The sequence below is a fragment of the Sciurus carolinensis genome, chromosome 6 (assembly GCF_902686445.1).
Source record: "Sciurus carolinensis chromosome 6, mSciCar1.2, whole genome shotgun sequence".
Classification (NCBI taxonomy): domain Eukaryota; kingdom Metazoa; phylum Chordata; class Mammalia; order Rodentia; family Sciuridae; genus Sciurus; species Sciurus carolinensis.
Window position 1 is genome coordinate 108,806,600 of NC_062218.1, and position 72,089 is coordinate 108,878,688.

Sequence of the window (72,089 nt, forward strand, 5' to 3'; positions counted from 1 at the left end):
TCCTCTCTTTCTCATTTTCTCATGCTATAATTAATGACCATTATCATTTTTCTTCTAGGACTTTTGTTTTTTTATTTAATGCTATATTTTTTAGCTCACAATTTTGATTTTACATACCTAGGTTAATGATTTTTGATCAGTTCTTTTTATCCAACTCTAGAGTTATTTTTGAACATCTGTTACATTACAATGGAGATAAATATTACAAGGCCTTTGCTTTTGTGTTAAATATAAGTGTGGATAAAAATTAAAATTTAAAAAATGGATCCAAATATTTTTAATTCACATGATTTAAAGAGGTTCAGTTTAAATTGGGTAAACTAATAGAAGTAAAATGTCTTTAAAATTAACTCACAAGTCTCTAGGTGGTCACACTAATAAAATGTTGATGTTTACAAAATGTCTAACATCAATTTTTATAGAACTTTTCTTCAACAGGAAAGAGATGGCGAATACTGTTTACACTTGTCTGACATCTTGTTTTTTTACACTTGTCTGATATCTTGGGTTTTTTTTTTTTTTTACAATAAGATGAGTGAATTAGAGTTGACATGTATGGGATTACTCAAATGTGTTTGTTAGAGACATCTAATTAATTTACAAAGTTATTCCATGGAGTAACATACTTAAAAACATTATTCTTTGTATATTAAATGTGTTTATATTTTCCAGGTATACAAGCCTTTAAAGCAGAAAATTTATCAAGCTGCTATTCTCCAAATTAAACTTGTCTGTAATGGTAAACCTACCATTTAATGTTCTATTATAGGACCTGTCATCAATAGGGTATATGTAAAATTTGTTAAATGTATTTCTAAAAGTTATTGAAAGCCTGATTTATTTAAAGGTTAAACATGAAAGCATTTTGCCACTTTGCCACACAAAAGGAAACTTAAAATTTCTCTCAGCCTTTCTTTAATTCATGTTTTAGATATAATGTTAAATTGTGTTAACTAATGTTCATATAGACTCAGGAGTCAATATATGTAAACTTCTTAAAATGACATTTAAGAAAGAGTGTAATGCGCAGTAGCAAAAATGGGACAACAGTGACTGAGATTGGGGTCTCTGATGACCTCATGGCTGTGGCATGCCTGGTGCCTGGGAGTGCTCCTGTGCAGGGGCACAAGATGCCTAACTGCTGTGGCAGTACATTGATCTCAGGCACACAGCTCTTGGGCAGGAAGGAATTCTTTTGCTAGATAACCAGTGTTTCATCAACTCCCTTCTCTGGTTCCTGCCCACCTTACAATAACTTTGAACAGTGGACTTCCTTAAGAGCTACACAGAGCTCCTAACATTGCACTTTGCAGCTCTGAAAAAAGTTATGTCAATGTCCTAGTCTCTGTAACTTTCCTAAAAACAAAGAATAATGCTTACATACATATATAAAGATTGCTGACATAACTCTTTAGATCTGCATTTCCATCAGAGAACAGAGTTCCATCTGATCTTGGCTTAATCTTCAAAATCTGTGTTTATAAACCTTTATTTTCTAATACTCCTTTGTCCCTCACTGAACTTGAGAATTTGGTCATGCTGGTCATGGCAAAGGAGGAAGCCCCACCTTACCTGAGATAAGGCTCTGCCTCACAACCCTGCTGCACATTAGAATGGCTCCAAAGTAAGCCAGACTTTAACTCATTTAAAGTTGTGTTCAAAAGTTTGATGTTTGTTGTAAAGATTACTGTGATCTCAACCAGGGGATATAATGAATAACTCAGCCAAAATTCAAGATAGCTATTGCACAAACTGAATGTTTTACTGTTGGTGATTCCATTTTGTATTTCCTTGTAAACTCAACTGTTGCCTGATATTTTGCAGAAGTACACCATAGATTAACTTGAAAAGCCATCACCTATAGGATAGATAATGTAGACCCCAATTAGATAAAAAGGGGGTAAATAACTGTAAAGTTATAGACATTGAAGCTAAAGCCCAGTACTCTTTATGACTGGTGAGACTGACTTGCTTGATGGTTAAGATCAAACTTAGAGATTGAGATTAAATACAGAGGTCAGGAAAAGTCCATATTTGGGTCTTGCCCTCAAAGTCAGCCTGAACCCAGGGAACAAGAGGACTTCTCTAAGTTTGCAACTCTGGATCACACAACCTCCTGATCAAGGAGATTGATGAGGCCACTAGAGGAAAAGTCACTCAGTGCACCTGCTGCAGAGGAGGGTCAAGGAAAAAGGAGACATCCCTGGTGCTTTCAAGGGAAGCCACCTCATCGAGGAGACCCTGTCTAACCAAGGGCACTAATGGAGCTAAGAAGCTGCTCTTAAGTTCTCTATGCGTGACCCCTGTGGGAACTCAACTGACTCTTTGACAGGAACAGGTCACTTTGACCAACTTGATCTTAAATACCTAGCAAAACAGTTAAAACCCAAATATAGCCATTCTTGGGCATTAAAAGAAATAATACTTAAATGCAACTTAAGATGTACACTTGTGTTAGCCCACTAGAATAAAGACTAAAAGCTACAAAAGAGATTCTTAGGTAAATGTGCCTGATAACTATCAAGAGAAACTGCCAGAGTCAGAAGTTTTAGTCAGTTTAAGGCCTACAGACACAGGTAGGCTTAATCTATGTTTGCTAGTATCTCTACTAAATGTTGTGTTTACATTCCTGATAACCTGGACAATGTTAAAGTTCCCAAATAAAGGCCTTGTCCTCTCCAGCCTTTGCTAGGCCTTGTTATGGGAACAACTTCTCAGTTCTTCCACCCCCTGGTGAGGAATTATTGACTTCTGTCATCTTTATAATATGCATTGGCATGTTCCAGATTTTGCAACATTTATATTGTATCAATCTCATTTCAGTACTCATGTCTTTTTGTTCTTCTCTCATAGAAGCACCCATCTCCAGATGCCTTTACAACCTGCTCTTCCCCAACCGTACTTCTACCATGGACCCCTCAATTGACTCAATTTCTAAAAAGGGAACTCCAAACTGCTTGTCCAATGCTGCCCCCTTCCAGCTCGAAGAAGCCAGATCAGTCATCACCCCCTTTCCCTACAGCAGTGAAGGAGTTCCTAAAATTAGAGAGGTGAATGAAGTCAGAATTGGGGAGAGGCAGTTAGTGTAGAAATAGGGGATCAGTCAAATTGAGGAAATGAAGTCCATGAAAACCATCTTCCTTTGGAAGTCTAAAAGGAGAATGGACTTTTTACATCTCACCTGCAAAACCAGCCCCAGTCACTTAGACAGGAAGGAGAGAGAAGGCTTCGGAAAGAACTGGAGAGCAAAAGATTTTCTTATAAAAACAGAAACGGGGTAATGTAATGTACAAAGCTACTCCCCCTGACCTTTCCAGTGCAGTCATTTCCCTGCCTCCCAACCACTTGTCAATCTGTGAACAGCCTAGCTAGCTATTGGTTCATCAGTCAGCTTGCAAGTATCCTTCTCCGATATTGGTCCCCTGTTAGCCTGGCAGAATTCAATTGCTTTACTGTAGCTACCCCGTCATCTTTTTTCATCCTTCCGTCTCTCCTCCTCACTTTCTCTATCCTCCTGGCTTTCCACTCTCTCTAGAGAGAGAGTCCTTTCTCATTCTCTTTCTTTTCCTCTCATTTTCTCTCTTACCCTGCAGGGAGACACTCTATTTGCTTAATAAACTCCCTTATGTGAAAAAAAAGAAAAAGACAAAGGAAATCATTGCATAAGGATAATCATTGCATAAGGATAAGGGGGTCAATTCGAGGGGAAATAACAACCACTAAGTTGTCATTTATAAATATATACAGAAAATATTAAGAAATTTTTAAAGGAGAGATAGACTGTAACATAATAGTAAGGGATCTCAATAACCCCATCCCAACAATGGAAAGATTATGCAGGCAGAAAATCAATAAGCAATCATCAGCTTATATTTCCTTGCTGGGATTTTCCAACTGTGTATTCATTTCAACTATATTTCAATAAATTTTAAAAGTCATTATTTGCTAGTTCTATTTTCAGTTCTAATTTACTACTTATTTTTTGCTATTTTATTTTTTAATTATTATTAGAATCTTTCTAGCACATAGTAAGCACTCTTATCAACTCAAAACTCTACAGTTTCTATTAATTGATCAAAGTTGACACTGGAAAAAATTATATCTTTTATTCCAAAAGGTTAAGGTGAGAAAAGTAATGTGTCACATACACAGAACTTTCTTTTTGAGTGTCCTGGGTTATGCAATAAGTGACCTCAAGATCTTTTTCTGGTATTGGGGATTGAACGCAGGGGTGTTTAACCACTGAGCCACATCTCCAGCCCTTTTTATTTTTTATTTTGAGACGGTCTTGCCAAGTTGCTTAGGAACTTACTAAGTTTCTATCAAAATTTCTTAAGGTCTGTTTCAGATCAATTTTCTCTTTCCCTCACTCATTTTTCTGCATTTAAAAAATTCAATCTAAGTCCATCTTAGAACAAGAGACAGGACAATAATAAAGAAGGGTTATCAGGAAGAACAAAATTAGCTTGTGAGAGCGGGCCAAATTCTTTGAGATCACCTTGTCTAACCTCCCCAAATGACTTATGGGAAAATTGAGACCCAGTTTTGGGGTGCCTTTTCAGAATCACACAATGAGGCAAAGGATTCACATCACTGATGTTCTTTCAGTGATACCACAGAGCTCCCTATCCCATCTGACAGCCCATCTCAGACTTTGTCAGCCCAACACACAGTAAGCACTTGTATCAATGGCAAGTAACAATGAAGGACAATGCCTATTGTCCTTCATGCTGTGGATTTGTCCTGATTTTTCTCCTGTCTTGGCTCTCCATTGTCTTTTAAGTCCTGCTGGATTGGCTGGTGTGTGCCATGTTGAAGCTCTGGCTGTGTTCTGGTCTCTTTGAAATGTCCGAATGTTTTGCATCCTTTCTGCCTCAAGGGAACTAATAGAAACATATAGGAATCTAAGGTGGGCACTTACCAAAAAGCAATTAAATTACTTTGATATTGTGAAAAACTGGAAGAAGAAAGTAAAACAAGGGAATGGGATAGAGAATGCCTAGAGGATGAGTTGCTAAGGTGAGTCTGGGAAGGCTTTTTCCAAGCACAACTGTGTTCCACAACCTGTTGTTTCCTCTTGCTATGATACTCTTCCTCCAAATCTTCCCCTGGCTGTCTCCTTCTCAATGTTTCAGTGTCTAAGCTTCCAATTCAGATGTTATCTCCCTTAATTTTTTTCTTCATTTTCCTCAAGTAGCTTCCATAACTAAGCATCATTCCCTCCTCACAAAATTTCTGTATGTCCCTAACACATGATCTGATCTTTCTGTGCCTCCATAATAGCCAGATGGGGTTACTTCTATGAGGACTCCTCAGAGACCACTCTGAGATATGCCTTCAGGTGTTATTTCTCAGGTTCAGTTTTAGCTGGTATCAATGCTCTCAACTCTCTGTGCATAATGATGCAAAGAATTTGGTCATACCGGTTTGCACATCTTCTGGAGGTGTGGTCTATTCTATTTAGAGTTTCTCCTGCTGGGGAAGTCTCACTTTAAAGAGTAAACATTGGAACCCTACGGGGAAGAAGTCAAGTAGGCAGGAAATGTGGGAAGAAATTTATGTGCAGACCAATATTTAGCTATATAGGCCTCAGTACACCCCTGCCAAATGTGAATTTCTATCCGAGGTACATACCTAAAGATTCTCAGAGGAGAAGAGTTGGGGCACACAGCAAAGAATGCAATGGAATTTTAGAGAATATCAAGCAGAATGTTTATGTTCTCATATAATACTTCTGCATACAAACTATTTCCTCCCTACTTCCCAAAGATTTTTCTCTGAGGAATGCTTAATTCTCAGTGGATATAGTTCAAGATTTAGGGAGGTAGTGAAACAGGAGTTCTAGAGATAAAATAAAAGATTGCAAATTTATATGCTTTTGCAAGATAAAATAAATGAAACAATTATAGTTTCTTTAACACAGACTGAGTTAGAACAGCAGACATAGGACACTGAAATACTAGAGAAGAGGAAATCCTCTGTACAATCAAAGGAGAGTTCCTGGAATGCAAATCAAGTTTAAATCCATGTACTTTAGAATTAACAGTCTACAACTGGAAAGTAGAAAGATAAAGGGGACATAAATTATGTAAGAATATACTGTCTGTCAGGATTTCATATATAGATGAAGAAACAGAAACTGAGGTGTGGGAGTTTCAGCACACCCTGCTTAGATGAGGGAAGGGTTAACTGCCAGAGGACAGCGTGCTGGCAATAAATCAGTTAATTACCAATAAACTTACCTAATCAATAAACACACAAGAGCCAATACTCTTTTCAAATGGGAAGGGGTGTGATGGATCGGGTCATACCAGATCTGGTCTCTAACAAGATGGAGTAGCTCACCTCTCCTTTATTTTATAGTCACACAGGTAAAGGGGACCAAGACTGGGAGGGGTTTCTTCTGTATGAACAGGATGGGGTGGAGTTAGGGAAGTCATTTGTTTAGGGAACTAGCATATCAATCATGTGGTAAGCCACTCCCACACAGGGCCACCTACTTCCTAGGCTATCTGATATGGGCCCCTTCTCCTGGAAGCAGGTCTACATGGCATTCTGTTGGGAGATAGACATGCCTTTCAGGTCACTTGGGGCCTAGGGCTCTGCCCTGTCCCTTGGAGGAGGCCTGTGTGGCATGAGCCTTGCAGACCACCCTGGGACTGGGGTCCCATCCTCCTTTCCTGTGTTCTGTGAATAGGATGTTCTTCTGTGGTCTGTAAGACAGTTCTTCAGTGTCTGTGAAACGTCTGTGTTCACATGGCTGTGTTTTACTCTCTGTTACAGACTGATAATCTGCCAAATAGACTAGTAACTGCTTATGCAAGGCTTGACCTTTAAGATGAATGGCTAGCTTAAATGCAAGCATATAAAAGATGGTGTTATAGTCAGTAGACAGAAGCAGCTTCCTTGTGACAAGTGCTCCATTACTTCATTTCTCCTGAATAAAGCTTTTCTCCTCAGATCTCAGAGTGTAGACTGAGTCCTTCCCATGATTGCAGTGTTCAGGTCTCCATCTGGGATGTGGTGATGAGCCCGTGTACCAGGCCTTCCTCCAGCATTGCGGTCTGTGCAACAATCTGGAACAGTTCATCATGGCTGCCAGTTCCTGGGAGTCAGGCCTCTGTATCCCATGGCTCAACCAAACCTGATTCTGCTCGATATGGACGACTTTTCACACTGAGGGTTAAAATAGGCTTCTTAAATTCATGCAATCTGTAAGTAATGGAACCAGGATTAAAACCTAAGGAGTCTGACTTTAGAATCAGTTTTCCTCAACATCAGGTTCCAGTGAGGTAGAGTAAAAGGCTGAAATGGGCAAGAAGTGTCAATTCTAACATCCTGGGTCCATTCATAGACAGGTCACCTTATATTCCTGAAATGCAAAAATATGCCACATTTATTCAACCTGATCAACTCACTTTTCTATCTTTCTAAATAAGGAATTTTGCATCTAAATTTAGGAGTGAAGGTCAAGTTCCCTCCCTCAAGTACAGTCTCAGGATATTAACATCTTTAAGTCTAAGTTCTCTTCATTTTCTGTACAGGGAATGAAAGGCAAAAATTATGTTAGTAAAATATTAACAATACTATCTCTTGTCTGATTATGTATTAAGGTTTGATATGTAATATACCCAGGAACACAGAACTTCAAAACACTCTATGTAATTTACAATTTTATTAGACTAATCATTTAGTTCACAATTTTAAAGGGTTTATATGTCACAGTGAATATGCCTATCATTTATATATTACTACTTTTCTATTTTCTTCATAAAAAATTATAACATTAGGGACATGGTTTATCTTTTAAAAATTTGTTTTTGACTGAGATATACTATCCAAACTCATCAAATCAATGAGCTTTGCAATATCTATTATGACTTGAACTGACACTTAAGTCTTTTCAGTTCATTCTTATGATTTCATTACTGTATGAATTCTCTAATGTACAGTGAGTTGTGACTTCTGAATGAAGGCTTTCCCACATATAGCACACTGATAGGGTCTTTCCCCAGTATGGATTCTCTGATGTAAAATGAGGTCTGACTTCTGGGAAAAGGCCTTTCCACATTCAGCACACATATAAGGTTTCTCTCCTGTATGAATTCTCTGATGTCCCGGGAGGTGGGACTTCTGAGAGAAGGCTTTCCCACATTCAGTGCACACATAAGGTTTTTCTTCAGTGTGAATTCTCTGGTGTCCAGTGAGATGTGATTTCTGACAGAAGGTTTTACCACATTCACTGCATTTATAGGGTTTCTCTCCAGTATGTGTTCTCTGGTGGATGATGAGTTGTGACTTCCGGGAGAAAGTCTTCCCACATTTGGTACATTCATAAGGTTTCTCCCCAGTATGACTTAACTGATGTGTAATGAGCTCTGTCTTTCTGCTGAAGGCTTCCTCACACTGAGCACACTTGTAGGGTTTCTCACCAGAGTGAATTCTTTTATGTATAATGAGGTGGGACTTCTCACAGAAGGCTTTTCCACATTCTGTACACTCATATGGCTTCTCTCCAGTATGAGCTCTATGATGTATAATAAGTTGTGACTTCTGGGAAAAGGCCTTTCCACATTCTCTACATTTATAAGGCTTCTCTCCAGTGTGAATTCTCTGATGTATAATAAGGGGCGATTTCTCAACGAAGGTTTTTCCACATGCACCACAATCATATGGTTCCTTTCCAGTATGAATTATTTGATGTATAATGAGCTGTGACTTAGCAAATGCTTTGCCACACTAAACAAATACACAGGTTCTCTCCTGTTTCGACATTCACATATTAAATGCCAGATTTTTTACTTCTTAGAATCTTTCTGCACTAAGTGCTCTCACAGTGTTTCACTCCATCATACTCAGAGTAGGAAGAAGTGTAGCTAGGTATTCTCCCATAACCAAAATTCTCGCCAGTACTTTTTCTGGTATAACTTCTATTACAACAGAGTAAATTCATACTAGATTTCAAGCTTTTTCCAAGTGAATCACATTTACACAGTCTTTTTCTTGAAGAATCTAGGTCTGGGCAGTCATGAAATATTTTTCCAAATGCATTATATAAATGGCCTTACTCTTCAATAATTATTTTGTTATTAATAACTGTGACTTGCCTGAGAAGTTTGTCTTGGTTTCCTGATCTCTCTTCAGTAAGTCATCTTTTTTCCAGACTTCTAAAATTGAGTATAATGCATGATCCCCTCTGACACTTTCTAGAATATCCTTATGGAAGGAAACATCGCTGAATAGAACCAGTTGAGTAGTATTAAGTTTATTCTCCCTGTCTGAAAGAATAAAGAGGAAAAATAAAACATACAAAAAATAAAGAGGCAGTACAAATGGATGGTAGGATAGACTGGAGTACAATAAATTGGGAGTGAGCAAGGCTATTTTAATCCCAAATAAGTTTTTCAAGTGAATAAATAAGAATGGATATTATTTTCATTTGTGGTGGTATGAGGTAGTCACAGAATGATTCTCCTTAGAAAAGAAGTACAAAACTGAATTAAAAAAGCTACCAAAAGCACACAAGTTGAGAGTGTCTAATTTTAAAAACTTTTATTCTATTGAGTAAGCATAGAAGGGTTCATGGCATTATTTCTTAGGATTTTCCCATAAAGCAAAAATAAACAAAGACATCAACAAAGGCATCCTATGGGAGATAAAAATGTTATATTTGAGTTCAAGTAAGTTAACTTTTTCTAAAACAAAAACAATCATTACAAGAAGAAACAGATACCACAACATATTATCTTCAATGTGATTTTCACCCCCAAATGCAAAGAAACATGAAAATGTGACCTTACCTAGGAACAAAATCAGTCCATAGGAAAAAAATTCAAGAAGGTTCATATTGGATTTAACAAGCAGCAAATTTGGAAGAACTACTGTGAACATATTCTAAGCTAAAGGAACATAAGCTAAGAAATGAATGAAAAAATACACAATTTCAAACAAAGAGGCAATAAAGAAGAAATTTTGAGAATAATGGAATTGTTCTGTATCATGATTGTGTGGTACTTAAGTGATGCTGTGCCTCTGTCAAGATTTAAAGACAGAAGAAACTTTATTTTATGTTAACATAAAAATAAAAGAATGAAATGGAAATTTTAAAGGTAAAATGAAAAATTTATAAGATTAATTAATATGAATTTTCTATATTTTTCCAGGAAAAAGTCTGTATTAACTTGAAATACATTATAAAAATTTAAAGATCATACTGTAATCCCTAGAGAATTGCTACACACATAGACACACCCACACACATCAGGGTGAGGGAAGAGAACTCAGCTAAAATCTCCCCAGAAAAATTAAAATACTATGCTAAAAATATTATTATTTTTTATTTTGATTCATTATACACAAATGGAGTACAACTATTGTTTCTCTGGTTGTTCACAAAGTAGAGACATACCATTTGTGCAATCATACATGTACATAGGGTAGTGATATTTGTCTCATTCTATTATCTTTCCTTCACCTGTCCCCTCCCCACCCCTCATTTCCATCTACACAATCCATCCTTCTTCCATTCTTCCCTTACTCCCCCCATTATGTATCATCAGCCACTTATGAGAGAAATCATTTGGCTTTTGGTTTTTGGGGATTGGCTTATTTCACTTAGCATGATATTCTCTAACTCCATCCATTTACCTGCAAATGCCATAATTTTGTTCATCTTTATGGATGAATAATATTCCATTGTGTATATATATCACTGTTTCTTTATCCATTCATCTGTTGAAGGGCATCTAGGTTGGTTCCACAATCTAGTTATTGTGAATTGAGCTGTTATAAACATTGATGTGGTTGTGTCATTTCAGTATGCCGATTTTAAGTCTTTTGGGAATACACTGAGGAGTGGGATAGCTGGGTCAAATTGTGGTTCCATTCAAGGCTTTCTGAGGTTTCTCTATACTGCTTTCCAAAATGGTTTCACTAATCTGTAGTCCCACAAACAATTTATGAGTGTACCTGTTTCCCCAAAGCCTTTTCCCCTCTTCAGACCCAAGAGTTTGGTCGTGCTGATCACGGCAACCTTCTTTGTCTCTTAAGATTAATTTTGGTTTGAAATCCACTGTGTTGGATATGAGAATAGTCAGGGTATTTTTTGCATGGTATATCTTTTCCCATCCTTTTCCTTTCAGTCTGCGGATTTTTTTTGAGTCCCTTCAAATAGCATATTGTTGGGTCTTGCTTTTTAATCCTATCTGTCAATCTATGTTTTTTGATTGAAGACTTTAGATCATTTACATTCAATGTTATTATAGAGATGATTTTTATTTCCTGCATTTTGATTTATTTTTAATGTATAATTCCTACTTAATTTTCCTTTAATTAACTATCTTCTAGTATAATTCATCCTTATGCTAGTTTTCATTTCTTCTTCATTAAATATTTCATTGAGTATATTTTGTAGTGGAGGTTTTGTGGTATTGAATTCATTTAGTTTCTGTTTATCATGGAATTATTTAATCTTCAATTCTGAAGTATAATTTTGCTAGGTATAGTAATCTTGGTTGGCCCCATTTTGTTTCAGAGCTTGGTATATATTATTCTAAGCCCTACTGCATTTAGGGTCTGGGTTGAGAAATCAGTTGAAATCTAAATTGACTCACCTATAACTGTGACCAGTCATCTTTCTCTTGCAGTTTTAAAATTCTATGCTTATTCTTCATATGAGACATTTTTATTATAATGTGTCCTGTCATTCTATTTGGAGTTATATATACTTCTTTGGATTTCCATCTCATTCCTAAGATTTGGAAAAATTTCTAATACTTTTCATGAAAAGATTTTGCATCCTTTTATTTTGTATTTCAGAGCCTTCATTTACCTTGATAATTCTTAACTTTGATCTCTTGCTGTTATACAAATTTCTTGTATATTCTGGTCATAGTCTCTTAACATCTTTTCTTTATGGTCAACTTTATTTTAAAGGTTATATATTTAGACTTTCAGTCTGAAAAATCTATTTTAAAAGTGAAAGAAAAATCTATTTTAAAAGTCCAAATCCCTAATTTGGGCTGGGGTTGTAGCTCCTTTCTGGGTTGTGGGGAAATCAGGAATCAATGCCTAGCTCTGTTCCATTATCTTCTTGGTCTCCTCTGTTGATTTTTGAAGTTAAAAATGTGTCTTAACTTTTAAAAATTCTTAGAGGTAAATGAGAACAATGATACAACATCAAAATCTCTGGACACTATAAAAGCAGTACTAAGAGGAAAATTCATTGCATGGAACACATTCAGTAAAAGAAGGAAAAGTCAACAAATAAACAACCTAACATTACAGCTCAAAACCCTAGAAAAAGAAGAACAGATCAACACCAAAAGTAGTAGATGACAGGAAATAATTAAAATAAGAGCTGAAATCAATGAAATTGAAACAAGAGAAGCAATTCAAAAAATTGACAAAACAAAAAGTTGGTTCTTTGAAAAAATAAACAAAATTGATAAAACCTTAGCCACACTAATGAAGAGGAGAGAGAAAACTCAAGTTACTAAAATTTGTGATGAAAAAGAAAATACCATGACAAACGCTATTGAAATACAAAACAGAATTAGAAGTTATTTTGAAAATCTATACTCCAACAAAATAGAAAATCTCAAAGACATTGATAGGTTTCTAGAGACATATGATCCACCCAAACTGAAACTGGAGGACATACACAATTTAAATAGATCATTTTCAAGCAATGAAATAGAAGAAGTCATCAAAAGACTACCAACCAAGAAAAGTTCAGGACCAGATGGATTCTCAGCTGAGTTCTACAAGACCATCAAAGAAGAATTCATTCCAATACTTCTCAAAATGTTCTATGAAATAGAAGAGGAGGGAACCCTTCCAAACTCATTCTATGAAGATAATATCACCCTGACACCAAAACCAGACAAAGACACATCGAGGAAAGAAAACTTCAGACCAATCCCTAATGAACATAGATGCAAAAATTCTTAACAAAACTTTAGCAAATCACATATAAAAAATATTATTTTAACACAAAAGAAGACAGCAACAAAAGAAAAACAGAAACCAAGAGACAAAATAAATAGAAAAATGGCAAACATAAATCAAATCAATAATTATATTAACTGGAAACGCTTTCAATAAATAAATACTTTCAATAAAAAGAAGTCTCAGCTCCATAAAAAAGTAGGAATTCACTACTTGTTGTAAAAAAAGAGTTGTTTTAAGTTCAAAGATGAATAGAATGGAAAAAAGATGGAAAAAGATACCTTGCAAATTGTAACATAAGAGATTTGGTGTAGTTATATTAATATCAGATAATACACATTTCAAGAAAATAAATAATATTAGAAACAAGGAGGAACATTTCAAAATTGCAAAAGAATCAATACAGAATATAGCAAGAAGATATAACAATTATAAATGTATATATCCCTACTAACAAATTCTCACAATACATGAAGTCAAAACTTACAAAAATGAAAGGAAAAATACACAAATAAATATTATGGCTGGAGATTTCAACACCCCTCAATATATTTATTAACTTTCTATAAAGCAAGTATAAAAAAGTATGAACAATCCTGGTTTAATCCATGTCTATATAATACACCCAATAATAACATAATAAACAGGTATTTGAAGGATGCAAGAATCATTCACCAGAATAGAAAATAACATTGGTTCACAAGTGTCAGAAACTTTACATGAATGGCAACCATGCAAAGCATTTTCCAACCATAATAGAATTAAAGTAGAAATAAGTAAAAAAAATAAATCTCCCAAATTCCCCCCAATATGGAAATTTAAACAAAATACTTATAAATAACCTTTGCATCTAAAACAAAGTTAAAAGAGAAATGAGAAAGTAACTTGAATTTAATGAAAATAAAAACACAGAATATAAAAAATTGTGGGATTGAGCTGAAATAGTAACCAGAGGAAAAATGAGATATGGGTAATTCTCAAAATTTTGCCCTGCAGGAATTTGGTTTAACAACACCATATTTCCCATCACATAGTTCAAACTTCAATGTCATGATATGTAATTTATGAATAATGACATAAACTACAAACTCATTACTAACTTTTCAGTCCAGAAATCACTATATAAATAACAGATACAACATGATCAGTGTGACCTGTCATTTCATTTCTTCCAAAGTCTGTTGGTTATAATCAATTGCCCTTCTTTTTCATCATGCTCAAAGACAGCTAAGTGCATAGTTACGTTTACTCCTTGTCTTCCAGTGATAAAACCCATGGGACATTTTACAAAAATGGATACTTAAAAGATGGAATTGGACCAGAAAAATAAAAATTAAGCCAAAACCCAACAGTAACAAAATTTTACATGATTAAAAGATAGCTGAACATGGAAATAAGACATTGCTGCCATTCAAGAGACTTTAGATACATAGCTGGAGGAACTCAGTGAAAGTGAATTTGTTAAAGCAAAAGTGGAGAGTGGTTGTGATAAAAAGGATAAAGATATTCCAGAGAAAGTGATGCCATCCAAAATAATTACTTTAAGGAAATCTTGGAGATATTTTACAGTATTGAAAAGACAAACGATAAAATGTTGGACATGGATCCATGCTTATAAAGATGTATGCCAAATCACCAAGGCATAGAAATCATGCAATCATGCTCACTTTATAACATGACTTATACAAGGAGAAGATGGATAGCACCACTCAAACTATTCCTCACAATTTTTTTGAACAGAAATATAACATGCTCAAAATGCTGCCAATATTTAAATTTCAGGATAGAAAATAATATTAATTTTCACTTAATTAGTTGTTTTCATGTCCTTATACAATTATAACCAATGGTAAGATAATTTTTAATGTTTTTAAATAAAAATCTTAATGGTCACATAATTTAAATATTTCCCCAGTGCCCACGAAGATTACAATGTTTCAACTTCCATGGTCATTGTTATGGTCCATCATTACTATACAAAATGAGGACTACCAGTATTTAAATACTTATATTAGAAAACAAATATGATCTCAAATCAATGATCTAAGCTTTGACCTTAATAAGCTAGACAAAGAAAAGCAAATTAAACCCCAAATAAGTAGAAAATAGGAAAAAATAAAGATCAGAATGAAAACCAATGAAATAAAGATAGTGAACAAAAGTAGAAAAAAATCAAAACCTAGTTATCTGAAAAAAATTAATAAAATTCCTATTTTTAGCTTGTGGTGAAAAGAAAAGGAGAGAATATGTAAAATAACAATGCCAGTAATGAAATGCAGAATGTGTCTAAGGATTCCACAAACAAAACACTGAAAAGGGAATATTATTAAACATTTTATGACAATGAATTTGACAATATAGGGGAAATTTTAAAAAATTCCTTGAAAGACACAAATTACCAAAAAGAAAAAGCAGATAATCTGAATCAATCCATATCAAGGAAGGAAAGTTAGTAAACGAAAACCTTCCCCAAAATAAAAATCTAGACCTAGACTGTTGAATTTTACCACTGTAATAAACCATACCATAAATCTATAAGCTTCTCTGGGTTCTGGGAGTTCTTCCTGAAAATAAGGAAATTTGTAAGCCCCACAACTGGTCAACCAGATGCAGTGCTTAGTTTAGATCTTAAGTGTGTGCCAAATGTCCATGTGGTAAAGTCTTGCTTCCCACCTTGGCCCTATTGGGAAGTTGTGAAAACTTGAGGTGGGACCTAGCAGGAAGTCTTTAGGTCACTGGGGTGTGCTCCTAAAGGGGATTGGGGACCTTAAACTCTTCCTTTTTCTGTGGGTTAGGCCAGGAAATGAGGAGCTTTGTTCCACTGCATTCTCCCTTCCATTGCCATCCAGCACCCTCCCCTACTTCAACAGGCCGCAAAGGAAAAAATAAACAGGATATCATCAGAATTATAAATTCTCATGCTTCAAAGTACACTATCAAAGGCAGGATTAATATTGTCAAAGTGGCTATACTACCAAAGTGTTATAAAGATTCAATGCAAATTCTATTAAAATATCAATGACATTCTTCATACAAGTAGAAAAACCAATCATGAAATTCATTTGGAAAAATAAGAGACCCAGAATAGCCAAGGTAATCCTTAGCAAGAAGAGGGAAGCAGGAGGAATCACACTACCAGTCTTTAAACTATTCTACAGAGCAATAGTAACAAAAGTGGCATGGTCTTGGCACCAAAATAGACAAGTATACCAATGGTACAAAATAGAAGACACAAAGGCAAACCCATATAAATATGGTTATCTCATACTAGACAAAGGTGCCAAAAATATACATTGGAGAAAAGATAGCCTATTCAACAAATGGTGCTGGGAAAACTGGAAATCCATATGTAACAAAATGAAATTAAACTTTGTCACCCTGCACAAAAATCAACTCAAAGTGGATCAAAGACTTAGGTACTAAAACAGAGACCTCGTGCCTAATAGAAGAAAAAGTAGACCCAAATCTTCATCATGTCAGTTTAGGATTTAACTTCCTTAACAAGACTCCTAAAGTACAAGAAGTAAAATTAAGAATCAATAAATGGGATGGATTCAAACTAAAAACATTTCTTCTCAGCAAAGGAAACAATCAATTTGAAGAGAGAACCTACAGAATGGAAAAAAAATCTTTACCACACACACTCCAGATAGAGTATTAATCTCCAAGATATATAAAGAACTCAAAACAAAAAAACATCAAATAAATAAATGGGCTAAGGAACTGCACAGACACTTCACAGAAGAGGAAATACAATCGATCAACAAACATAAAAAAAAGTTCATCATCTCTTGTAATTAGAGAAATGCAAATCAAAGCTGCTCTAAGATTTCATCTCACTCCAGTAAGAATGGCAACTATCAAGAATACTAGCAATAATAAGTGTTGGCAAGGATGTGGGGGAAAAGATACACTCATACATTGTTGGTGGGACTGCAAATTGGTATAACCACTTTGAAAAGCAGTATAGAGATTCCTTAGAAAACTTCAAATGGAACTGCCATTTGATCCAGCTATCCCACTTCTCGGTTGATACCCAAAGTACTTAAAATCAACATTCTTTAGTGACCCAACCACATCAATGTTTATAGCAGCTCTATTCATGATAACAAAACTATGGAACCAACCTAGATACCCTTCAACAGATAAATGGATACAGAAAACGTGGTACATATTCACAATAGAATATTATTTAGCCTTAAAACAGAATTATGGAATTTGCAGGTAAATGGATGGAACTGGAGAATATCATGCTAAGTGAAATAAAGCAATCCCAAAAAACCAAAGGTCAATTGTTTTCTCTGATAATCAGATGCTTATCCATAGTTGGGGGTGGGTAGGGAAGAATGAAGGAACTTTGCATTGTACAGAGGGGTGTGAGGGGAGGGGTGGAGCAGGTGGGAATGGGAAGGATAGTGAATTGAAAAGGATATTATTACCCTATATATGTATACAAAAATAAAAAAAAAACACTTTTTCATATATTTGTTGATCACCTGTATATCTCCTGTGAAGTGTCTGCCCATTTCCTTAGCCCATTTATTGACTGGGTTCTTTGTATTTTGGGTGTAAAGTTTTTTAAGTTCTTTATAAACTTTGGAGCTGAGTGCTCTGTCTGGAGTGTGTGTGGAAAAGATTTTCTCCCACTCTGTAGGCTCTCTTTTCACATTGTTGATTGTTTGCTGTGCTGAGAAAACACTTTTTAGTTTGAATCTATCCCATTTATTAATTCTTGCTTTTATTTCTTGTGCTATGGGGGTCTTGTTAAGGAAGTCTGGTCCTAAGCCAACGTGATGGTGATTTGGGTCTACTTTTCTATTTGGTGAAGGGCCTCAGGTCTAATTCCTAGATCCTTGATCCATTTTGAGTTGAATTTTATACAGGGTGAGAGATAGGGGTTTAATTTCATTTTACTGCATATGGATTTCTAGTTATGCCAGCACCATTTGTTGAAGAGGATATCTTTTTTCCATTCTAAGTTTTTGGCACCTTTGTCTAGTATGAGATAATGGTACTTATGTGGGTATGTCTCTGTGTCTTCTATCCTGTACCATTGATCTATCTGTCTATTTTGGTGCCAATACTATGCCGTATTTGTTACTATTGTTCTAGAGTAGAGTTTAAGGTCTGGTATTGTGATACCTCCTGCATCACCCTTCCTGCCCAGGATTGCTTTGGCTACTCTGGGTCTTTTGTTCTTTCAGATGAATTTCATGATTGCCTTTTCTGTTTCTATGAGAAATGTCATAGGGATTTTAATTGAAATTGCATTAAATCTGTATAGCGCCTTTGGAAGTATGGCCATTTTGATAATATTAATTCTGCCTATCCAAGAACATGGGAGATTTTTCCATCTTCTAACGTCTTCTTCAATTTCTTTCTTTAATGTTTTGTAGTTTTCATTGTAGAGGTCTTTCACCTCTTTGGTTAGATTGATTCCCAAGTATTTTATTTTTTTTGAGGTTATTGCAAAAGAAGTTGTTTTTCTCATCTCCCTTTCAGATGTTTCATCACTTATGTATAAAAATGCTTTAGATTTATGTGTATTGATTTTCTATACTGCTATTTTGCTGAATTCATTTATGAGGTCTAGAAGTTATACAGGTGATAAACAAATGTATGAAAAAGTGCTAATCATCCCTAGTAATTAGAGAAATGCAAATTAAAACCACCCTAAGATTTCACCTAACTCCAATTAGAATGGCTATTATCAAGAGCACAAGCAATAATAAGTGTTGGCGTGGGTGTGGGGAAAAAGGTACACTCATACATTGCTGGTGGAGCCACTCTGGAAAGCAATATGGAGATTCCTCAGAAAACTTGGAATGGACCCACCATTTGATCCAGCTATCCCACTCCTTGGTTTATACCCAAAGGACTTAAAATCAGCATACTACAGTGATGTAGCCACATCAATATTCATAGCAGCTCAATTCACAATAGCTAGATTGTGGAACCAACCTAGATGCCCTTCAATTGACGAACAGCTAAAGAAACTGTGGTATATATACACAATGGAATATTACTCAGCCATAAAGAATAATAAAATTATGGCATTTGCTGGTAAATGGATGAAGTTGGAAAATATCATGCTTAGTGAAATAGGCCAAGCCCCAAAAAACTGATGTTTTCTCTGATAAGTGCATGACAATATATAACAAGGGGGGTGGCGGGAGGCAGAGAGAAGAATGAAGAAACTTTGGATGGTGCAGAGCAAAATGGGGTGGAAGGTGGTGGAGGACAGAAAGAGAGTAGAATGAAACAGACAGTATTACCCTATGTATATGTATGAATACATGAATGGTGTGAATCTACATTGTGTACAACCATAGAAATGAAAAGTTGTACACCATTTGTGTACAATGAATCAAAATGCAGTCTGTAAAAATACAAAATATTTTAATATAAAAAAGACCAATAAAAACATATTTCTGTTTCCAAATAAATAAAAAAATAAAATAAATCATTTAACGTGCACATTCATGATTTAGTATATGCACAGGGTCGCACAATCATCACTACAGTCTAATTATAGAACATTTTCATCCCTCCTAAAAGAAAGCCCATACCCATTGGCCGTCACTTGCCTGCCACCTTCTCCCCTGTCCCCAGTCCCTAAGCAACGTTAATCCACTCTTTCTGTCTCTATAAATTTGTACATACTGGACATGTCATTAAATGGGATCACACAGTGTGTGGCCTTTTGTGACTTATTTTAAGTAGCACAATATTTTCTAGGCTCATGCACGTTTTAACATGTGTCAGTCCTTCCTTTCTTTTTTATCACTGGATAATATTCAATAGTATGTGTGTAAGATTTTTTTTTTTTGGTGTGTATGGTCCTGGGGTTGAAACCAGGGTGCTAAACAACTGAGCTACATCCCAAGCCCTTTTTATTTTTTACCTTGACACAGGGTCTTGCTAAGTTGCTGAAGCTGGTCTCCAACTTGTGATCCTCGTGCTTCAACCTCTCAAGTTGCAAGGACTATGGGCATGTGACATTTTGATTATCTTCATCAGCGATGGATATCTGTGTTTCTTGTACCCTTGGACTGTTGTGAACAGAGTTGCTGTGAACATTTTTGGGCCAGTTTTTGTTTGAACATCTGTTTTCCATTCTTTTGGGTACATGCCTGGGAGAGGAATTGCTGGGTGATATGGTAATTCTGCTCAACTTAGTGGGAAAATGCCAAATGGTTTTCCACAGCTGCTGTGTGATACATGCCCACTGGCACTGTAAGAGGGATCCAGTTTCTCCACATCCTTGCCAACACTTGTTATTGTCCATCTTTTACATTATAGCATCCCAGTGGGTGCACGAAGGTATGTTGTGTGGTTTTGATTTACATTTCCCTAGTAACTAATGACATTGAACAACTTTTCATGTGATTTTTGCCACTTGTATATCTTGGAGACATTTCAATTAAAATCTTTTGCTCAAATGGGGTGGATTCAAAAACAAAATAAAACAGAAAAACAAAACAAAAAACAAAACAAAACAAAAAACAAAGTACACTATCAAAGTGACAACACAACCCATAGAATGAAAGTACTTATACAACACACATGTGTTAAGGGACATGTATTTAGAATGTATAAAGAATTTTTCCAATTTGACAATAAAAAGACAAATAACCCAATTAAAAAAATGAACAAAGCATCTAGTTCTCCAAGTAAGGCATATAAATGACTATCAAGCACATGAAAAGATGCTCACCATCAGTAGTCATCAGGAAAAGGAAAATCAAAACCACAATGTGATATCACTTGTGTAGACCCACTACTAGGATAAAAAAGTCAATTCTAATAAACACAGGCAAGAGGATGAAAAAACTGGTATTCTCATATACTTCCACGCTGGGGTTTTGATATAAAATATAAAATGGAGTATCCACTGTGGAAAATACCTGACAATTCTTCAAACAATTAAACACAGAATTACTATATAATGCAGCAAATCCACTTCAAGTGACCAAAAATAAAATAAAACATGTTTACACTTGTACATGAATGCTTTTAGTAGTATGATTCATACTAGCTGTAAGTGGAAGCACCCTAAATGTCCATCAACTGAATAACAGATAAACAAATGTGGTGTATCCACACAATGAAATATTTTGGGCCAAAAAGGAATGAAGTATAATACATGCTACAAGATAAATGAACCTTGCTAAAATTATGCTAACTGAAAGAAACCAATCATGAAAGACCACATATTATATGATTCCATTCATATGAAAGGTTAAAAGTCAACAAATATGGAAAGACAGAAAGTAGAACAGCCATTGCTTAGGGCTAGGGGAAAAGTCAATAGAGAGGTAATAGCCAAATGGTGCAGGATTTCTCTTTGAGATGATGAAAATGTTCTAAAATTAACTGTCATAATGGTTGCACAATCTGTTAATATACTGAATTGTTTAAATGAGTGAACTATCTGTTATGTGAATTATCTCTCAAAGCTATTTAAAATGTAACAGAAAAATTTAGTGTATGACTAAAGAGACATCAACTGTCTATAACCATACAAACTTACACTCCACTCCTCCCCAATGAATCTTATGGAAGTCAAGCAAGCCTAGGAAATTTCTGCCAGAAAAGCCATGTCGATTCCTAGTTCCAATGATTTGTACACATCCTTCTTAGAGCTTGCCTTCCTCCTTCTTCTTCCTAACCCATACTTAAGATATGCTTGAGGGCTTGGGGTGTAGTCCAGTGGCAGTGTACTTACCTAGAATGCCCAAGGCCCTGGTGTGTGACTAGGTTGCTGACCAGTGGATCCTCAGTATGGAAATGGGGCAAGATATGTTTCAGAACAGCTGTTACATCCTCTGAAAAACACTTTCTTAAATTTTTCCCCATTTTTGTATACTGTAATTTTAATTGAACATCTAAAGCAGTAAGTATATGTGCCATGTAGTTTTGCACAGCCACGAATCTTGATGATGTGTATTTAAGTGCAGTCTATGTTCCAGAAAAGCAATTGACTTCTTTCACCTTTGACTTTCTCTTAGAATATGGTTATTAAATGGATCAATAAGAAATGTTATTAAATGGTCACTATTAAAGGATGGGGAGTTGAATGCCTACCATACACTCAGCACATGACCAAGAAGGAATAGCAGATATCAGTCTGGGTAGAGATCTAAGCCTTACTCACCAGTCAATTAAAAAGAAAAGTAAAGCAACTAAGCTTTTGCTTCCCTTGTCTTCCTTTCACCAGATTTTCACCTGGATAGATCCAATTTGGTATGGCTTGCTTTATGATCCATGGTTCTTCTCCTTGTTCCAACTTAGAGAGGACATTTGGTTTGGAAACTGAATATCTTATTATGGAGAAAACATGAATTGGGTTGTCTACACTGCAAAAGATGAGAAAGTGCAGTTTTAGGAGTCCACACTAAAGTTCTCCAGGAGTCAGTCAACAAAGTAATGACCTTGCACTGGAGAGGGGAAAGAGAAACACAGTCCCTTATCAGGAACCTACCAGACCCAATCAGATGAGAGGCAGTGAACTGGATAACTCTGAGTTATGCAGGGAAGTGGTCCTTACCCGTTGAGACCAGGTGACTGTAGTTCTCCAGCATCACAACCCTGTACAGGGTCCTCTGAGCGAGGATCCAACTGCTGCCACTCTTCCTGGGTGAAATCCACAGTCACATCCTCAAACAATACTGGACCGAACCCTATAACAGCACTCTTCTGTTCATCTCAAGCAAAAGCAAGGTGTTAAGCAACTCAATGAGACCCTGTTTCTAAATAAAATACAAAATAAGTCTGGGCATGTGGCTTAATGGTTGAGTGTCCCTGAGTTCAATCCCTGGTTAAAAAAAAAAAGTAAGACACATCAGGAGAACAGAAGAGTAAAATGAGATCTAATCACAAAAGGGAATTTAATAAATAATAAAGGCAACATTTCTAAGAAGTCAAGTATTCAATAAGCAATACAGGGAAAATTAGATATAGTTAATCAAGAGAAGAGCGAACTTTATATTTCTAAAAACTGTAGAATTGATACTGTCTAGATAAATAGAGAAAAAAATCTAAACATCATAAATGATTAATACCGGATAGCCCAGGAGGAAGCAAGAAGTTTAAGACTCTCTCACTTTATAATTTTTACATTTTTATATTGTGTGAATGTTTTTCCACAAGTATACATAATTTTGGCCAGAGATAAAATAGTGAAACAACTTTATTGAAGAACAGAGAGACCTTGAGTTGGGGAATAGACTCAAAAACCCCGAGGTCACAGCAAAAGCTATAGAGAAAATACTCCTGCTCTCCAAGTCTTTGCCAGTGAATTCTAGATAAAGAACTGCACAGACGAAGAAAATATTGGCTTTAGAGACCAATAGACACTCACCATTCCATCTTATTCAGGTACTATCTCTTGATATCACTGAAAGCCTATAGTTACCTAAGGAAAAATGATTATGAAGTATGGTTCTAACATTAATGATAACTGCCCTCCTTCAAAGAGAGATTTTAAGACACAAAAAAATTTTAAAAGTAAGGGTACATTTATGTAAGAATATAAACAAGGAAATCACCTATAGGAAGAACACAATTTTTTTCTTTGAATAGAAATGGCAGGAAATATTTTCCTGTCATTGAAAATTCATCTGATTTCTCTTTGTGGAGAATGTTAAATGTGAATCATGTATACCATGTTCTCTACCTTTCTACTGCGGCTGCTAGAAAGATTAGACAAATTGATACTGTAATTCATACACATATATAAGGACTATGGATAGGATATTACTATATCTATGAAAATTTATAGTTAACAAGTATATATATACAAATATGTTTATATATATGAATATATAAATGTGTCCTTTAATGGTGGTTTTGGTTTTTGCTCTTTTTATATGGTATATATTTTATTATTTTGCACTAATACATTTCATATTACAAAGGCAATTTAGTGGAAGAATCTTCCTTTTGATATTTGAATCCTCTGAACACAAGCAGAACTATACATAAAAAACCATCACTTGGATAACAGAAAAAAAGACAAGAAAAACAACAAAAAAATTTTTCTTTTTTACAGGTGGACATTGAAGTGGACCTAATTTGGTTTTCTTTTTAAAGCCTCCAAAGACAAAAAGCAGCTTAAAACTTAACTACGATGAGTTAAAAAAATATTCTCTAAACTACTGGTCTCCAGCATCATTTTCTGTTTCCTGTTACTTTGATGCAGGTTCCTCTTTGTCTGTTTCTTCTCTTGCTCTTTTCACTGTTCCTGCTGCACCCTTTCATCACGGTCATCATTGTTAGGGGCAGTTATGGTTCGGATAGCTCCCAGAAAAACGCTCTGCAGACACAGGTCTCACATGAGGAACTTTTATTTTATGCGGACGATTCACGTCTGCGGGGGGGGGGGGGGGGGAAGGAAAGAAGAAAAAAAGAACATGGCGCATGGTTTCTTCTCAGATATTGGAATTTCACGGGCTGGGAGGAACCAATCACGGAGCAGAATTATTACAGACCGACTGATGGACCAATGACATATTAGAACGTAATGTGGGAGGCAGAAAGATTACCTCAACGTAAGCCGGAAATTCCTGTAATATGAGAGGCGGGAAGAACGCAGATTGACAGGTGGTTGGGAGGCCGGTAATTCCTGTAACGGGAGAGAAAGGTGGTTTTATACCTTACAATCATCACTATCAAATTTCCTTTTTTTGCTCTGAAACTGTTCTTTTCCTTTAGAACCAGACTGGGAAGTTTCCTTTTCCTTTAAATCTGCAACCTTTTGACTTCCATTTGTTTAGGGATTCTTGTTGGACTTCTGTGATTTTTCCAAAGTTGCTTTTTCCACCTCTCCTTCTAGTACTTCCCAAGTCACTTCTTTGTTCCTCAATTGTAGGTTAACATTTTTCGCATCTTTGGCTTTACACAGTGCTTCCTTGCCTTTTTCTTTAAAGAGAACAATTCCTTCTTTTGCTCCTCTGAAAAAGTCTATCCATTTTATTTCACCATGATTTGAAAAAGGGATGTGCAGGTCTTCTCTAAAGGTCTAATCATCTAAGTCACCCAAACATTTCAGTAAACATCTGATCTTTTCTTCTAGAGATTTCACTTCAGCATCTCCTGCTAATTTCTGTTTTTCTTCTTGCTCTTTTTTAGATTTTAACTTAACTTCCACTTTGTTTTGCTTTCTTTCTTCTTCTTCTTTTTTTTTTTTTTTTTTTTTGGCAAAGTAATCTTCCTTAAAAAGTTTGAGCAGATCTGTGTCTTTGTACTTTTGGCCAGGGGTCTCTCCAAACTTCTTAGTAGAGTTAATGCTATCAAACACAGCAAATATTGATCCCTTAAATGCTTTGTGCAATGTTCTCATCTGAATATTCAGTATCTGACCTTTATCTTCTAGCCATCCTTTTATGTCATCAAGGATTGCACCACTTGGGAAGTCTTTAATATGAACATTTGTTTTTTAATCATTTTTATACTCATTGGCCCCTTTTGGGAAGGTTTGCTTGAAGATCTTCTGATTTTAGTTTTGTCTTCGCTGACTGCCATAAGTTCTGCCCTAGATTTGTTCAATGCTTTAATGATTACACTAAAGTCTGTTGTTAGGCGGTTTAATCTCAATTTAATGACAGATTTTTGGCCTCCAGAGCAGCCATGTTTTCATTATCACAATTTTCAGCTATTGTGGCTATTTTAAGGTCCATCCCCCGGGCATGCACAGGCTCACTAACAAAGACCAAATGCCTCCACTTTGCAGCAAGGATCGCTGGCCTATGGTGCTCAGAGTCGTGGGCCTCCCGGTAACCCTTGCCAGTAGAGAGGCTTTAATAGTAGTTTGATATGACTTAAACCCACATACAATCTGCAGATTACATATCTGCTCCTTTCAAGTCTTTACTTTTGTTCTCTGTACATTTTCCTAATCCTCATTTTTAGTTTCCTGCACTTTTCCATTTAAATGTATGGAAAACAAGTACAAAATAAATAAGCAGCTTACCTGAGACTTGATCATTTCCTATTTCTCTTTAATTAGGGCAGAAGTCTGAAAAATAAAAACTAGGGGAGATAATGGAGTCTCCAATGGCCAGAACTGATATTCACCAGTCTAGAGACAAACTCTCCCAAATGTCATGTGGGTAATGGGCCATCCTGTGGGAGAAGGACATTTAAGCCTCACAGAAACCTCAGCAAACACTGTGTGATGGAGTCCTCAACCATTAGTCCTTCTTTGACTATAATATGATCATGTAAAACTTGGATAAGATGTATTTTTAACTGGATAAATACAAAGATATGTTACTGGTATATTTATGAAAACCTTTTTGTTCCCCTTTGAATCAACAATTTTATTCAACTTTTTAAAAATTCATTTTTATTGTAAACAAATGGGATATATCTTGTTTCTCTGTTTGTACTTGAAATAGAGGCAAACCATTTGTGTAATCATACATTTACCTAGGGTAATAGTTTTTGATTCATTCTGTTATTTTATTTCTCCACCCCACCCCTCCCACCCCTCTTATCCCTCTATAGAGTCCCTCCTTCCTCCATTCTTGCTCCCTTCCCACCCCCTATATGTGTCATCATCCACTTATCAGTGAGATCATTTGTCCTTTGGTTTTTTGAGATTGGCTTATCTCACTTAGCATGATATTCTCCAACTGCATCCAATGCCATAATTTTATTATTCTTTATGGCTGAGTAATATTCCATGGTATATATATATACCACAGTTTCTTTATCCATTCATCAATTGAGGGGCATCTAGGTTGGTTCCATATACTTCAGATAGAGCACTAATTTCCAGAATACATAAAGAACTCAAAAAACTCTACACCAAGAATACAAATAACCCAATCAACAAATGGGCTAAGGATGTGAACAGACACTTCACAGAAGAAGATCTAAAAGCAATCGACAGATATATGGAAAAATGTTCAACACCTTTAGTAATAAGAGAAATGCAAGTCAAAACCACCCTAAGATTCCATCTCACCCTAATTAGAATGGCGATTATCAAGAATACAAGCAACAATAGGTGTTGGAGAGGATGGGCGGGGGGTAAGGTACACTCATACATTGCTGGTGGAGTTGCAAATTAGTGCAGTCACTCTGGAAAGCAGTGTGGAGATTCCTTAGAAAACTTGGAATGGAACCACCATTTGACCCAACTATCCCACTCCTTGGCCTATACCCAAAGGACTTAAAATCAGCATACTACAGAGATACAGTCACATCAATGTTCATAGCTGCTCAATTCACAATAGCCAGATTGTGGAATTTTATTCAATTTGAAGTTCTGTTTGTAGCACTGCCATGACCTGCAAGGCTGTTAATTCAGACACCAGCAAGGGGTGATGGGTGATTAAGAAAAACACACAAATATTTAAGGAGAATGCTGGGATTTGATGGGATAGTGATCTCTGGTTGAGAAGCAGTGACCCAGAACTGGCTCCACATGTTTATTATATTGGGTCTCAACTATCAGGAAGTTAAAGACTATAGAGGCATTGTTCTTTGTGCACTAGAAAGTTACAGGACTAGAAACATTTTTGTAGCTATTTTGTTGCAATGCTAGGAGCTTCCTGTGGCACCTGGGAAGCCCATTGTCCAGTTTCTGTTAAGTGGGCAGGCTTTGAGGTTACAGCACTGGTGAAACATTGTGGTCATCTTGTTATGCTCAGAATCCTCTGTTCTGGGGAGCTGGTCTCTGAGATCAAGGCCAAGACTGTCACAGCTTTCAGGCTTTGCACACAGCCTTTGTGGACAGGGTGTCACCATAGCAACTGGGCAATCCTGACCTGTACTTTTTGCACAGTAAGTTCTCAGAGTTTGCAGACACACCACAGCCATAAGACAAGCAAAGACTCTGATTCAGATCACTGTATTCTACATAGCACTTTATCTTAAAACAATAATTATGGACAGGTAAGAACCACTGATAAACAGGACTATATCACAATGCAGGAAGATATTTAGTTGGTAAACTTTTCCTAGTCTCAGGATGGAAAGTTATTAGGGCATCTCATAATAGGGAAACTGGTTCACATGTGATATCCCAAGCTGTGTCAAAACAAAACTGGTAGGAAACAATCAAATACAATCAAATGCTTGTATTTGGACACCCAGCCGTACATCAAGGAAACAGCCTTTTCAATAAGTATTTGTTAAAATGGAAGGTAGAATGATTTCAATACACTTAGGAAGGAGCAGAACTGAAATGACACTTTCATAATAAGAAAAAATTTCCCCTGACTTCTGAGAATTGGCCTGGCACACACAGCTCTTCTATCCAACATAAACAGTCACCCAGAACATCCACATCAGATAAGATCACTTTGTGAACATGATGGATCAAGACAAAAACAACACCAACCCAAAATCATGTCTGAATACAGAATATGTGAAGCAGATCAGGTACTCCCATCCAAAAGATCCTTGCCATAATTAAGCTCCTCTCCTTTCAGAAAGATTTTTACAAATGGTGTCAACAGGGCATCAGCAAAAATTTCTTCAGAAAGAATTGTGGTTTGTAATTTCTTTCTTGTAAATGCCAGGTTTCAGACAAAATGTGTGAAAATTCTGTTTAGCCTAAGAATCTGGGACAAAGAATAAGTGTTCCCATCCACTGCCATGTAACCATCTCACTGAGTATTAACCTAAAAGAATTTCCAGATTTGAGGTCCAAGTTTTAGGCATTAGTCCCACTGGATAGCTGCAGTTTAAACCTGTTTTCTGCTAATTCCTCAGGTGTCCAGCTTTAGCTGTCCTACATTACATGAACACCATTTAACCCATAATAATATACCCAAAATCCTGCTCTCCTCTGGACTCATACTGCTTTAGCTATTACTCTCAATCTAATCATTTCTACTTTTGGATAAGATTTATTAAAATTAAACTTCCCAGTCACTGAGTTACCCCACTTCCTGCCTGCATCCAAACCAGAGCAAAGCCCACTTCCTTGACTCTTTCCTCAAATTGCCTGTCACAAACCCAAGTTCTAGAGAAGTCCTGACACCCCCTTGAGGATACTGTTCCCCATGGTTCCTCACTGCAAGAGCAATAGATATAATTTATTCAACTACAGGGTGTTCCCGGTGGTCTTTGGCTACAGGAAACTGACAATTTTATTCCTTTATCTTTATTTGGTCCTATGTGTGCAGAATGTTTTCTTCTAAAGGCACAAGTGATGGGCAGGAGATGGAAGTCTGATAGAACTTCTGAAAAGGGTGTTCAGTCTGAGGGTGGTCTGGAACCTTCGGAGATCGTGAAGTGAAGCCTTTCCCAGTAAACTGGGACTGAATGTTGTAAGCCCCTGTTCCCCATTAATAATCCCTGCAAATAAATGGATCACCACATCCAGAAATCGCGAATCCCACAGGGCACATCCACCCTGCCTCCCACTCCCATCACAGCACTAGTCACACAGGGCCACAAATCAGTAGCCATCGATACTCCATCCCTGACCCACAGCTGATAGGGCTCTCCTTATTACGGACCGCTACACGTCCCCAGTTCTCATCCCAGAGCCTTTCCATCCCTGACCTCATCGTCCTCCAATCTCTGACCCTCACGGACTCCTACCCCAATCCCAATGCCAAACTGCCCAAAGGCTCAACCCATAAATCCCTCTTCTGAACCCCTAGTTCGATTTTCAGGTCCCCAAGCCTAGAAACGTCCACCATGGCTTAACTCTGACACCGGCCGCATCCATAGTAGCCAACTCTCCCGCTTCCTGTTGGTAAGCACTGCGCGGGGTTCCCGAGCCTGCGCAGTTCCTTAACCTGTGGCTTAGTTCAGGAGATAATATGGCTGCTTCCTGGCGCTCGTTCTCAAGGGAGCTGCCATCTTGAACGTCAGGTAGGTTCCGTACAAGCTCGGGATTCCCCCAATTCTGTCCCTGGCCTGGGCTGAATCACAGTGGCAGCGAAGGGAGGGGAGCGTGAGGAAAGGAGGACCAGGAAAGGAGGACCACGATATGAACCAATAAGCCGGGCACTTTTGAAAAGAGCTTTTAAGGGGGTGGGGGTGAAGGTGGAGAAGGATCTGTAGTAGTATTGTCGTTATTGGGAGAATGCATTTTGTTTAAAGAGGAGTTATTGGTAATGTTACGATATATTCGTTAGGACTTCTACACAAACGTATTCGTAAATGGCACAGCCCTACTCAAGGCGATTCCACTGTGGGAGGGGCCCAAGCCATGAAGAGAGGGAATGGCATAATGCAGTTTAATGATGTTAATGACAATTATAAGAAATAGTCCAAGGGGGAGTTACAAAACAGTAATGAGTTGCAAGGCTGACAGAGGAAAAGGAGGAAAATTGAAAGAAAGAGGAGACTGAGGCCCAAAATAAAGGAGAAAGTGAGGGACTGAGAAACAGAGGGACAAGAAGACTGAAGACGAAGGAACAAGGAACGGGAGACGAGGGAACCGCGTGCCTGATTAGACGGAGGCCGGAGGCTAGGGAGCAATGAAGGAGAGGGGAGATCAAGGGGGTCGGGGGCGGGGAAAAAAGAAGGACCCAGGAGGAATGGAAGGGTCTGCTCTAGGGTGGCCAACAATCCGGTTTGGCCTGAAACTGCCTCAGGATTTGTGATGAAAATCCTGCGTCCCAGAAAATCCTGTATCCGAGAAAATCCCTTCCCGAGACTTCAAAAGTCCGAGTTTTCAGGGATGGGAGGAAAAGCTGGAGGGAAAGTACAAAACCCATAACGTGGGCCAAAAATAGAGCTGAAACAAGATTTTACTGTCAAGTGGATTAACCATTAGACACTAGGATTAGGATAGGTTTTGTGCCTTTCCTAGTCACTATTACATCACCCCCAAACCCTTGATGCTGGCGACCATGAATTGGAGTTTACAATGATGGTTAATCCATTGTCGTGTTACTCCAGAGTATTGTGATTTATGTAACAAGTGCCTTGCAATGATAAACTAACGATCAGTTTTTGATTATGGATTAACTGTTGTGCTTTGTAACCATTATAGTGTTAGTTTAATTTTTCACATTATGAATAGTCTATGTTTCTTAGAGTTCAGAAAATGAACAAGTACCATTTTAATACTGTTAAAAACTTTAGACAAATTAAATTAAACAGAATTTAGTTAATCAGGAAAAGAAAGATTCATGAACTGGGTGGCACTGAGGACCAAAAGCCAGTCATGGAACTCTGCTTTATTACCTGTAGGGAATATATATATAGCCAAAAAGAGGAAGGGCAATTGGTTACAGTTTTATGGTTGCCTTATTGGGACATGGTTTGTCATTTTTTCAGTCAGTCATTGGCTGGAAGCTCAGCTGCCATGATTGTTGGTTACTTGATAGCAAAGCATCAATTTATTCTGCAGTTTGTTTGCTTATTAGTTAGGTTATTGCTTTCCAGTCTGGAGGAAGCTTTAGGCCACAATTTAATAATTACAACACAAGCATTACCAAGATATCACAGAAAACCACTTATTTTAATGATGCTGAAAGGACACATACAATCATACAATTGGATTAGGGAGATAAATAAAACAGAGCATATGGCACAACATGCGAAAAAGAATTTGGGACTGGGCATAGCCGAGAAGGGGCTGCGAAAGCACACATGGAGACAGAACCTTATAAGTTCAGGATGAGATAGGTAAGTACTCTGGTAAATAAAGTTTATCTACTCCGGAAGGATACCAGCTTTGAGTTAAAAATAGGGGCTAAAGTGTTAGCATTTGCAGACCACAGCACATCATTATATATCACATTGCTGTATGAAGTATTTGAAAATTGAATGTTTGGCACAATTTATCATTGAAGGCAGCATGTTGCAAGCTTTTCTGTTTTTAAAATTTTAAAATACATAATATTGTATGTATAATTGACAAGTAATGTGTATATATTTATGGGATATAATATGATGTTGTAGTACATGTATATATTGTGGAATGATTAAATCGAGCTAATTAACTTACCTATTATCTTGCTTTTTTGGGTGGAAATATTTAAAAATCTCCCATTTCGTCAATTTTGAAATGTAAAAATATGAAATATATGACAGTGACAGCAAAAAATCCCACTAGCTGTTAGCAGTTGGATCTGAAAAATGAAGTTTCAAATTGCCTTCTTCATTTCTATGAATATTTGGAGACTAAAAAGACAAACAAAAAAACCTCCAAACCCTCAAATTGTTGATTGATATCTTGTCCAAATGCAAACTAGCCTTTGTTCACCTGTGTACATATTCATCAGACATTACAAATGTAAATGATAGCAAATTTGTTTTACTCTCTAAACTTCTTACCAAAGAAAAACAGTCTTAGCTGCTACAAATCCTGCATATCTTATATGCAATATTGTTTAAAATGGTGTATCTTATTTACCATTAATATTGAGGCTTTCTAAATGGATGTTTTTACTCATCTTCCAATTTCTTTAGAATGGGTGGAAGCACCAGGATCATGGTATACAACTGGAAAGAGAGCACCTTGTCAGATCTGTGCTTACAAGATGGCTGTCATTGTTACCAGTCAGAGAAGATGTTAAAATGTTGTCCTGCCATAAAATTATACTTTTTAAGTAAGGGGCAAAAACAACGTCATCCAATTTAGAAATACATTGAGGATGATGATGGAAAACGGATTTTAGTAAAATAAATTTGTTACTGGTTCTGCAAAACTCTGATGATACTCAAAGAAACCACAGAAGCCTAGAACAACTACACCTGAGTTGTTCCTTGTTGTCTGTAGGTAGACAAAACTGCATGGATCACAAGAGTGACTAACTTTTCGGAAGTAAACTGTCATCACTAAAGAGCTTCCAAATTGGAAGGAATGTTATTCAGTTATTTAATAAAACTGTAGCATTTGGAATTCAATTATGTCACAAGTTCAAATTACCCTCTGTACCATAAAATAGTTTTAATTGAAATAGGTTTAACATACGATGCTGTACAGAGCCTTCGGATGTTTAATAATAATGCACATTTAAAAAATAGTGATGGAATTATAGATGCAAAATGCCCAGATCACAAATAGGTAGTGTGCAAAAAACCAAAACCAACCAAACAAAAAAAATCCCCAAAACTATCTTCCACTGGCATTGTACAGGGTTGCCTTTTCTCCTCATGCTTGTCAACACATACCTTTTGTCTGCTTGGTGAAGGCCATTCTAATAAATGTGAGGTGATATCTCGTTGGGTGTTAACTTGCATTTCTCTGATGACTAGTGATACTGAACATTTTTTATATGTCTATTGGCTATTATGTCCTCTTTGGAGAAATAGTTATTCAGTCCTTTGCCCATTTTTTAATAAGGCTATTTGTTTTCTTGCCATTGTGTTGTTTGAGTTTCTTATATATTTTTGGTATTAGCCTCTTATCAGATGTATGGTTTGAAATATTTTCTCCCATTCTGTAGGGTTGTCTCTTCAGTCTGTTGATGATTTACTTTGCAGTGCACAGGCTTTCAAATTTGATGTAATATCATTTGTCTATTTTTTCTTTCGATGCCCTGTACCTTTGGGGTCACACTAAAAAAATCATTGCACAACTAATATTGTGGAGATTTTTCCCTATGTTTTCTTCTAGTAGTTTTGTGTTTCCAGTCTTAAGGTTTAGTCTGTAATTCATTCAAGTTGATTTGTTTGCCTATGTTGTGATGTAAGCGTCTAATTTTATTCCTCTGCATATAGTTATCTAGTTTCCTCAACATTTGTTGAACGGACTGTCCTTTCCCCCTTAGGTATTCTTGATGTCTTTGTCAAAAATTAGTAGACTATTGCTATAGATTGAATATCCCCTCTAATCTCATATTGAAATTTAATGACATCATGAGGGCATTACTACGTGGGATGTTTAAGAGGTCATTCGTTTATGAAAGCTCTGGCTTCATGAACATATTAACGCCATCATTGTGGTGGTGTGTCAGTTATTGTGGAGTAGTCTCCTGATATGTTGCTCCCTGTTGAGCAACAAGGGCCGATGTATCTCCTTAGGGCCCGCCCAAAGGAGAATACAGGGCTGAGCAGGATGATGAGTGTTGACGACTAAGGAACCACCCCAGAGCCGAGAGGTCTGTCAGCGCACGTGGCGAAGCAGGAACTCGTTTATTGAGGAGGTTACATAGGTGTTATGTAGGATGGGGGCTAGGTGGGAGCTAATTAGGTTAAAAATTAACAAGGCATGGGGAATTCCCGCAGGGGAGAGTTCCATAGGACTGTATGGCAAGCACGAATTGATCACTTTCACAGAATTGCTACTAACCAATCCCTAACAGTAGCAGGTGGAGATAAGCAGGCCAACCAGGGAGTTACACATAACTGGATGCTGGGTAAGAACATACCTCCCAGGTTTCAGGGGAGGGCGGCAGTGCAAAGAAGTCTGAGTAAACTGTTAGTGAGTCAGGCAGTGCCACGTGTGAGGAGGGGGTCGCCATGAGGGTGCAGTTGCCATTATAGGGTGTGTCCCCTATACTGATAAAAGGATGAGTTCAGTCCTTATTTTCTTTGTTCACATGCTCTCTTTCCCTTCTGCCTTCCATCATGCAGCACAAAGGGGTGTGACCAGATGCTGACATCATGCTCTTAGACTTTACAGTCTTCAAATTGTAATCCAAATAAATGTCTATTGCACAGAGAACACCCAATTATAGCAACAAAGAACTGAATAAGACAACGATAGGTGAATGGGTTTATTTCTGGTCTCTCTATTCTGTTCCATTTTCTCATGTGTCTGTTTTATGCCAGTACCTTACTGTTTTTGTTATTATAGTTCTTTAGTATATTTGGAAATCAGGTACCTTGATGCCCTCAACTTTGTTCTTCTTAAGATTGTGTTTGCTATTCAGGGTCCTGTGGTCACATGGGTATTAGTGTTAATTGGAGTATTAATCATTAGAGTTTGATATGGATTGCATTCAAGGTGAAAATCACTTTGGATAGCATGGACATTTTAAGAAAAGTTATTCCATTCCATGAATATGAAATTTCTTTTTTTTAAAAATTTATTGTTTATTGTAAACAAATGGGATACATTTTGTTTCTCTGTTTATACATGAAGTGGAGGCATACCATTTGTGTAATCATACATTTACATAGGGTAATGGTGTTTGATTCATTCTGTTATTTTGTCCTTCCCCCCCACACCTCCCACTCCCTTATCTCTCTATACAGTCCCTCCTTCCTCCATTCTTGCCTCCCTCCTCCCCCCATTATGTGTCATCATCGGCTTATCAACGAGATCATTCATCCTTTGGATTTTTGAGATTGGCTTATCTCACTTAGTATGATATTCTCCAATTTCATCCATTTGCCTGCAAATGCCATAATTTTATTATGCTTTATGGCGGAGTAATATTCCATTGTATATATATACACCACAATTTCTTTATCCATTCATCAATTGAAGGACATCTAGGTTGGTTCCACAATCTGGCTATGGTGAATTGAGCAGTTATGAATATTGATGTGGCTGTATCTCTGTAGTATGCTGATTTTAAGTCCTTTGGTTATAGGCCCAGGAGTGGGATAGTTGGGTCAAATGATGGGTCCATTCCAAGTTTTCTAAGGAATCTCCACACTGCTTTCCAGAGTGACTGCACTAATTTGCAACTCCACCAGCAATGTATGAGTGTACCTTTTTCCCCACATCCTCTCCAATACCTATTGTTGCTACTATTCTTGATAATCACCATTCTAATTGGGGTGAGATGGAATCTTAGGGTAGTTTTGATTTGCATTTCTCTTATTACTAAAGATGGTGAACATTTTTCCATATGTTTGTTGATTGCTTGTAGATCTTCTTCTGTGAAGTATCTGTTCATTTCCTTAGCCCATTTGTTTATTGGGTTATTTGTATTCTTGGTGTAGAGTTTTTTGAGTTCTTTATATATTCTGGAAATGAGTGCTCTATCTGAAGTATGAGTGGCAAAGATATTCTCCCACTCTGTAGGCTCTCTCTTCACATTGCTGATAGTTTCCTTTGCTGAGAGAAAACTTTTTAGTTTGACTCTATTCCAGTTATTGATTCTTGCTTTTATTTCTTGTGCTATGGGAGTCATGTTAAGGAAGTCTGATCTGAAGCCAACGTATTGAAGATTTTGTCCTACTTTTTCTTCTATAAGATGCAGGGTCTCTGGTCTTATTCCAAGGTTATTGATCCATTTTGAGTTGAGTTTTGTGAAGGGTGAGAGATAGGGGTTGAGTTTCATTCTGCTGCATATGGATTTCCAGTTTTCCCAGCACCATTTGTTGAAGAGGCTATCTTTTCTCCATTGCATATTTTTGGTCCCTTTGTCTAGTATGAGAAAATTGAGAAAATTTATTTGGGTTTGTCTCCATGTCCTCTATTCTGTACCATTGATCTACCTGTCTATTTTGGTACCAATACCATGCCATTTTTGTTACTATTGCTTTATAATATAGTTGAAGTTCTGGTATTGCGATACCCCCTGCTTCACTCTTTCTGCTAAGGATTGCTTTAGCTATTCTGGGTTTTTTATTCTTCCAGATGAATTTCATAATTGCTTGCTCTATTTCTGTAAGGTACATCATTGGGATTTTAATTGGAATTGCATTGAATCTGTATAGCACTTTAGGTAGTATGGCCATTTTGACAATGTTAGTTCTGCCTATCCAAGAACATGGGAGATCTTTCCATCTTCTAAGGTATTCTTTAATTTCTTTCTTTAGTGTTCTGTAGTTCTCATTGTAGAGGTCTTTCACCTCTTTTGTGAGATTGATTCCCAAGTATTTTATTTTTTTGGAGGCTATTGTGAATGGGGTAGTTTTCCTAACTTCTCTTTCTGAAGATTCATCACTTATGTATAAAAATGCATTAGATTTATGAGCATTGATCATATATCCTGCTACTTTACTGAATTCACTTATGAGTTTAAAGGTTTTCTGGTGGAATTTCCCAGGACCTCTAAATATATAATCATGTCATCAGCAAATAGGGATAGTTTGAATTCTTCTCTTCCTATTTATATCCCTTTAATTTCTTTGGTCTGTCTAATTGCTCTGGCTAGAGTCTCAAGGACGATGTTGAATAGAAGTGGTGAAAGAGGGCATCCCTGCCTTTTTCCAGTTTTTAGGGGAAATGTTTTCAGTTTTTTACCATTTGGAATGATATTGGCCATGGGCTTAAGTGTAGATGGCCTTACAATGTTAACGAATGTTCCCATTATCTCTATTTTTTCTAGTGTTTTGAGTATGAAGGGATGCTGTATTTAATCAAATGCTTTTTCTGCATGTATCAAAATCATCATGTGATTCTTCACTTTAAGTCTATTGATATGGTGAATGACATTTATTGATATCCAGATGTTGAACCAACCTGGCATTCCTGAGATAAAGCGCACTTGATCGTGGTGCACTTTTTAATATAATTTTGTATGAATTTGCTAAAATTTTGTTGAGAATTTTTGCATCAATGTTCATTAAGGATATTGTTCTGAAATTTTCTTTCCTTGATGTATCTCTGTCTGGTTTAGGTATCAGAGTGACATTGGCTTCATAGAATGAGTTTGGGAGGGTTCCCTCCTCTTCTATTTGATGGAATACTTTGAGAAGTATTGGAATGAGCTCTTCTTTAAAGGTTTTGTAGAACTCGGCTGAGAACCCATCTGATCCCAGACTTTTCTTTGTTGGTAGGCTTTTGATGACTTCTTCTATTTCATTACTTGAAATTGATCTCTTTAAATTGTGTATGTCCTCCTGGTTCAGTTTAGGTAATTCATTTGTCTCTAGAAACCTGTTAATGTCTTCAAGATTTTCTATTTTGTTGGAGTATAGATTTTCAAAATAGTTTCTAATTATGTTTTGTATTTCAATCGTGTCTGTCATGATATTTCCTTGTTCATTCCAAATTTTAGTAATTTGGATTTTCTCTCTTCTTCTCTTTGTTAGTGTGGCTAAGGGTTTATCAATTTTGTTTATTTTTTCAAAGAACAAACTCTTTATTTTGTCAATTTTTTCAATTGTTTCTTTCGTTTCAATTTTGTTGATTTCAGCTCTGATCTTAACTATTTTCTGTGTTCTACTACTTTTGGTGTTGCTCTGTTCTTCTTTTCCTAGGGCTTTGAGCTGTAGTGTTAAGTCGTTTGTTTGTTGATTTTTTCTTCTTTTATTGAATGCGCTCCATGAAATAAATTTTCCTCTAAGAACTGCTTTCAAAGTGTCCCAGAGATTTTGATGTGATGTATCTTTGTTCTCGTTTACTTCTAACAATTTTTTTATTTCCCCCTGATGTCTTATTGTTACCCGTTCATCATTCAATAGCGTATTATTTAATCTCCAGGTATTGGAGTAGTTTGTTTTTTATTCTGTCATTTTTTTCAAATGTCAATCCATTATGATCTGATAGAATACAGATCTTTTTGTATTTGCTAACAGTATCTTTGTGGCATAATATATGGTTTATTTTAGAGAAGGATCTATGTGCTGCTGAGAAGAAAGTGTATTTGCTCTTTGTTGGATGGTATGTTCTATAAATATCTGTTAAGTCTAAATATTGATTGTGTTATTAAGATCTATGGTTTCCTTGTTCAATTTTTGTTTGGAAGATCTGTCTAGTGGGGAGCAGGTGCATTAAAGTCACCTAGTATTATTGTATTGTGATCTATTTGGTTTCTGAAATTGAGAAGGATTTGTTTGACATACATGGATGAGCCACTGTTTGGGGCATAGATATTTATGATTGTTATGTCTTGCTGATTTATGCTTCCCTTAAGCAGTAGGAAATATCCTTCTTTATCCCTTCTGACTAACTTTGGCTTGAAGTCCACATTATCTGTATGAGGATGGATACTCTGGATTTTTTACTGAGTCCATGTGCATGGTATTTTTTTTCCCATCCTTTCACCTTTAGTCTGTGGGTATTCCTTTCTATGATATGAGTCTCTTGCAGGCAGCATATTGTTGGATTTTTCTTTTTAATCCAATCTTCCAGTCTATGTCTTTTGATTGATGAGTTCCGGCCATTAACATTCAGGGTTATTATTGAGATATGATTTGTATTCCTCATCATTTGGCTCATTTTTCTTGTTTGACACAACTTTGTTACTCCTTTATTTGGCTATTCCTTTAGTGTAGTTCTACCCTTTGTTGATTTACAATGTTGTTTTTCATCTCTTTCTCATGGAATATTTTGCTGAGAATGTTCTGTAGTGCTGGCTTTCTTTTTGTACATTCTTTTAGCTTTTGTTTATCGTGGAAGGATTTTATTTCGTCATCAAATCTGAAGGTAAGTTTTGCTGGGTATAAGATTCTTGGTTGGCATCCATTTTCTTTCTGAGCTTGAAAAATGTTGTTTCAGACCCTTCTAGCGTTTTGGGTCTGGATTGAAAGTATGCTGATATTTGTATTGCTTTCCCCCTGAATGTAATTTGATGTTTTTCTCTCACCGCCTTTAAAATTCTGTCTTTATTTTGTATGTTAGGTATTTTCATTATAATGTGCCTTGGTGTTGGTCTGTGGTAATTTTGTATATTTGGAGTCCTATACGCCTCTTGTACTATGTTTTCTATTTCATTCATCAGATTTGGGAAATTTTCTGATATTATTTCATTGGATAGATTGTTCATTCCTTTGGTTTGTTTTTCTGTGCCTCCCTTCATCCCAATAATTCTTAAATTTGGCCTTTTCATGATATCCCATAATTCTTGTAGATTCTGTTCATGATTTCTTACCATCTTCTCAGTCAACTTTGTTTTCAAGATTAAATATTTTGTCTTCAATGCTGAGGTTCTGTCTTCCAGGTGTTCTATCCTATTGGTTATGCTTTCTATGGAGTTTTTAACTTGGTTTATTGTTTCCTTCATTTCAAGGATTTCTTTTTTTTTTTTTTTTCCAGTATCTCTTAACTCTTTATTGAAATGATCTTTTGCTTCCTGCATTTGCTCTTTTAACTGTTGTGTGGGGTGTTCATTCAAAGCCTGCATTTGCTCTTTCATCTCATCATTTGCTTCTCTGATCATTTTAATTATGTACATTCTGAACTCCCTGTCTGACAGTTTTTCTTCCATGCTGTCTTTGGATTTTATTGATGTAGCATCTAGGTTTGTTTGGGACATTTTCTTCCCTTGTTTTCTCATACTGGTCAGGTATCTACCTCTCTAGTAGTGAAACTCTGAGATATTGCAGATTTCCTCTGTTGACTAATATTGTCTCTGTAGATTTCCAATAACTCACCCCTTAGCCTTCAGTAACCTGAAGTCTTGGAGGAACTTGATAATGCAGTGCTCCACTAGGAAGCTGCCCCTCTAGGGGTGGCGGCCTTCAGGTGGGGTGTATTCCCAGCTAGTGGGCAGAAGTGCCTCCACTTGTTGACCGATGATCAGTCAAAAGGGGGCTAGACTGCAGGCTGGGGCATGGCTTGTCTGGGTCTGTGTCTCTGGTCCTACTGCCCTGGTGGGAAAGCCTTACCTGGCGGGGAAGGCTCACCCGTTGGGGAAGTCTCACTGGGCAGCTCTCCTCTGCGACTCCTTCAGTCCAGAACTACCACCTGGGTTGGGAAGCCCTCCTCTGCAACATTCCCAGGGGCCCAGACCTACCTCCTGAGCCGGGGAGCCTCGCCCTGCATCACTGGGTGGCCCCTCCTCCAAGAAGCTGCCTGGGGTCCAGTCCTGGGACCCTCGGTCTGCACCAAAGCCTCTTGCTGAGCGGCCCTTCCTCTACAATGCTCCTGGTTGTCTGGGTTCACAACTCCAGCAGGGGAGTCTCACTGGGCAACTCTACTCCACAAAGTTCCCTGTGTTCTGGGACTACCGCCTCATCCGGGTAGTCTCTCCCAGTGGGAGAGACTCACCCATCGGCCCTGAGCTGTTCCCGAGTCTGTCAATACCTCCTCTTCTTGAATCCTGAGTCCTGGAGCAACATGAAATGCAGTCACCCTCTAGTCTGCCATCTTGAAAACCTTAAATTTCTTTCTATTTATTTGTGTCTTCAATTTCTTTTACCAGTGTTTTATAGTTTTCCTTGTGCAGGTCTTTCATCTCTTGGTTAAACTTATTCCTTATATTTCAGTTCTTTGTGGCTATTATAAATCGTGGTGTTTTCTTGATTTGTGTTTTGGATAGTTTTTTAGTAATTTTTATATAATAATTCCAAAACAAAATTTAATTGCCTAACACAATAATCATTTATGATTATCATCGTCATCATTGTTATTTATGTGACTATGAGCTGGCTATGAGTCAGGTAATGCTTACTTGCCTTACTCATGTGACAGCAGGCTGCTTGGAAGCTGCTCTCTAGTCTGGACTTGAATGGAGAAGGCTCTCAGATTAGCTATAGTATATCCCTACAATCTTTCTCATTGAATCAGTTGCCTAGGCTGAGCATATTTTCGTGGTGTACAAAACTGGAAGCCCAGCCATAAACATACACTGGAGAAAAGATAGTATCTTTAACAAATGGTGCCGGGAAAACTAGAAATCCATATGTAGTGAAACGAAACTCCTATCTCCCATCCTGCACAAAACTCAACTCAAAGTGGATTAAAGACTGGAATTAGACCAGAGACCCTGAGCCTACTAGAAGAAAAGTAGGCCCAATTCTCCATCATATCAGTTTAGGAAAGGACTTCCTCAGCAAGACTCTAAAGCACAAAAAGTAAAGTAAAGAATCAATAAATGAGATGGTATCAAACTAAAAAGCTTCTTCACAGCAAAGGAGACAGTCAAGAATGTGAAGAGAGATCCCACAGAATGGGAGAAAATCTTTGCCACCTGCACCTCAGATACAGCATTAACCTCCAGGATATACATATATACATAGAACCAAAAAACAAACAAACAAAAAAACTAACACACACAGAAAAACAAACAAACAAAACCAAAAACCCAAAAAATAACCCAAGTAATAAATGGACAAAGGAACCAAACAGACACTTCATAAGAGAAGAAATACAGTCAACAAATATATGAAAAAAGTGTTCACCATCTCTAGCAATTAGAGAAATGCAAATCAAAACTACACTGAAATTTCATCTCACTCCAGTCAGAACTGAAATTTTAAAGAATATAAGTAACCATAAATATTGGTGAGAATGTGGGGGACTGCAAATTGATACAACCACTATGGAAAGCAGTATGGAAATTCCTCAGAAAACTTGGAATGAAACTACCATTTGACCCAGTTTTCCCACTCCTTGGCATATATGCAAAGGACTTAAAATCAGCATACTATAGTGACACAGTCACATCAATGTTTATAACAGCTCAATTCACAATAGCTTAGCTATGGACCCAACCTAGATGCTCTTTGACAGATGAATGGATAAAGAACTATATATATATATATATATCACATTTTCTTATTATTATATATATTATATATATAATATATATAATGGAATATTACTCAACCATAAAGAAGAATGAAATTATGGCATTTGCTGGTAAATGAATGGAACTGGAGATTATTATGCTAAATGAAATAAGTCAGTCCCTTCAAAACCAAAGGCCATATATTCTCTCTGATATGTGGATGCTAACCCACAATCAGGGATAGTGGGGAGGGGAAGAATAGAAGTACATTGGATCAAAGGGGAATGAAGGGAGAGGGATGGGAATAAAAAAGACAGTAGAATGAATTGGGCATACCTTTTCTATCCTTGTATATGAATATATGACCAGGGTAACTCCATATTATGTATAACCACAAGGATAGGATCCTAATTAAAATAAATTATATTCAATGTATGTATAATATGTCAAAATATACTCTACTGTCATACAGATCTTAAAAGAACAAATAAAAAATGGAGAAAAATAAAATAAAGTAAAAAAAAAAAAAAAAAAAAAAAGAAAAGAAAACGCATAAATCTTACGGAGCCCTAGTTTCCAGAACTGGCAACCCCTTCATTTTCAGTCTTCTGAACAATGCAAGTAGTATATTGCTGGTGGGACTGCAAATTGGTGCAACCACTATGATTTTGGAGTCAGAGCTGAAATTTGCTGTAAATTGACATGGTAAAGGAACTGGGGGAGAAAATGTATAAAAAGAGCATATTACATTTAACATCCCCAAAAGTAAAGGTCTCAAAATTCATTAATATTCTTTAGAGGCCAATTTGAAAAGGCTATCACTGACCAAAGATGGGATAATTTTAGCATCTAAATTAGTAACTGCAATGGATTGGAATTCACAGAATTTTTAAATACATGAATGTATAAATTCATCAGAAAAAGGAATAATTAATTATCACTACAGAATGCCTGGAAGTTTACTCATTATTTTGAAAATAAGTAACAGAAAAAAGCATTACTCAATTTTTTCTATATGAACAGTACTACAGAAAACCAAAGAATGGAAAAGACAAACTCCTTTTTATAAGAAGGATGAGTGACTAAGTTAAAATGCTACTATTTTGGAAGTGCTAATGAACTGATGATCTAGTCATTTATTATAAATAGCTGCCAGCACCATAAAGAGAGAGTGTGTCTTCAAGTTGGAAGAACTTAACAGAAGCTAACACTTCATCTTGCCCAAATTATCAAACCTGGATTGGTTCAAACCTTAAAATACAATGAATAATTTACATAAAGTTTAAGAGCAAAGGAAAACATCAAACACCAAGAGTGAAGCAACTGACAAAATCTAAACTGTGGGAAATTATTGGAAAATTAGTCTGGTGTCTTCAGTAAATTTCAAGAAATAGAAAACAATAAGAGAGAAACCATGGGTTAAAAGAAACTTATTAAAAGTCATACCCAATGATCACAAGGCGTTTCTCACTAATCATGGTACCAAGAAACAAGGTGAACCAATTAGAATGGCGATTATCAAGAATACAAGCAACAACAGGTGTTGGCGAGGATGTGGGGAGAAAGGTACACTCATACATTGCTGGTGGGGCTGCAAATTAGTGCAGCCACTCTGGAAAACAGTGTGGAGATTCCTTAGAAAACTTGGAATGGAACCACCATTTGACTCAGCTATCCCACTCCTTGGCCTATACCCAAAGGACTTAAAATCAGCATATTACAGAGATACAGCCACATCAATGTTCATTGCTGCTCAGTTCACAATAGTCAGATTGTGGAACCAACCTAGATGTCCTTCAATTGATGAATGGATAAAGAAAATGTGGTATATATATACAATGGAATATTACTCAGCCATAAAGAATGATAAAATCAAGGCATTTGCAGGCAAATGGATGAAACTGGAGAATATCATGCTAAGTGAGATAAGCCAATCTCAAAAAACCAAAGGAAGAATGATATCACTAATAAGTGGATGATGACACATAATGGGGGGTGGGAGGGGTTAGTGTTAGGGTTAGAGTTAGGGAGGGGGGCAAGAATGGAGGAAGGAAGGACTGTATAGAGGGAAAAGAGGGGTGGGAGGGGTGGGAGGGAAGGGGAAAAAATAACAGAATGAATCAAACAACATTACCCTATGTAAATTTATGATTACACAAATGGTATGCCTTTATGCCATGTGCAAACAGAGAAACAACATGTATCCCATTTGTTTACAATAAAAAAAAAAAAAAGAAACAAGGTGAAACTGGCATTTTTGAGACAGCTGAAAAAATTGGATATGAACGGACATTATTTGACATTAAGGAATTATTGGTAGTTTTAACATTTTTATGTAGTCTTCATCATTATGGATATATCATGACATGCATATAGTTGAAATGATATGATGAATGGGATTTTCCTCACAATAATATAAGCAGAATTAAGTTGGTGGAAATGTAGCCTCATTTTGATAATTTTGAGTGCTGAATGATAAATGATGTTAACATTGAGTCTTATTGTATTGATCTACTTTTTTATGTGTGTTAAATTATTCAAAATTAAAAAGTAGGAAGAATATAAGGAATGTTTTATTTATAAAGTTTAGTAAATTATGAAAATCTGTTTTTTGCAATGTAACGGACATGGAATAATACAGTCCTTTCAAGTTTATATTGTTAATATATTTCTTTTTCTCATGTATTACATAAATTAAAAAATAAATCTCCTGACATAGAAATAAAGAAAATATGATGGTATTATTTCTGAATTTCTGAAGAGAGGGTTTAATAACAAATAACAAGTTACATTTGGTGGCAAAAAAATTAAGATATGATGTTGTAATTTACTAGTCTTGTTAGAAAAGACATTACTTCACAATCTAAAATGCTTTCTATTGTGTGGAAAAGTTTTGAGGATAAAATGATGGTGTTTAGTTTAGAAGTTGTTAGTTTGTATTATTTTATATTGTATTATTTCTATATAAATTAATATTACATTCATACAGACTATGTCCACCTAAATAATCAACTTTATGTAGTGTACTCAGAAATGTAAACCTGTGTCAGTTTGGGACAGTCCTCATATTTGATTTGTAATTCTGGTATCTCAGATACTTAAATTACTATTATTAAAATATATTATAATTTATAATTTTCTAGGTTACCTTCTATAAAAATGTTTCATATTAGGTCTTAAAAATGTCTTTCCTTGTGACAGTGTATCTGTGGTAACATAGTTTTTCAAATTCATTAAATTAGCATAATTTATACTATGTACAAGTCATATGTTTAATAACCTGGAGATCAAGTTGAAGTTTCTCACATTCAGAACTTTTGTGCATTTTCTTCAGTATGAAATATCTGATTTAGGGAGGATTGTGAATTGTGGGCCTTCTTAAGTCATTTTGCCTATTTATATATTTTTTTTATATCTAATGATGACCGAGGTTGGCCAAAGTTTTTACACATTTATTATATACATAAAGCATCTCACCAGTATGAATTATGAGATATACAATAAGATGTGATTTATTGGTAAAGAATTTGTTACATTCAATACATTCATAGGGCTTAAGAACAGTATGAATTCTCCAATAGACAAGAAGTTGTGATTTCTGGATGAAGGTTTTCCCATATTCCTTTGTGAGGTTTTCTCATGTATGAATCCTTGCAAGTTTTTAAAATTCTGAGTTATGTCTGATATTTTTTCCACATTTATTACATTGCAAAGGTCTCTCTATAGCATAAAAATCTATGTCAAATAAGATCTGACTTCTGGATGCAAACTTTTCCACATTCATTGCATTCATAGAGGATTTTTCCTGTGTGAATTCTCTTTTGTCATGTTGGAGAATGACTAAGACCAAAACCTTTTTCACATTATTTAAAAATATAGGGTTTCTCTCCAGCGTGTATTCTCTGATATATAATAAAGTTGTCCTTCTTTCTAAATTTTTTTTTACAACCAGAACATTTATAGAATTTTTTCCCTGTATGTTTTTTTTTGATGTGTAATGAAGTGATGTCCTAATAAAAGCTTTGACACATATAGTACATGCACATTGTTTCTCTTCTGGATAAATTCTCTGATAATAAAATAATAAAATATGACTTCTGGGCAAAGGTTTTTCCATACTAATTGCATTTCTAAGTGTGTTGTTAGCTTTGTGTTGCTGTAAACAAAATACCCACAAGTCTTTTTTACATTGTTGTTAATGGTTTCATAATTTCAGTCCATAGTTAGATGACTCCATTGCTCTGGGTCCAAGGTGGGGCAGAGCATTATAGCAGTAGGGCAACACTAGAGAAAAACTACTCAGATCATGGCAGTGTCAGAAAGCAGAGAGTGAGCGGGAGAAAGGGCTATAGAGAAGATGGACCCTTCTAGGTCACACTCTCAGTGACTCACCTCCTTTAGCCATGCCCCACCTGCCTATAGTTATCATTCAGCTAGTCCATTCAAACTAGGATGGACTGATTAGGTTGTGACTCTCCTAATCTAATCATCCCACCTCTGAGTATTCCTGCTTTAACACAGGAGCTTTTGGAGGACACTTCATATCCAAACAATCACAGGAAGTGATGCCCATAATGCCCTTATAAAAGACATTCTGGAAAACTATGTGAAGGAAAGGAGTTATGACCTTCTGTACGAGGACCAAGAGGAAAGTCAGTCAACTATGAACTATGGAGTATGTTCTCATCAGAACCAGCAGCACCCTGATCTTGGACTTTCTAGACTCCAGAATGGGGTGAAGTTAATTTCTGTCATTTACATGCCAAACAATCTACAGTATTCTGTTATAGCAGCCAAAATGGACTAAGACAGAAGAGACCCATTTAAATTCCCTGTGAATATGCATCAGAAATGTGAAAACAAGAAAAATTTTAAATAACCATAGGATATAATGTAATTCTGGAAATAATGGAAAGACATAACTCACTTTGTGATAAGAAGGCTCCATATTTTAGAGATTATTATTCTCCCCTAAAACTATCTATTTAATGTGATCCAAGAAAAATATTAACAATGAAATAAAACATACTGCTTCCAAAGTTCATGTTTAACATTAATATGGGAGAATGCTCAGAAAACTATGAGAAAGCAGTGTAATGAATCAACATTAACTCCACCAGATGTTAAAATGTTTCACAAACCCATAGTAATTTAAAACAATATCACACTGGCACATGCCCAAGGGGACCCTCTCTGAAATAATTAGCCATCAAACAGACCTTTCTTCATCAACTAAGACATTTCCTTAGGGCCAGTCAGACCCCCAAGCCCAGAGCTTTGAGAAACAGTTTAAAGTCCTTCATACATCACCATGACATGCACAGATTTACACAGCAATTTCTTTTTCATCTAATGGCCAAGTCAATACTGAGGGTATCCAGTCAACTCATTGTGGTCTTACATCCATCAGAGATTCATTTTCCTTTGCCATATTATAACTGCAAAGAAAAATGAGGAGAAATAAAAAATAAGCTAGAATAAGAGAAGGACAGATGCCGGCGTTTCATAACAAGTCAATAATGTACTCCGTGCCTTGGACTATTGTAGATATTAGAGACATGGCAGTGAATAGACCATACAATTTCATACAATTCTGCCCTCTTGAGGTCACATGGGGATGGACATTGGTGAGCAGACAATAAACACATAAGTAAATGTGTAGTTTCATGACTAGTGGTTAGTGCTAAGTAGAAATAAATTTATTTAGGGTTATAACCATGTCGCCGACATTCAAGGAAAACCCTGATGAAAGTGAGAGGACAAATTATGTAGATATCTGAGGGAAGAGCAGTCCAGGTCAAGGGAGCTGTAAAAATCTTGAAGCAGAAAGATGGCATGTTTGAGAAAAGCAAGGAAGCCAGTATGACTGTGGAGAATGAGCAAGGAGGAGAGGCACCAGAAAGGACAGCATGATGAGGCAAGCCATCATCGACTTCAACCACTGACTCCCTGAGACCCTCCCAACATTTAGAGCCAGAAAAACCCACAGTAGGAGGGGCAACCATCCGTGTATAGAGACCCTATCACAGACCACCACAGGACTCATACAAAAGATCCCAATCACAAAGGCCCCCAAAGTGTACAAAAAACTAATTTTAGACATACCCAATTAGGGGGAACATCACAGACTCTCATCATCAACACTAGAGAATCCCCCACACTCAGCTCATAGCCCACGAGTGCTACTTACAGCATCCCCCACCACACCCACAACCAGCTTCTCTGCAAACCCCATCCCTGTCTCCATACTCCCCACCAACACTGCCTCCTCAGAAGCCTCAACCTGTGACCCTCAGTCACTAGCCCTCACAGGTACCCATTTTCACAGCCCACAGTCTACCCCACTTGACCTGTAAGATATGTGGAGGCTCTGCTACTGTCAGTTCTTCCACTTGTTTTTCTTATTCACTCTGCTTCCTCTGCCACCCATTTCCACTGCTATTGCACAGCCATTAGCAATTTTCAATCTGGTGCCTGCCAGGATTCAGTGGTCTCAATTTCCTGTAGTATTCAGTGTAGCAGGGCCACTTCCAAACTGCCCTTTGTGTACAGATGGCCACTCCCATCTGACTGGGGACCCTATCTTTGGAATGCGCCAAGGCCATATAATTCAGAGGTGAGTGGTTCCACATCAGAAATGGAAAGTCAACCTGTTTGGTTGGAGGAGGGAACTGAAAGTGAATTCCTGGAGGGCTTCCTAGAGAAAAGGGTGCTCTGTGGGTGTTTGGAAAATGGTATTGCATTTCTATAAGCCTAAACTGTGCAATTGGTGATATTTAGTGGCGGGCGGGGCAATAAATTAAATAAAAGCGAGATAAATTTTAATGCTCAATCTGGGTGTTGGGTTGCAAGAGCCAAGAGAAATGAAAGATTGTTCAGAGGGTCAAGTCTAAGAAGATGGGAAAGAACAGGTACTTCTATGCAGGCAGCATCACTCTCCTTCACTGCCGGGGTCACCAGCACCCCAGTAGAGCAGATTCCTTCTTGGAGGTGTAAACTGCCTGGGAAAATAAAAAGTCTGAAAATAATCAGTAAGGAATAAAAGACAAAGACAGAAGTTAGATTTTTAAAAGGGGGAAGACTGGTGGGTTTTCCAGCCCTGATAGGAACTGGAACTGAACCACCAAAAAAAGCCCCAATTCTTTATTTAAGGGGGAATACATCAAAGGTTTCAGTGTGGCATGCTTCTTGAGAAAAACAGGATAAGAGTGGGGAAAACGACCTTTTGGAGCTTGGAAGGTTATACCCATCTCTGGGCAGCTTCATTTGAACCTGTTTGTGAGCTAAGGCTGGGCACCAGCATGATCTGGAATTTCTCAGACTGGAGAATTTCACCCAGTAGTTCCCAGAAAAGCAACTTTCCTACCTTAATGCTGAAACAAAATCCATAGCTTATACAAGGCTTCCAATCCATCACCTTAATCCAACTAATCTATCCCCTTTCCCAGCCCTTTCTCCATGGTGCAAACATGTAGGGTGAAGCTGTCAGGGGCAGTCTCTGAGGGCCCCAGAACCGCACCGTGGCCTGATCTCTAAGATGGCGCCTGGCAGCTTGCCAGACATAGCTGCACTCATAAACAAGTTTTAGGAAGTAACTCTGGTTGGCTGTTGTACATGAGGCGATCCTGGTATCTGCCTGGAGACTGTTCCTTGATAGGCTGACTTTCCTGGTAGTCTACTCTCTGATAGGCTGATGTTCTCAAAATAAGTCTGAGACTTGTGGAATAAAGCCCTTTTGGTTCCTGTGATCAAGAAGAGCGTACACGTTGTGATTGTCCCCGCGGGCGGTGGGTGATCATAAGTGGTGCCGAAACCCGGGAACTCAAGTTACAAAGAAGGAACTGATCAGGTAAATACAGGGAAAGTAAAGTACAGTCTGGCCAGGTTAAAGTTCACAGGATAAGCAACGAGTTAAAGTTTGCTGGATAAGCGACGAGTTAAAGTTCACAGGATAAGTGACGAGTTAAAGTTCGCTGGATAAGCGACGAGTTAAAGTTCGCAGGATAAGCGACAAGTTAAAGTTCACTGGATAAGCGACGGAGATTGAGTATAAGTGTTTTTGCTTTTGTTTTGCTAGTTAAAGTGCTTTGCATTCTGTTAGTTTAATAGAGAAATATGGGCACTGAAATGTCACGAATGTGCATGGAAGGTCCCTTAAAGGATTTGCTCCGGGCCAATGGAATTCCTCTTGAAACTAAAACAGCCCGAACCAAATGCAGAGAGGCCATAAAACAAGGGGAAGAGGTTTTGGAGGAAATAAAAGAGGAAAGGTCTAAAGCATCAGAAAGGGCGTCAATAAGATCAGAGACAGACAAGGAAAATGAAACTGAGTGTGAGGATAGTTCAGATGAAGAGGAGGATTTACTATGTAAAACAAAAAATCTTGCTATTACAGGATCTACTAAAGAAAAGATGGGGCAAACACACACCCCACATGGTGACCCTGCGCTCTCAGCTCTTAGACTCATGCTGAAGAGTAGCAGCCTTGAGTGGTCTGATACACAGGCAGAAAAAGCCTGGGACACCTTTAAGAGGGAAATCAGTTTAGGGGAGGGTCCCCCATTAGGAGTCTGCCCTACGTTATCCGCCCTTAAGGCCTGCTTCTCTCCAGGACCTTCCAAAGGGGGCTCCAAGTTTCTCCCCGAAGAGCCGCCGCCTAAAGAACCGCCGGCTCCTCCCGTTGCATCTCCTTCCAGAAACTTGCCACATAGTAAACAACATTGGGAGAGCTTTAATGAGGAGCCCAATCCATCTCAATCCGCTCCTCCCAAGGTTGAGGAACCACGAGGGCAGCCAGCCTCTACACATAGGGAGGGCCCACTACCGCCCCAGGGAGGCTCATTGCTGCCATCTTGTATTCTGGGGCCACATCAGACTCCAATGAAAGCCTTCACCCTCCTCCTTCCGGATGGCAGGAAATCTTCCCAGTGGCCATTTTATGATACTGGGCAAGAACTCACAGACTCTAACCTCCCCCCTCCCTGTAGGGCCTTCCCAGTAAATGTTAAAATGTTAGTTTTGGAAGGAATGACTACCGATCATAAATTGGCCTGTGCAGGGATGAAAGATGGCTCCATGGGAAGGTGGATTGTGGCTACCAAAGATATTGGCACACAGCTTCCACAAGCGAGCGGGCAGATGGAAAGGGATTCCTTATCTTCAAGTCTCTTCTTTCTTGTGCTTCTCTGCTCTTCCTGCAAATGCCTCCTTCTTCTCCCACTCTTAATCTCTCCTCCTCCTCCAACTTTGACTCAGCTGTTTCTGCTTCCATTCCCCAGTCCAGTCCACCTAGTTCTCCTGCCATGAGGTCCCACGTACACTGGTGGGTAGGGAGTAACCAGCCCAACCATCAGTGGCATGTCCTAGTAAGGAGTATAATATAGTAGCCCCAGTCCGCACAAATATTGGGAGATAATTGTTTCACAATTTTCTGCATCCAAACCTGAATTGATTACTAACCAAGATTAAGGGTTAAAATGCCCTAGGCATCAAGTTTCTGCTGGAACATTTTATCCCCTTTCAGATCCAAATCTCAGTCAAGACTTACATTGAAATGTAAATAGAGAAAGCCTGAAGGCTCAGTAGGAGACCAGTCTCAAACCCCCCCCCCAAAAAAAAAGAGTAAAAAAAGTCTTACCTGAACTCAAGCAAAAGTAAATTTTATGGTGCTTTACTAAAGTACTTAACGGCTGCTTCATTTTTCCAGGACTCTTGTTTTTTTTTTTTTGAATTCTACATATTTTTTGAGCTCATGACTTTTTGATCAGTTCTATTTTTTTTATTCAATTAGAGTTTTGAACATCTGTTACATTGCAATGGAGATTCACCTATAAAGTTTCAAGGTCTTTGATTTTGTGTTATGTGTATGTCATGCTGTCTAATGTCATGTTTTGTCTGAATCAAAATTGAGCGCTCCTAAAATTAAAATTTAAAAATGGATCCAAATATTTTTAATTCACGTGATTTAAAGAGGTTCAATTTAAATTGGGTAAACTAATTGAAGTAAAATGTCTTAAAAATAACTCGCGAGTCTCTAGGTGGTCAAACTAATAAAATGTTGATGTAGAGTACTACAAATAACAAAATATTTAAACTTATTAAAATAGTAATTTTTTTAAATTTAGAAATTTCATAAGAGTTGTTTCAGAATGTGAATAAAAGGGGTCAATAGGAAAGAGAAAAATAAGGTTCTGGGTATGGAAATATATTTAGTAAAAGGGCAAAGGAAATGTTTCTGGGTAAGAAAGTGCTTGCGTGATGAAATAAATGAGGGTCTAAGTAAGTGCTAAGAAAGTCTATGTAAGTAAAGGGCAAGTTTCAACAAGTTTGCATGTAACTAAGTTGGTTGTATGTATGTGATACATTTAAAGCTATTTAAGGTTTTTCCTAAGGTGAAATACTAATGTTCTAATATAAACCAAAGTTTAATCTATATGGTAAAATGACATGGTAAAATAACAAGGATTTCTTAGAAACACTAATTTACTCTTAACTTTGTGTCTATTAAGTTTTATTCTTTAGAACAATTGGTCTTAAAAATAGGGGTTTATACAATTATGGTTAAGCAACTGTTAGAGTATTGTACTACGCTATAGAGTCTAAATTTTTCTTTAAAAACTAAATTTGGTAAGAACCAATTCTCACTAAATTTGAAATACTCTAACCACAGGTATACCTTATAACGTGCACATCTCACCCTCAAAAATACTCTTTATAAACAAAAAGGGGGAATAGGGGAGACCTTCAGGTCCCCTAAAGATAAACTTTCTCTTTGCCTCTTTATTTTAAATTTTTTCACTCTGGAAATGAGGGTCGCTCTGCCGCTGAGAGATGTGGCAATCATAAACAACATGATAGAGCGACGGTAAAATGGAAGGATGTTCTTACAGGACAATGGAACGGCCTGGACTCGGTGCTTTACTGGAGCCGTGGCTCGGTTTGTGTGTTTCCACAGGATAATACATTGCCTATCTGGGTTCCTGAGCGACTAACTCGACCAGTGCCAACGCTACCAACAAGTAGCCTTTCCCCCCCTTGAACTAACTTACAACCTCTTTTTAGTCTCTTAGGAGGAACAGTTAACTAACGAAACAACTGCTTCTCTCAATTGTACTTCAGATTTGTGCTATCTCTCTCAATGTTGGAATGCTTCTAGGTTCCCGCTGGCAGTCTTAATGTGTGTTCCTACCTTCCTACCAGTCCCAGTCTCTGTTACAGATGCGGAACTGCCAGTGTTACTATCAAGAAACAGGAGAGATTTTGGCATCACAGCGGCCGTGGTCGCCATGGTAGCAGTCTCTGCAGCGGCAGCTGCAACCGCAGCAGCAGCATTGACACAATCATACAGACAGCAACAATAATCACTTGGTCGAAAATACAGCTGCAGCCTTACAGACTAAAGAGACCCTAAACCAACATCTAACAGCAGGCATACTCCTTGTAAATCAAAGAGTGGACTTACTACAAGAACAAGTGGATATCTTGCAAGAACTTTTGGGACTGGGATGTGTTTATCCTTTAAGAGCAGTGTGTGTCACCCCTATTGCTTATAATAACCTTAGCTCTGTGGTTATGTTATCTAAAAATCTCTGTCTACCTTACTGGTAATTGGTCATCTATGTTTGATAATTTAACCAGTCAGCTATGAGCTGAAATACTCAGAGTCAATGCCACCAGGATTCAAGTTGCATCGGTATCTAAAGCCCTGGGATTGACAAAACAGTGGGCTGGAACAGTAGCTGTTCTGATTATTATCTGCTTAGGGATAGTCTATGTATACGCAGCCAAATCAGAGCTCGCCAAGATGCCTGATGTCATCAACGGGCTATAGTACAGACTTTGACAGCCATTGAGACAGGCACATCCCCCCAAGTATGGCTAAGCATGTTGGACCAGTAGTCAAAGATGGGTAAGATCCGTGGAAATGCATACCAACCTAAGACAGGGTTCTGATGCCTGGAGGTCAGAATTCCAATGACGGGTAAGGATGTAATTTGCCATGGACAACCTAAGACAGGCATGGTCCCAAGTCATCTTTTCTTTATTTAAAGAATAAGGGGGAGATGTCAGGGGCAGGCTCTGAGGGCCCCAGAACCGCACCGTGGCCTGATCTCTAAGATGGCGCCTGGCAGCTTGCCAGACATAGCTGCACTCATATTCAAGTTTTAGGAAGTAACTCTGGTTGGCTGTTGTACATGAGGCAATCCTGGCATCTCCCTGGAGACTGTTCCTTGATAGGCTGACTTTCCTGGTAGTCTACTCTCTGATAGGCTGATGTTCTCAATATAAGTCTGAGACTTGTGGAATAAAGCCCTTTTGGTTCCTGTGATCAAGAAGAGCGTATGCGTTGTGATTGTCCCTGCGGGTGGTGGGCGATCATATGAAGCGCAGACAGGGGCTCACCTGCAGGAGGTCTTATAGCTGATAGAAATAGAAACACCCTCTATCACATTCTGCCCATAGACTTTCCTTCCAGTGACCTGGGCTGTCCTTTCTTTTATTCACATCTTGTGTCTTTCAGTAGAATTATGACCTTTTCTTCATCAGTTGGACATCTGGTAAAGCTCATTCTGAGGTAGTTTGTGGTTTATGCTACTATTGGGAAAGAAGTAATTTTAATTATAATAGTATGTTGATGTTATGAAAAAATGCTATTGATTTAAGAAATGTATCAGCTTTCATAATTAACTAGCAATATATTCCCAAGGTAAAGCACCTGAACTATACAAAAAAGTGTGCCACCCAAAGCAGAAATAAAAATTGCGCTTTATCTGCACTCTCAACCTCAGAGATTCCCCTCAAAAGTGACCACATTTAACACTTTTCAAGTTTTTCCAGAAAATTTTACAAACAGTTTTCCAGGAATTATACTTTATGAAATGGACCATTCTGTACTTACTTCCTCCATGTATGTTTTTATTAAACATTTGTTTTAATGGGTTTCAAAATTCTGTGATAGAGTTTTGGTCAAGTTGTTTCCATTAAAAAGTACTGATTTTAAAACTCTAACAACTTAAAACTGCCATGCACAAAAAACAAATTATCCACAAAACATTCTCTTTTCCTTCTGAAGCTTTTACAACATGTTGTTATCTTTAACCAGTCTTTTACTATTAAACTTAAATTGCCAATTGAGACAAATAGTTTTGAGACTGTTCTTCCACTGGGGTGGCAGATGTTAGGGGTAATATTCATTTAGCCTTCTGAGCTTTTGGGCAGACTTGGTGACCTTGCCAACTCCAGCAGCCTTCTTGTCCACTGCTTTGATGACACCCACAGCAGCTGTCTGCCTCATTTCATGAACAACAAAATGACCCAGAGGAGGAAAGTTGGAGAAGCTCTCAGCACACATGGGCTTTCCTGGAACCATGTCAATAATGGCAGCATCACTAGATTTCAAGAATTTAGGACCATCTTCCAACTTCTTACCAGAATGGCGATCGATCATTTCTTTCAGCTCAGCAATCTTGCAAGCAATGTGAACCCATGTGACAGTTCAATACAGGGGCACAGACAGCACTGATTTGTCCTGGCTGGTTCAGGATAATTACCTGGTCAGTGAAACCAGCTCCTTTCATTGGGGGATCATTTTTGCTGTCACCAGCAACAGTGCCACAATGAACATCTCTGATGGACACATTCTTGACATTGAAGCCCACACTGTCCCTAGGAAGAGCTTCAGTCACAGCTTCATGGTGCATTTCAACTGACTTTACTTCAGCTGTGGCATTGACTGGAGCAAAGGTGACTACCATGCTTGGCCCACAGGGACAGTACCAATACCACCAATTTTGTAGACATCCTGGAGGGGCAGATGCAAAGGCTTGTCACTTGTATGGGTTGGTGGCAGGATGCAATCTACTACAGCTTTGAGCAGTATGGCTCCACTGGCACTGCCATCTTTTCCATCCTTTGAACCAAAGCATATTAGCAGTTGGCTCCAGTATGTTGTCACCATTTCAACTAGAAACTGGCACAAATGGTACTTTGTTGGAATTTTAACCAATTTTCTTAATGTAGGTGCTGAAATAATTTCCTTGTATCTCTTTTGTTTGTAGGGTGTCTCAGTGGAATCAATTTTGTTAACAACTACGATTAGTTGTTTCAAACCCAGTGTGTAAGTCAGAAGGGCACATTCGTGGGTCTGCCCATTCTTGGAGATACCAACTTCGAATTCACCAGCACCAGTAGCAACAGCTGGGACAGCACAGTTAGCCTGAGCTGTGCCTGTAATCATGATTTTTATAGTCTCTGTGTCCTGGGGCATCAATGATAGTCACATAATACTTGCTGATCTCAAATTTCCACAGGGAAATGTCCGTGGTGATACCACACTCAAGCTCAGCTTTCAGTTTATCCAAGACCCAGGCATACTTGAAGGAGCTCTTTCTCATCCTGGCAGCATACTTCTCAAAATTTTCAATGGGTCTTGTCAATCCCACCACATTTGTATATCAGATGGCCAGTAGTGATGGACTTGCCCAGATCTACATGTCTGATGACAATGATGTTGATACGAGCATTTTCCTTTCCCATACTGGCTTTGACTTAGTGGTAGTTTTCATGACACCTGTGTTCTGGCAGCAAATTCATTGTCAGGGAGAGGGGGGCAGGGGAAGCTCTTTCATGTATCTTGAAGAGCATTACATAGTATCATTTACAGATTTATTTCACTTTTAGTGGTCTCATAGTATCCTTTCATATAAATATATTAAAGAAGTCACCTAATAATGGACTTTGAGATGACTTCCTGTTTTGTTTGAATTTTACAAACTGCTTTTGTAGCCTTGTAACATATATTTTGGAGTATTTTAGAAAGTATACTCATAGAAAAAATTTCTAGTAGTGAAATTGTTGTATTAAAGAATTTGGAAAACAATTTTCCATACTATTGTACTAAATAAAGCATGTATAAAGCTTTGGTAGTGTTTAAACTGAATTTTCTATATTTTCTGTGTAAATAACCATATTTTAAATGAAAATCTTTTTTTCTCATTCTTTCTAATAATTTTATCTATTATTTCATTTTCTCATTTTTGCTTTGGTTGTAATTTCAGCACATGCTGAATTGTAGTAATGATAATGAGAGTTCTTGTCTTTTTTTTTTTTGACTCACTCAAATTGTTTTTTTGTAAAGTACGTAATAAATCAAATAACTTTTTTGATTGTTCATGTCCAATAGTAGCTGTTTCAATGTGCATAGTGACTCATACTGTATAGGCACTGTCACTGTATATTAACTTGCTCATTAGCAAAATGAGGTAGGGCACAGATAAGAGCTGAAGCTTGCTCACTATGCAGAGCTGTAGGAAGCCTGTACCACCTCAGTGTGGGCATGGTTATAAAAGTCAGTTTTTCCTGAACTGGAACCATCAGTGAACACTGTGATGGCCTCAGCTATTGGCTGAGTATGTATAATCTTTGGAAAAATAAAAGAGGTTAAAATAGTAAATTGAATAAGCTTATCGTGAGTATAACGATCTTCTACCTGACCAGGAAAATTAGCAAAAGCTATTTGCCAAGTATTTGGAGTTTTCCAAAGCCAACTTTGCTCTTGAGCAGAGAAAGAAACTACAGTAAGAGAGGACTCAGGTCTTACCAACTGTATAACTTGGGTTCTGCCTTTAATGACAATTTGAGCAACAAAGTCTTTAAATGGGGTAAATATAGATAATGAAAGTCAGCTTTATATCTTGTTTGTCCTATAGGTAATGCCCTAATTATCTTAAATTAACTTAGGTTTTATATATATATATATATATAAATATATAAATTGTTATATATATATATATATATATATATATATATATATGATTTTTTTAAGATTCCAGTAATCCTTATAACAAAAATTTATCTTTTAAAGTTAATGTTAAATGAACTTGAATGGTTATATAAACCTTTATATATCATTTTGAATTAATATGAATTAGTTAACATAATTTAACATTACATCTAAAATATGAATCTAACAAGAGAGATTTTAACCCCCTTTTGTGGAAAAGTGACAAAAGTTTTTTATATCACACACTGTTAAACTTTAAATAAACCAAGTTCTCTTTATTGTCTTTAAAAATGTATTTAAGTTTAACTCTCAGTGTAGAGAGTAAAACAAAATTTATAATATGACAGATTATTTTTATCTAATTACAAAATATTAAATGATGTAAATAAAATTTTAACCAAATTTGTTATTTTTATATAAGCCTGTAAGAGACTATCATTATAGAAAACTTTAGTTTGGAGATTATCAGCTTGGTAAATGTTCTTTTAAATCTTAAACTTTAAAGATTTGTATAGTTGGGAGATAAGAATACATTTAGTATATTAAGAAGTCAGTAGCAGCATCACAAAAACACTGATATTTTTATATTAACTTACCTTACAATAGCAGTTGTTGATTAACAAAGTTGTATAAGCCTCAATTCCTTTAAGACTAGTTTCTCTCAGTAATAAAACTTAAGAAATTATTTTGTTGTAATGAGAATAGATTAATTTATAAAAATCCTATTACTTTTTACACATAGAGGATTAAACTTTTGTTTTATATCCACACATTAATATTTGACCTATGTCTTGAGAAAAAACCAGCATTTCTTTTTCTCTCAACCTCTATTAGAAAGTCCAGTTAGCAGTCTGAAATGTGACAGGGGTCTGCTAAAAGACCTTATCTATTTTTGTAAATAGGTGATTAGGAACTATTCTTTTTAAAAGAGGAAAAAGCCTTGAATAACTTTAGCTAATTATGTTAATTACATATGGCCAGTTTAATTGAATATAATCTTTTTTGAAATTTCCAATTTATGAAAACACATCCAAGCCCTTAGTTAAGAGGGCTTATATTTGGCAGTTGATATTTTAGCACTTAAACTTCGTAAATTAATTAGATGTTTCCTTTAACAAATGTATTTATGAAGATTAGTTATTTTTAACTAGAAAGGCCAAGATATCAAACAAATACAATTAACAGTATGAACAGTCTCTCTTTTTTTTTCCATACACATTCAGGGAATGCTGACAATTTCTACTGTTTTTTTTTTCATTTTATTTATTTATTTATTTTTAAATTTATTTTTATTGTAAACAAATGGGATACATGTTGTTTATGTGTGTACATGGAGTAACAGCATACCATTTGCATAATCATACATTTACATAGGGTAATGATGTTTGATTCATTGTTATTTTTTCCTTCCCCCCACCCCTCCCACCCCTGTTTTCCCTTTATACAGTCCCTCCTTCCTCCATTCTTCCTCCCTCCCATCCCCCATTATGTGTCATCATCTGCTTATCAGCGAGATCATTCATCCTTTGGTTTTTTGAGACTGGCTTATGTCGCTTAGCATGATATTCTCCAATTTCATCCATTTGCCTGCAAATGCCATAATTTTATCATTCTTTATAGCTGAGTAATATTCCATTTTATATATATATATATATATATATATATATATATATATATATACAGTTTCTTTATCCATTCATCATTGAAGGACATCTACGTTGGTTCCACAATCTGGCTATTGTGAATTGAGCAGCTATGAACATTGATGTGACTGTATCTCTGTAGTATGCTGATTTTAAGTCCTTTGGGTATAGGCCAAGGAGTAGGATAGCTGGGTCAAATGGTGGTTCCATTCCAAGTTTTCTAAGGAATCTCCACACTGCTTTCCAGAGTGACTGCACTAATTCGCAGTCCCATCTACAATGTATGAGTGTACCTTTCCCCCATATCCTCTCCAACACCTATGTTGCTTGCATTCTTGATAATCACCATTCTAATTAGTAATTTGAGTTTTCTCTCTCCTTCTCTTTTTAGTGTGGCTAAGGGTTTGTCTATTTTGTTTACTTTCTCAAAGAACCAACTTTTTGTTTTGTCAATTTTTTGAATAGTTTCTTTTGTTTCAATTTCATTGATTTCAGCTCTGATTTTAATTATTTCCTGTCTTCTACTACTTTTGCTGTTATTCTGTTCTTCTTTTCTAGGACTTTGAGCTGTAATGTTAGGTCATTTAGTTGTTGACTTTTCATTCTTTTCTGGAATGCACTCCATGCAATGAATTTTCCTCTTAGTACTGCTTTCATAGTGTCCCATAGATTTTGATTTGTTGTATCATCATTCTCATTGACCTCTAAGAATTTTTTTATCTCCTCCCTGATGTTTTCTGTTATCCATGTTTCATTCAACAGCATATTATTTAGTCTCCAGGTGTTGGAGTAATTTCTGTTTTTCATTTTGTCATTGATTTCTACTCTCAGTCCTTTATGATCTGATAGAAGACAAGGCAGTATCTCTATTTTTTTCATTTCCTAAGAACTGCTTTGTGGCATAACATATGGTCTGTTTTCGAGAAGGTTCCATGTGCTGCTGAGAAGAAAGTGAATCCGCTCGTTGATGGATGGAATATTCTGTATATGTCTATTAAGGCTAGGTTATTGATTGTGTTATTGAGTTCTATGGTTTCTTTGGTTGGTTTTTGTTTAGAAGATCTATCTAGTGGTGACAGCGGTGCCTTAAAGTCACCCAGAATTATTGTGTTGTGGTCTATGTGGTTCCTGAAATTGAGAAGGATTTGTTTGATGTACAGAGATGCACCATTATTTGAGGCATAAATATTTACTATCGTTATGTCTTCCTGATTTATGGTTCCCTTAAGCAGTATGAAATGTCCTTCTTTATCCCTTCTGACTAACTTTGGCTTGAAGTCCACTTTATCTGATATAAGGATGGAAATCCCCGCTTTTATACTGAGTCCATGTGTGTGGTAGGTTTCTTCCCATCCTTTCACCTTTAGTCTGTGGATGTCTTTTTCTATGAGCTGAGTCTCTTGCAGGTAGCATATTGTTGGGTCTTTCTTTTTAATCCATTCTTCCAGTCTATGTCTTTTGATTGATGAGTTTAGGCCATTGACGTTCAGGGTTATTATTGAGATATGATTTGTATTGCCAGTCATTTGGTTTATTTTTGGTTTTTAAGTTGGCTTGGTTTCTCCTTTGAGTGATTTTTCTCTAAAGTAGTTCCTCCCTTTGCTGACCTACATTGTTGTTTTTCATCTCCTCCTCATGGAATATTTTGTTGAGAACATTCTGTAGCACAGGCTTTCTATTTGTAAATTCTTTTAACTTTTGTTTATCATGAAAGGATTTTATTTCATCTTCAAATCTGAAGGTTAGTTTTGCTGGGTATAGGATTCTTGGTTGACAACCATGTTCTTTCAGAGCTTGAAATATGTTTTTCCAGGCCTTTCTAGCTTTTAGAGTCTGGGTTGAGAAGTCAGCTGCTATCCGTATTGGTCGCCCCCTATATGTAATCTGATGCTTTTCTCTCACGGCCTTCAAAATCCTATCTTTATTTTGAATGTTAGGCATTTTCATTATAATGTGCCTTGGTGTGGATCTGTTGTGATTTTGTGCATTTGATGTTCTGTAAGCCTCTTGTATTTGATTTTCCATTTCATTCTTCAGGTTTGGGAAATTTTCTGATATTATTTCATTGAATAGGTTGTTCATTCCTTTGGTTTGTATGCGTGTGCCTTCCTCAATGCCAATAATTCTTAAATTTGGTCTTTTCATGATGTCCCATAGTTCTTGGAGATTCTGTTCATGGTTTCTTACCATCTTCTCTGTTTGGGCAACTTTATTTTCAAGATTAAATATTTTGTCTTCATTGTCTGAGGTTCTGTCTTCCACGTGGTCTAGTCTTTTGGTGATATTTTCCATTGAGTTTTTTATTTGGTTTATTGTTTCCTTCAATTCAAGGATTTCCATTTGGTTTTTTTTTTTGAGAATCTCTATCTCTTTGTTGAAGTGATCTTTTACTTCCTGCAGATGCTCTTTCAGCTTATTGGTATTATCATTCATTGCCTGCCTTTGCTCTCTTATGTCATCCTTTGCTTCGCAAATCATCGTAATCATGTATAATCTGAAGTCTTTTTCTGACATTTCTTCTAACATACTGTCTTTGGATTCTGTTAATATAGAATCTAGATTTGTTTGGATAATTTTCTTCCCTTGTTTTTTCATGTTGTTCATGTATCTTCCCATCTAGCAGTGCAGATCTGGGGTATTGCAGATTCCCCCCTATAGGCTTATAGTGGCCCTATAGGTTTCCAAAATCTTTTCTTTAAGGGAGATCAATATTAGCAGTGCCCAATTCAGACACTATGCAATCCTAGACCAAATAGCCCCTATGAGGACAATAACAAAATTGTCATAATAAACAGAATGAGTTCAAATATTATCTTCAGTAAAACAAACAAATTCACAATAAGGTCTGCAGTTTCAAATGGAGGACAATGAGGATACAGATGGGTGTAGAATGTGACTGTTAGTGGGATAAGAAAAGAATATACAGAAGTTCTAGATAATAGGGTGAGAGTGTAATCAAAAGAAATTGGATGTTAGCATGCAAAAAAGGGTGAAAGAGACTCTGAGGGAACAGGTAAACAAAAGGAAAAGAGAGCAAGAAAAGTAAAGAAATAAAAACTTAAATTTTTTCAATAAAGAGAAAAAAGAAAATCTACAGTATAACAGTCATATAGTAATGAAACCTCCCAGTGTTTAGTAGCCTGATGCATGAGAGGTACATGACATTGAGCTTCAGGACTCCAGCAGATGTCTCAGGGTCAGATTTGCCCCACCTAAAGATTGGAGCTCTGGCTTCCAGGATTATCCAAGATGGCTGATCTGGCTTCAAAATGTGTTGGCAAATGGGGAGCCGCATCTCAGGTTGCGGACGTGATCAGCTGGAGGTCCTGGAGGTTGGATGCAGTTGGTCAGGCAGTGGTCTGGAGGTTGGGCATGTTTGGTGTGGTTGTGGGATCCTGGAGGCCGGGTGCAATCAGTCGTTCTGGGAGTCCCGGTGATAGGGTGCAGTCAGTTGGTCTGTGGTTCCAGGCTGCAGGGAGCAGTCAGTGGATGTGAGGGCCCCAGAGGCAGGGAGTGATCGGTCGGACTGTGGGTTCCTGGAGACGGGGCTCAGTTAGTCCAGTGAGGGGTCCTACGGAGCCTGGCTGTTGTCTCAAAATGGCAGCAGCCACGTGTAATCAAACCTGCAGGTACTGTAACAGTGAACTTCCAGGCAACAGCAGGGAGCTGGTGCTCCACTGGTGGTCGGTGATCAGTTTGCTGACTGTTGTCAGATGATTGGGAGGTGAACCTTGTGCATTGGGTGATGGGTAGGTGTAAGGCAGGCGATGGACAGGCCAGAGGCAGGCGAATGATGGATGATTGGCGCCTTACAGTGAGCAATCTGCACTCAAAAATGTCGTTGATATGCTGGCTGACTGCAGGTGATCACAGCAGACAAATGGGGTAAACAGTCGGGGATTAATAAGCAGCAAATCTGCCTCACCAATAAACACATATCCTCTGGTTGAAACCGAAGTTATGGAGCGACAAGGAATGCAGCCTCCCTCTAGTCCACAATCTTGGATCCCCTATTTCTACTTTTATGAGTGGGGGAGACAAGCTCCCATAGGTGGCACTATTTTTCTGTGATAGTGGGGAAGCTGTCCCTCTAAAAGTTAAGGGAATGGATGCAATGATTGTCAGCTCTTCTGATGACAATATGAAATCCTCCCTTCATTTCCCACACCCCATCCTGCCACCTTGAACTCCAGGAACAGAATTTTCAGGTGTTATGGTTTGGACATTAGGTGTCCCCCCAACAATCTCTTTTTTGTTGATGAAATTTGTTAGAAGCATTAGATATTTTAGATTTTTATAGAAATCAGCACTTTATTAAGTATCTGATGACCTGAAAAAACTTGCTTTAGTAACTACAAAGACATCTTTATTTTTATCTGCTTACCTAATTTAAATTGAACTTCCTTTTAAGTCACTTAAATTTAAAAAAAAAAAGTTTGGATCCATTTTTAAATTTTAAGTTTAATTATGAGCGCTCATTTATCTATATGTCAATTTTAATACTATGTACATATACCTGATATACAGACACAACAGTACAATGCAAGACACTGTGTGCACACATATACAAAACAGACTAGAAACAAAGATTTACAACTTTTGTACGTGGAGTTACACAGCTAGGAGGTAATGTTACAGATTTCTATTAAAGTCTCTGTTAGATTTAACCTGTTAGAAATTAAAGAAGAGCCAATGAGACTTTTACATTATGACTGAACCATACAGCAGGCCTGTATAGATGGAAATGCCAGGTTTATAATCTAACAATCATGAGGACACTGAAACAAAAGATTTCAGAATGCCAGCTTTGTCCTGATGATTGTCAGATCTACCCCTAATATTATCCCTAAAAAAACCCAATTGACCTTTGAACAAATACAGCATGTAAAGACCTCATGTTTAGATATAATAAAACTGATTAGAAAAATACATTAATTTATGCATGCAAGATCAAATGTGAATTCACTATAAAATCATGAGTTCAAAGCCATAATCCAGTGAAGGAACATGTAGAACATCTTTATCAACTCTAAGTTCACTTTTAGCTTAGATTAGAGTCATCCTAGATATTTAAAGAATGTGGAAACCTATAAAATATTCTGAAAAATTTTTAGGAAAAGGAAAACGTGTACATTTAGAGTCTTAATTCTTCTCTCCTGGTGCTGCAAGATTAGAGAGGGGCTTGTTATCAAAACAGTGTGCTAAGGACAGCCAGCATTTCTTTTGCCATCTGGAGTCAGAAACAGCTTGGATTTTAAAAGGACACATTTTTCCCCTGTGGTCTTAATGCTTATTGTGGTGGCAGCATGAGCACAAGGTTTGTATTTATGACCAGGCTACTGCAGGCAGTTTCTGGCCAAGTGTTCAACCTTGTCACAGTTAAAATATCTTCTTTGGGATTTCTAAATTTTTTTTGCAGGGAGGCTGCAGAGTTTTTCTAAAAACTGCAGCCAGAGTTTTAACTTTTTCCTCTCCCACTGCCTGCCTGCTCTCAGAAGACAAAGACTGCTGCTGAGCAGGGCAGGAGTTCGAGGACACATGGCTGGCTGAAGACTCTTTGTTAACCATTTGCATATTTTAAAGGCCATTTTAAAATGAGAAATTAGGTCTGAAGCCAAAAATTTTATGCTATTACAAAGTGGATCAAGATAATTTCTTATTAAGGACCACAAAGTAAAAGTTCCCATGTAGATTTTGTCAGGTCTCTCGACTGCATAGCTAACACTCAGCTGTTTACCAAGCTCCCACCACGACGCTGTATCTATCACTCCATTATCAAGGAAAAAAAGAAAAGTTTTAGTAACAAATTCTAAAAGCGGCACCAACTGTTCCTTCTTCATCTTAAGGATCTCATAACATGAAGCTCTTTTCCTTGTAGTTCAGTTTAATTATAGAATATCTTGTTTTATTTTATGTCGAGCTGTATAAAAAATACACTCTTGCCCCATTTCTTTAATTGACATGGGCCTCTTTTTGAGGAATATCCAACTCACCTTAAAATTTTGAGTACCCATGAGTGTCCAGGTCCCCTGTTCAAAGATGTCTTTTACCACAAACCTGTGTGACTGTCGAACCATTACCCAGATGGGACGATGAGTTGGATTAGAAATATAAGAAATAGTGAAAATAAAGACAAACAAACAGAAATTCAGTGAGTAAATCAGCCCTGATGGAGTCTGATTGAACAATGAGTGAAGCTCTGCATATTTATTTTATAGGTTTTAAACATCAAAGGGATTCACTGTGAGAAGGGTTCTTCAGAGTAAACAAGATGAAATTTGTGAGCAAAATAGCTTAGTTGAGGCTTATCAGTTTTCACCTATCTCTTCTACTTCCAGGTAGCTGGGATTTAAATTCAAGGCTTTTAAAATAGTAAATTCCATGACAAGCATGGAATTCTCCCTATCAATAGGAATCACCTACAAAAGAGAATTTCCCCCAGTGCCCTCACACCAAAGGATTCCCAAGAGAGGTATCTCAAGGTCCAAGCTTACTTAGTTCAAGGCAAAGTTCAAGGCAAAGATCTAGAATCAAGGAGACAGGGTTGGAGGTTACTGGCCCTCTTCATATTTCCTTTCACAGAAATTGCTTGAGAAGCATCCTGACTCTGTGATACACAGGGTAATTTGGAAAAAGACAATGCTGGACGGTTTGGGTAGTCCTCAGGGTATGTCGATTTAAGCATGATACACATGGAAAAGATGGGGGGGGGGGACAAATGGTAATGGCTTCTGAGTAATATTTTTAAGAAGAGGATGTCCAAAAGATGGGACTATGTGTATGGATGAGACAATGAGGAAGAAAGTTTATCTAGATATAGGTTAGTGAACAGATTACATATGGGAAGAAGAAGGAGGAAAAAGTATGTGACAAAATGAGTACATGTGTTTGGGATTAGAGAGATTTTGGAAAGTATTTGGAGCCCAGTCTTTCACCCTCTGTTCACCTCAGAGGACAGCAAAATTCATTGAGTAAGGCAAATTCTGATGAAAGACCCAGACTCCCATCTTTATTTCTTCTAGATGAACAGTTTCCTTATGTATCTGATGGATGGATAGAAGTCAGAAGGTAGAATTCTGTTGTGTTCTCTTCTCTTCTGCAAAGTTATAGCATCATACAACCTTGGGTCCTGGAAGAAATTGCCATCTTATTTTCTAAGAAGTGTTCCATACTGAGATGGTCATACTGACCACTCTATCCACATTTACAGTTCTCTGCACAAAGGCAACTTAATCTAGCAGCCAATGGATATTTCATTTTATTAAAAAAAACACCTATCCATGACACTTTTCTTGTCCTCTCTCCTCACTGGGAGACCTTATGGGTCACAAGGATTGTGTTTGGGGTTGCTTCTCCTTATAAGGTAGGTCAGAGAGACCCACAAATGTGTAAACTTCAAGAAGGAGATGTCACTTAGCTTGAAAATATCAGCTAACCATAACTGAAGATCTCAGAGAAAAGGGTGAGACTTCCTGTGAGTGTCTTGACAACCTCACAAACCATGGATTAGAATCTTAAAATCCCAGTACCAAGAAAACACAGAATCACAGATATTGGATCTGGGTGGCACTAGAGAGCTCACATAATTCAATACCTTAACAGAAACCCCCCACTTACTGATTAAAAGTTTTCAATCATACATACATACTTCTCAAGAAGAGAGAGTGGGAATAACTTCTCAGTTGACTGACAAAAACATAAACCCTAATATACAAGAATATTTGTAACAAAAGGAAACTACTTGATCATGAGAGTCAGAAGGATTTATCGGATCAGGGTTTAGAAGTGCTCAAAAGTAGAGTATTCAAAGTGAGAGAGGTGGGAGTGGAGAGTTGAGAAAGTTTCTTCTCTTGAAATTTCCTCATAATAAAGATTAATTTTTCTGCTTTTGGGTTTAACATATAAGCTATGGACTTTAACCCAGAAGTATGAATACTGGTACTTCTGAAATTAAGTTCTTATAATCCCTAGCTTAGGGATAGCTTGCCTGGGCACTAAGTACCTTAAGTTGGTAAGTAACATGGACTTTGCTAGGCTAATTAACTCACTTTGATTTCAAACTTAAAATGTTCAACTTAAAATTTGACTATTTTAAGCACCCCTTATTCTGAATAAGAAGCAAGAATGCTGAAGCAGAAATAAATTCTGCTTTAGATGATTTCAGGAATCTTTTGTAAGGTATAGGATTAATTTTTTGATACTTTGACTAGAATGGACTTCTAGAGAAATTATGGACTGCAGGGAGGGCTAGTGCAGATTTTGGTAAAGGAAAGAATGTGGAAAGAATTGGAAAGTAAAAGGTATAAAAGAGTGTGGAGTTTTATTTTCATAATCAGCAGTTTGAAAGGGTCCTATGAAGTATTTTGGGCTATGAGGGAACCCCAGGGGACAAAGGGAACAGTGTTGAAATGGGAGCCTGAATGATAATGGGAGATGAGAAAGTCTTGTGCTTTTGTTGTCAGGCAAAGTGAACAGGAATTTGAGGCATCACGAATCTAATTCTGGTGCTCTCTGGGATGTAAGTGATCCCCTAGGATTGCCTTACTCTCGCTGATCCTCAGGGTCTTCTTGTTCTTTGGACCAGAATGAGAGGGCTTCTCTTAGAGCTTTTATATTTCCACAGTGTACAGAATTCTGGGTTTTGGGATGCTTTTGCATCTAAAGCCAGAAAACAGTGGAAGAAAAGAACAGAAAACTCACTGGTGGATCAGTCTTTGAATTCTGTTCTCCACCTCCCCCTCCAATCAGCCTGCTATCATTTATATTTTAGAAGACTCAATAGTAACTCCAAGCATTCTATGCAGGGATTTTAGTTGCTTTCAGTGGATGAGATAGTGTGCTTTCTTAATCTTAACTGCAATCACCCTCTGGGATCATTGTCTTTTAAAAATCAGTGGTTTTACATACTGTTCTTCCAGAGACCATTTTGCTTAGTTAACATAAAGCCCTTTTTCCCATAGCTTTTTCAATTCATAAACAGGGGGTGACTTTTTTAAAGAATGTACTAACTACACATGTATTTTCTCTTACACATAGGCACAAGACACTGGAAACAGAGGGAACTACTTTCTCAGTGAATATGCATGCACTTTAAGACTCATGTGGAATTTCTTGGAAAAGTTTCTTTATTCATTGCCATTTAGGTTTTCAAATGGAAGGATATTCACCTGAAGGGCATTCAAGCAGCAGGTCTCTTATTGTGAAACTTCACTTCTTGGATGTCTTTCTACAATTATGTTCTGAAAGCATGGGGTAGCACCCCAGGCTGTATGCCTGGCCAGGCACCTTTTCAAAGATTGACTACAGTGCTAGCACAACACATAGCAGTTAACATAACATGGTCCACAGGCTGACCTTTATTTTGAAAATGTTTTTACAGTTTCAGAACACATCTAGAGAGAGCTTATAATATATTCTCCAGTTAAAAGCAACAAAAGGAAAATTTCCCTCTCATTTCCAATAGGGCATGACTCCGTGAATAAGGAATTCAAAATTTAATAAATGCAATTAGAAGGATTTTTCCACATGCGTACAACCACAATAATAATAGTCTTGCAGTGCTGGGGATATAGCTTAGTTGGTAGAGTGCTTGCCTCGCATGCACAAGACCCTGGGTTCAATCTCCAGCACCACACACACACACACACACACACACACACACACACACAATAGTCTTGAATCTGGCCCAGCATAATTTCTTTAGGACACAGAGTCACCACCAGCACTAGCACCACTATCAACAATGACAGAGAGAGAGGAGAGGGAGAAGGGACAGAGAGAGAGAGAGACAGAACACACCATTTGGTAAATTGGGTCTTTTTAGGTTTGAGAAACAATTATTCATTGCAGTTTGTTTTTAAAACAGCAGGTGGCTCTTTAGACCTGAAATGGTTGAGAATGTTTTGTAAAGACAGTACAGGAATATAATTTAAATAGGAAAATCTAATGCCAAGTCCTTTTACTAGGAAAGCAATCTTACATTTTGAGGTCAGGCAGTCAGAAATGTATTATCAGAACTTCCCAGAATTGGTGTTGTTGTTGAGACAGAATCTATGATAAGGAGTTATAAAATCCAATTTTGTTATCCTTTTGCTGTGGGATCTAGCGTAGTATTGTTGGGTTTCCTGCCATGGGTGCAATCATCTATAGGGTCAGGAGATGCTTCAGTGAGCACAAGACTCAGTAGCTGTAACAGATGTAATAGGAAGAAATGCCACTGAATACGATATTTTGAAAGAATTCAAGATATGTTGTGGGGGTGGGGTGGAAGAGAAAAGGAGGGTGCAGGATTTGACAACATTTATAAGACAAAAATTTCCCTGTGACAGCATGAATTTATTCTAAATCGGAATGAAGATAGGGGGCAGAGTACGGTGTTCAAACAAATGCCAATGAATTACTTTGTAATGGAATCTTAGATAGCACTAGTTTACTCCCTCTGTGATGAGAAGATCAATACAATTGTTAGATTCACTCAAACCTAGAATGGCAGTCAGGCCTCTGGAAGAGCAGAGACAGGAGGGTGAGCCTCCTGTCAAAGCAATAGGGGTGTTCTGGCCTTAAGTCCTCAATTAATTTGGCCTCTGTCTGTGTTTCTCTGTTCTGATAAAGATCTCCTTCATCCTATGCTTTATATTTTTTCACTACCTCCTAATTTCCATTTACTCTGTTTTGTTTCCCTCATAATTTCTGTTTGAATGTGGTCTGCCACTGCTTCCTTATCCAATTTCTGTAATTAGACTATCTCATTTCTGCTTCATTTTGATAACATTTTTTCCTTGATTAAAATTCACAAGAAAGAAAAATTGATTAACTGCTCTTCATTCTTACCCAAGGCAATGTTATATTTTAAGGTACTCCTGGGTCAGGTGTCCTCCATGTACTGGTCAGGGTGAGGGGGGTAACATGACTGCATAAAGTCAGCTGCATATCCGGACAGGGGACCTAGAACTAGAGCTTGGTTTCCCTAAAAGCAGGGTGACTGCGTGTCCCAGTTTTCTTGGAAGACTCACAATTTAAATCTGTTGTCTTGCTTTCTTTGCAGTTTAGCATTTGTCTCAACTTTTTTTTTCTTGTTTTATGGTGCTGGGGATCAAATCTAGACTCTTGTGAATGCTAGGTAAATGGTTTATCACTGAGCTATACCTGTAGTTCCCAGATTTTTCAGAATTGACTTTTTTTTTTTTTTTTTTTTGTGGTGCTGGAGATCAAACCCAGTGCCTAGTGCAAGTAATGTGCTGTGGCAGGGAGTTACATCCCCAGTCTTTCCTTTTTTAATGAATTAAAAAATCAGTGCTGCACGTGGATGTATGCTGCTCACATCTACCTTCATGGAAGGACTTACTTTCCATGTGCCAGTGCAGCCAGCACACATTTTCAGTTGTCAGCACTTCCGTAGAATCTGCTTGAGTTGCAGAGGACTGCATCTTTCAAAGTCACACTCTTTCCAAGGCAGTCTGCATCTGGTTACCGAGCAAGGCAGGGGCATAAAGGCCTGATTATTGCATCCTGCTGGTGTGTGTGTGCGTGCTGCGTGGTGACTGGGAGTATTTGTTCCAGAGCTCTCTGCCTTGTGAACCAAACTTTGTTAAGCATGCATCACAGTTTAACTTTGCCCAGTCTGCTTTCTCAATCTTCCCTTTATATGGATTGATCCCTCCTAAACCATCCTGCACCCTGAACTTCGTCTTAGCATCTACTTACAGAGAACCTAACTGGTGGCAGTTGGTAGCAGGAGTTGTATTAAAAAAAAAAAAACAACAAAAAAAAACCAACTAAATGATAAGCTAAAGTTTTGGATCCAAACGATTCACACTGCCTGACTGGTAAAGAAGAATGTATTCTGGTGGTGGGTGAAGCACAGCACTTACTGCAACTCACCAGTAGAGAACTGGGAGGGTTTGCCAGGTAGGAAGCACTTGCAGAAACAGTGTATCAAATGTTTGAGAATTATGGAGGAAATAATAAAAATAGGGAAAATGAATTGATTTGCTATTTCTATTTTTAAAATTTTTTTGGACTGACTATTTCTAAGAACCACTGATACTCTGCAGAAAGTAAAGGATGCTGAGTATAAGTAACACAGACTTGAAAGCCAGGTGTGAAAGTCAGAGCACCTCTTGGTTGCATATAAAAGCCTCTCATCTCCTACAAAGATAAGGCAAAGCTAAGGACTAAGCCAAGACCTAGTGATAATCTGATGGTATTTTGAAGAAGGATACATGCTGCATATAATGTGATATATATATGCTAAGGTCAGGCCTTTGTTTTGGGAGACCTGAGAATCTGACACATGCAATGGAGCTATCTGGGTGAATGACCTCAAAGATTATGACTCTTCAGATGCTTCTGAACTTTTTGGATTTATAAAAGGTGTCCATCTCTTTATAGTCAAAGCTAGCAACCCCCTGTGCTAGAAGACAATGCCAAGTTCTTTCTTTAAAAAGCAAAGGAGTCCTGTAAATATCTGCCTCCACCTTCCTTTCTACCTATGAG

General features: G+C 37.3%; 3 pseudogenes; all 3 read right to left on the bottom strand.

Annotated features, from left to right (window-relative positions):
• Positions 1-7,914: 7,914 nt before the first annotated feature.
• LOC124986381 (zinc finger protein 300-like) lies at positions 7,915-24,009 on the bottom strand (annotated as a pseudogene).
• Positions 24,010-24,104: 95 nt separating this feature from the next.
• Positions 24,105-33,070, bottom strand: LOC124986382 (lupus La protein-like; annotated as a pseudogene).
• A 22,277-nt stretch (positions 33,071-55,347) lies between these two features.
• Positions 55,348-56,705, bottom strand: LOC124986383 (elongation factor 1-alpha 1-like; annotated as a pseudogene).
• Positions 56,706-72,089: the final 15,384 nt, after the last annotated feature.